Source organism: Vidua macroura, chromosome 6 (genome assembly GCF_024509145.1).
Source record: "Vidua macroura isolate BioBank_ID:100142 chromosome 6, ASM2450914v1, whole genome shotgun sequence".
NCBI lineage: Eukaryota > Metazoa > Chordata > Aves > Passeriformes > Viduidae > Vidua > Vidua macroura.
This window is the reverse complement of record NC_071576.1, coordinates 48349320-48421408: the sequence shown is the minus strand read 5'-3', so window position 1 is coordinate 48421408 and position 72089 is coordinate 48349320. Positions and strand designations below refer to the sequence as shown.

General features: G+C 38.3%; 1 protein-coding gene across 6 annotated transcripts; it reads right to left on the bottom strand.

Annotated features, from left to right (window-relative positions):
* Positions 1 to 12026: 12026 nt before the first annotated feature.
* Positions 12027 to 70163, bottom strand: PPP6R3 (protein phosphatase 6 regulatory subunit 3). 6 transcript variants are annotated; one of them, XM_053980217.1, is made up of 26 exons: positions 70103 to 70163; positions 69014 to 69100; positions 64200 to 64301; positions 40421 to 40653; positions 39268 to 39454; positions 38328 to 38465; positions 37721 to 37786; positions 36629 to 36741; positions 36056 to 36169; positions 35255 to 35384; positions 34027 to 34179; positions 31966 to 32115; positions 31408 to 31472; positions 29315 to 29430; positions 28838 to 28923; positions 27577 to 27663; positions 25897 to 25994; positions 23908 to 23962; positions 23106 to 23236; positions 22357 to 22475; positions 20875 to 21028; positions 19943 to 20049; positions 18817 to 18967; positions 15896 to 15913; positions 15447 to 15569; positions 12027 to 13488 (listed from the first exon to the last, which is right to left on the bottom strand). In XM_053980217.1, exons 2-26 carry the CDS (start codon positions 69044 to 69046, stop codon positions 13437 to 13439), a joined length of 2781 nt encoding a protein of 926 aa, XP_053836192.1. In that variant the 5' UTR covers positions 69047 to 69100; positions 70103 to 70163; the 3' UTR covers positions 12027 to 13436. The 6 variants fall into 6 exon arrangements, 5 of the variants coding, with proteins under 5 accessions (XP_053836192.1, XP_053836191.1, XP_053836193.1 ...); XM_053980216.1 differs by lacking the exons at positions 15896 to 15913; positions 69014 to 69100; positions 70103 to 70163; XM_053980218.1 differs by lacking the exons at positions 15896 to 15913; positions 69014 to 69100; positions 70103 to 70163 and having other exon boundaries at positions 25897 to 25943.
* Positions 70164 to 72089: the final 1926 nt, after the last annotated feature.

Sequence of the window (72089 nt, the reverse complement as noted above, 5' to 3'; positions counted from 1 at the left end):
TGAATAAGTAAGTATTTAGATTCAGATCCCCTTCAGGTGGTCTAAATCTTAGGAAATTAAAATGTTGTCGGTATACATTGAGAAATACCTTTTTAAACAATATCCTGAGATGTAAAAGTCAGCAGTCCTTGGCACTAGTACTGAACCCTCTTTAATTTCTACCTGATTTCCTGCATTTTGTAACCCAAAATGGGGTGACATTCATGCAAAAGGAGACAGTGGGTCCCAAGGAGTTCCTTCACACCACTGCAGAATGAGCCTATAACTCACAGAATCACAAAATGGTTTGGAAAGGACCTTTAATGAACACCTTGCTCCAACCCCCCTGTTGTGAACATGGACACCTTCCAATAGATCAGATGGAACTCAAAGCTCCATCCAGCCTGACACTTCCACATTTCAGTGCAACCTCTTCCACAGAGCACAAGCCACAGACTTGTTACTTTCTCTAGCAGTACTGCCTCTGCAAGACCTGTGAATGAACAGAAGAGTAACAGCAGCACAAAAGCCAACAACTGATAAGGACTCTCCTTAAAACCTCTCTAAATTAATTTTTGAACAGTAAATATGTTGTCTAAAACAAGATTTGAGACAGGAGGATTAAAAGCAAGATTGCAAATAGTTATTGTAAAACATGAGGAATATGACACCTGATCCAAGTTCAAAATATTTACAGACATAAAATATAGGAGAGGAATGTTCTCTCTCTTGAATCTATTACTTTTTGAACTAAGAAATATAAACTTCTGAGATATTTTAAAATCTTAGGAGAAACTACAAAGGAAAAAAAATCTTATTTTGAATTCTTGCTTCCATAACATCATGATTTTGATTTCTGCAATATTTTTGTGAGCCAGTGGGATGGTGCCAACACAATCAGCTCATAATGCAGCTCTGTTTCATTTGCTACAGCAATTTTGAGTGACATAATTGCACAATGACTCTTTTTGCATTTTCCTAACGAAATTATCCATCTTCCAATCTCTGAAGACTGTATTCTGATATACAAATTTTTATCTATGTCACAGATAACAAATGTAACTTCATATGATATAAAAAAGGAGAAAATAAGCTTTTTGTGCAGCTGTGCAGCTTGGAGTCTGGATTGGAGTTTTTCTGTCCTAGATATCTGTAGCCTTATTTTTCCTGTACACTTTTACAATATTTTTTTTTTTTTTTTGCATTGCTACCACCTAATGGTCATAATGTCTTGTCTTAACTCTAATGGTAGTAATTTTGTCTCACTCATGTCCAGCTTTCAGACAGAAATCACACAATAGCTTTTGTCTTTTTATAAAAAAGTAAAATAGTAGTAAAATACTAAAATTACTGCCAGACTTTCATCATCCATTTTTTCTGTTTGCATGGTAAAGTATTTTTCCTCAGTGTTCCTGAAATTCTAATGACAAAGAGGGTTATGATTAATTTGCAGATAGAATACCCCTTTTCTAAAAGCAGACTGCTCAATAAATGAACAAGCTGCTTACAGTAATTAAAGTAATGTCATGCTGTGCTCAAATTGCTTGTGCTAATAAAGCTAATTGGCAACAGCAAGCATTAACTGTGATTAGTCATATGCATCTAATGTCATCACCAGTGCCTATAATTTTCTACACAGAGGGAATTTTACATCTGTTTTAAATCACTTGTCTGTTGCCTGCATTGGTGTTCTTTCTGATATTAAGTACGAGATTCTTTTACTACAATAGATTATAAAAAAGTTGATTTTCTTTTTTTCAAAGAAAGAACTGCATAGTAGAGAATAAGATATGAAGCCTTCAGCCTAAAGTAGTTTATTCTGAAATAAGTGCTTGATTTCAGTTACATTAGCAAATCAGCATTTTTCCTTCTTTTGCATATAGTCTTCTATATTTGCATATAGTCTTCTATATGCAAATATTCTATATGCAGATATTCCCTTCAACACAACATAGATTATTTGCAACAGAACATTCATTTTCTCAATTTGGACTGCACACTGTATTTCCCCATAAAATGGATGAGTCAAAAGATCCATTTTGTATTTGTTTTGGAAATTAGCAAGCAATCATTTTCAGGAAGACAACCTTTTGCACCATACAGTAACTCTTAGCTGTAAATAGAACAATAATTATTTGCTGCGTCTATCCAGAAAGGTAAATATTAAATTATCAAGAATCAGGGGGCTGAAAATAGAGATTGAGAGACCAAGAATTCATACAAGTGGCTTTCATGAGTTACATTTACTAGACATCTCCAATTTGCATAGCTTTCTAAGTTCTCTCTCCAAACGGGTACATTTTTCTAGAAACACAGAAGTGTTCTCCAGTTCTACAGCTGAGGTTTTTTCATGTGCTGAATGAATATTTCATATGTTAATCTATTTGCTACAGTTCTTAATTTGCTTTTGTCCAGCTGCTCAGATGTATTGATCTATGTTTAGCTGACATTCGGCCTTACGGCTCACATGGAAAGATGCAGAGCTATCCTGTCACCTCAGGATCAGCAAAGGCAAACCAACCCACCCCAAGTTACACAGAGAGCTATCTCAAGGAAAGTAAAGAGAACATGTGCTCTATGAACAGCTCTAGTGATCCCTCTTTTTTTGTTTGTTTTTTACAACACTTTACCTTTTTCCACTTCTGATTTCGGTTCTGTCATTATTCAAAACATTACCTAGCTGATTGCAATTTCTTTTTTATCCTGTTTCAGGGTATGATCCAGTCATGACTTTTTTTCATAATTTTTCATTTTCTAAGACTAAGTTCCAGATGTACTCATAAAAATCCTCATAAACTTGGAATTTGACATGATTACACTCATGCATCACTGTGACCCAACTGTGTGGTTAATGTGATGAAATTATCAGCACTCTTTCACAGAAGAATCTTAAGTTTCACAATATAACTTAATTGTAAAGAGGTAAACCTTTACCCATAACAAAACATCCAGTTTTGAATCAGCTTCAATTTCTTGGATTGTTTTTGCTTATGTAAACCACAAATGGTTTCATGTTGTTGGGTTTTTAAAAAATCCTGTAAAAATCAAGGATACACATTTGAAATCACATCGAGAACTGCAGGTATTAACTTTCATTTTATCAGATGGCAACATCAACTTCATTATATCTTTTTTAAATTATTTAAGCAACTTGTTTGTGAGCTCAGAGGACAGTTATTATATGGCTCACTTTTACCTGTGTGAGTGAGCAGCTGCATGGTATTTAGTTGCTGGTTAAGCCATGACAAGTCCAATGACCGTGTTTTTTTTTATTTTTGACAACTTGGATAACTTTGCAAGCTCCCAGAGCCTTTATAATGACAGCAGTACTTGTATTTTAGGGAACAGTAATCCTGTTTGCTTGGGCACACAAAAACAGTAATCTAACTCTGTGAAAAATCTAAAAAGAACCCCAAGGTTTTACCCATGTATACTCAAGCTCACTCAGCATTAGTTTTTGGAGCTCATCAGCACCACTAAACACCAGTTCATTCTTTCTGTCCAATATGGTGAACTCAGTTACTTACACTGTCCAGGGAGCACAGCTAGGACTCCTGGTCTTGTGAGTGACTGGGCACAGGTTGTTAGCCAGAATGTTTTTTAATTGAAGACTTCAGGACACAAATTAGGATGCTCTCTGTTACAGAAGTTTACTATGATTGAAAAGACAAAGAGTGTGCACATGATCAAATATGATGCAACCACAAAAATAACTGATGTTGAGACTGATTATGAAGAGAACTACTTAGTCTGTAAGCAAAGGAGACACTGCAATGACAGGAAAAAATTTACATTGTTCATGTTTGCTTTCAGAGGGTTTGGGTGGATACTCTGCATTGGTTAATCCAGCACTGCATTTGCTGTCATCTGTCTTCAAGGTCAAAACTCCTCCTACATCAATGCTGTCTGTCAAGGGCAGAATAAAGAGTAACTGGTTTCGGTTAATAAATACTACTTTGTACTAGAGGGGTGGAAAACCACAAAATAGGGCCTATTTTTATGGGGCTTTAAGGAGACTAAGCTAATAACTAATAAGCATAGGTTGTAACAAGGAATAAAATTAGAAAATAAGCAGATAAATGCAATCTTTTTGGCAAACATGGAAAGTTAAAGGGAAAGTTAAAGGCACAGTTGTGCCTCACAACTGTGAGATTCAGTATTACAAATGGGGTTGTGACCTTTAAAGTTACTCCTAACAATAGAAACAGAACATACATTTAAATTCAATTTTTAAATTACTGATCAGAATTCATATGCATCTGAGGCACTTGATTTGTCTGAGCTACTTTAAGGTGTCATAGGATAGTTACTTAATTCCTTTAAACTTTTCTAGTCACTGATTCATCTTGATACCCTTCTCAGTTTGGAAGCGTTAAGCTTCTTGCCCTCACTTTGGATTTCACATTCTACAAAGTTAGCCACCAGCCTAACAGGTAAGTAGAGCAGTAGGGGGAAATTTAACCTACCTGAGAAGGAAATGCAGCACACTGCTTCTTATGCAGGTGCTGTTCAGTGCTAAAAAATATCCCTTACATTTTATTTGTACTTAATGGTGCTGCTTCTGGTGACTAGGAAGCAGGAAATTTGAGAGTGCAATTATGAAGGTCTTTCTCTTGCCTTCCCCAAGACAAAATCAATCTATTTTCAGAAGGATGGAGGAATGGAAGTAAAGAACATTCTAGGGAGAGAAAACTCAAAGTGCTTTTGTGAAAAGACTGTCTATATCGTTCAGTCTTAGTTAACGTAATTACATCATTACACATGACACATATTCCCCTAGGCTTTCCTGATAACCATTGGAGAAACAGGTTCCTGTAGAGGATCACTCAGGATCTACCTAGTGCAGCTCAGAAATACTGCCTTCTCAAATATAAAAACCAATTAAGTCACTTCTCTCAGACTAAATATGACAAGGTATTAATAGATTAATATAGGCAATCGAGGTCTTAGATGTTACTCTTACATCAACTAATAATGTTTGCTGATGTCAACAACACATCAATCATTCACAAAAAGTGTTATCCTGCTCATTGTTCAAATGTTTTCTGCAGAAAATTTTTCACCAATACAGAAGTGACCAGTTCTGACCAAATTTCAGTTTAATGACTTGTCAGACCATTTCAATTTTAACATATGGGGAGCATTATAAATTCCCTGGCAGTACTTCAGTACTACAGTCAAAACTGCTGAATTTGTTTTCTTTTAATTATGGAGTTAATAAGATTATTCTGGTGTATTTCATTAAGATTTTTTTTAAATTGTTGTAAGATAAAACTGTTCATCTTTTTCTTCCTTATACTTTCACAGCCACAACAGTCAGATTTATATTAGTGATTACAGTGTGATGTGCAATTGAGGAGTTTTACTATGCTGTTTACTGTGTGCACTCAAATTTTGAAAAGGGGCCATTTTTTCCCTTTCCTGGTTTTGGAAGGATAGCTGCATCTTTCAATATCACCTTAACAGCTCTTGGAGAACATACCACTACTACTGATTATCTCAAGTTGTAAATAGCTCTGAAACTTGATGAAAATAACAAAAGCTTTGATCTCAAAAACACTTAAGCATTCATATTTTTATTTAACAGCTCTAATCTATTACAAATAAGTTTGGATCTTTTAACTAAACAAATGCCTTCCTTTAAAGATACTGACAGTAGTAAAATACATTACAGAAGCTGATCTAGAATCTCTTAAATACTTATAATGTGTGAAGAAATGCATCATGGGGAAAAAAATGCCACGGGTAGGATGAGTGGTCATATTTTCCCTTTTCATTGTATGGCAACTTGGCTGTGCAGCTCAGAAGGTTCTGAAGTACTGGCTATTACCATCTAAGTAAATTGAACTGTACAAAACCTCACTGAACTTCATGTCATCCAGCTCCATTTTATTGATTTCACTTTGGTTCAGAATTTTTTCTTCTTTTTATAGTATTTGATTTCTTCAATTTCTTCTCCTAACTCTTTGTTTCATATTCTTCCCTGATTCCAGGATCTCAGTAACTATAATTTTGGTAAGTTTTACTTATTTTCAGCCTCCCATAGTGGAAAAATACATCCTATTTGGATTTCCAAAATTTTGTCATATCTCAGGAAGTTAGTGAGGGCAGGGAGGAGAAACAGAGCAAGAATTTAAGCATCAAATATCTTAATTATGTTGTATGAAGCTAAACTGAGCTTTCCACAGAGCATGTGACAGACCCAGAGTTCAAGTTGATCTAGAATGAAGTGAAATTCTAGTCTTTGTTACAAAGATTTGTATGAAAGAAGAACTTTTACTTCATAAACACCTATGTCTTGAGTATATGATTTTTGCAGTCCTGTTAACAGTTCATTCTATCTTCCCACAATCCCAAATAGTTCTGCGAAATCTTCCATGAGACATTAGGCAAAAGAGAACAACAAATTAATACTGCCAGGATTTTTAATGGAGAGTAAGGAAGAGCTTCCTGGAAATAATTCCAAACCTGCAAACATTTATCTGTCAACCTATTTGTTATTTTCATTCTTTGACTGTTAAAAAAAAAAAATTCTAGGACTGGTTCCTTTTTCTTTATTTCTGTAAGAAATTACCCTGATAAAGCATTTGGAGAAAAAGGATATAAACCTCTTCTACTGAAAAGAACTGGGAAATACTGACATGGATTCTGCTCTTCTGTTCCATCCTCAGCCACCACAGAAACTGCTACGGCAGCAGCAGAGAGTGACTCTTAGACACATTCAGTAAACTGAACACCTAAGCCTCTCAGCTTAGCAGTCAGCCTCTACCTTTATTTCTCTTTAACAGAAATGCTGTAGCTAACTGAAATCTTTATACTTATTTTTGAGTTTCTAAGACATTCTTGGAGGTTTGTAGCACATATCAAGGCCATAGATTGTTTATAAACAAGTCATTCTTGCTCCACTAGCCCTTCTGCTCAGAGGTCAGAAAAGCTTTTTTTGTCATAAAAACATACAATGAAGATTGTCAGAGACAGCAGTATTCAAGCAGTGAAATATTGCTTTGTGTTAAAGCTAGAGCAAATCAAAAGTCCAGAGGCCATACTAAGTCCTACAGTCACATAAGTGCCTTTGGAATACCTTGATGACACATATGGCTGGACATTATGATAGTCACAAAAATAATATTAAAAATTAACTAGTTACTCTTTCAAACATGCTATATTATCAGTCATATCTTTTATGAGTAAATGAAGACTAAATTTATAGTCCTTACAGCAAGTTTAGACAGAGGAAGGTTTCATAAAACAACTGATGTTAACACAAAACCAGTAACATTCTAATTTTGTCTAGCAGCAGCAATCATTCAAGTTTCTGAATCTTCACATTCCAGAGGGCCAGATGTCACTACATAATACACAGCCACACAATGAGTATAAATTCTGACTTCATTACACAACTTACTCAGAGGATTTCATTAGTGTGTATTTCTTCTCCTATTACAACTCACAACTTCAGTCCTTTCCCTTCATAAATAACATGCCACCAGCATCACTGCCATGAACTATGAAAAAGAATTCTCCCAGGAACCCAAGGCCATTTGAGGATTCTTCTTTAGAGCAATCCATTACTCCACAGGCAGACAGCCAGCCAGAAAGATTTCCTCTTCTTCTAGCTCACTGAAGTGCTGCAATGACCAAAAAAATTAAATGAGGCCTTGCCTGAGATTAAGAACTTCAAATGGCCTTCCCTGCAAAGCTTTGCTAGTTCCCTGCTTTTTCTTTCAAGCCAGTATCTTGATACCTGAAAGCAATTACCTTTCCATTTGAGTGTTGCCTACCTATAGCCTTTTTGCACACTTGTGAACACAAAGACTTCTAACTCCCAATAAATGTTTTAGTGTGACTAGATGATCTGGTTTCTGTACAAGCGTCACACTACACCCTCACCTTCTTGATTCCTTTTCAGACACTTGGCACAAAAATGTATCCAAATGTATCCAGAAGTAGCATCTACTCCTCTTACTGAAGGAACTGGTTAGTCATTTAACACATAGTCTATACCTTCTCATATGACAAAAAAAAAGGACATTGGAGGACAGCTCAGATGCAAGAGCACCAAGCATGTACATGAACAAACTCATGTTTAACATAACCCTTGCCCTGCACTTAGTTTTACAATCCAAGTCCTTTCCTGAGTTACTCCATTCTAGATCGTCATTGAGATTGTAAAACAGACTCCCCGTTGGATATGCCTTACCACAGGCTCAAATGTGTCAAGTAGCTGGACTAAGAGAGCATCAGACAATGTCTACGCATGCAGACACAAGCCTGAAATGCTTTAGAATGGGCTGTAACCCGTGCAGAAGTATCTCTTTGTTCTTCTTGGTATTCTACAGTTCAGCACACTCTGGAAATGCACCATGGGCACTGCACTAGCCACGTTATGAGAATGTATCCTACACACTGATGTGCATGCACACAGGTGTGAATCTATAGATATTTACTGAAATAGTTCAGTTAAAAATTGTCTTCAGTGCTTGTACATAGAAATAAGTATGAATTCCACATGAATCATAGTGTAACTAAAGCTTGAAACAATTTACTTACCAGGAAGTCACCCACCACTTTCCAAGTTCAGAGATTTGTCTTTGAAGTTCAAACTACACAAGCAAAGTACAAGTATTAAAAAGAGAAGTAACACATTTTGTCAGCCCTTTTATCTTTTCAAGCTACTTTATTCTGAAGGGACTAAAGAGAAACAATAGGGCCTCACAGTCCCACGAATACCTCACAGTTCCTTGTTACTACCTTGTCGGTCAATACGCACAGTCCTCTATGGCTCACTCCATGAGAAGCAGAGCCCTTCTCATCTGAAAGCACATCTCAGAATTGTAAGTTTAGCAGTGACTAAAGAAAAACAACCCATTTTAACAAATAGAGCATTAACAAATGTTTCATTAAAGATATAGGAGGAAAGGTACTTTGGAGAACTCCCAACAATAGCAACAAAGTCACATGGGTTTTAGCAGTCTTAGCTTATCTTCACAATCTCATCTAACAATTAGTAAAAGGCAGTCAACATTTTTTATCTTTCATTTGAAAAAATAACAGAGGGATTTCCCAAACACTTAATTCTGTATGGTGTAAAGAAAAGCAGGTTTTATTTGCATCATCTGCAGTCAGGCTCCAGTACTCTTGCAGAAGAGCCAGGCTAGTGCATTACCCAAGGTGAAATTGTGACTACCTTTGACAGATGATTGGTGTAGAGAAGGAGAATCGAAGAACCATTCCCAAGTAAGAAAGATAGAAGTGTGGCATATAGTGGAGGCTAAAAGCAGACCTGATTCCTTGATCAGGTCCAGGTTCCATCTGAAAAAATAATGTCTATTAGGTCCTTGAGAATCAAACACCTATCTACCTAAATATCATCTACAGATCGAAGTAGTGAGACAGCCAGATAAACTTCCCCTGTGTAAATGGGCAAGCATTATATCTCATAGGACACAAGCGACAAAATCTACACAACCACAGCTAAGCAAGGTGTAGCTTTCTTACTCTGGGTGGCTGCTTGGCAACAGAAAATCATCATCTAAATTACAGTCTTCAGAATCATGATTTAAGACACAGAAAACAAGAAAGGATCCCCACCATACACAACTCAAATCCAGAATGAGGCCCAAGAATCAGAATTACAGTATTTAAGCTATTGCCAGAAAGATAAAGGGAATAGCCCCTCATTTTGCAAAGTACTTAGTGACTTAAGAGAAGAAAAATACAGAAAAAGTTCCCCTCTCCAACAAAAAAAAGGCAAACACTAAGCCCAGCCTCACCTAAAAGAGAAATTCTAAAAGATGCTATCAGCAAAACACAAGGTAAAGCCTGGGTCTCAGTGCTTTAGCTTATGGCAGCAGAGTAAGAAGTACACAGATTTCCCTTGGATATCATTAGAAGTGTGGTTACATCCAAATCATTAACCAAGACTAAACACAGGGCAAATCACAAGTAACAGAATCTGGTCTGAGCCAGTCCAAAAAAATGCCATGAACTGTCCTACCTAAAAGAGACAGAAAAATGTATCTATCTTTACAGTAAGAATATTTTTAATTTTAATTTTATTACCTTCATCTCCTTCCATGCTGTAACCTTACATACTCAAACAATAATGGAACAGGAAGATGCCAAATCCTTACCTTGCTAGCAAGTAAGATACAGAATCTAAAATACAGATGTTAAAACCTTTACCAATAAAGGGCATTTTGCTGCCACAATAACAGCCATTTTCCATCCTGGTTTGGAAAACAATACAGATTCTTTCATAATGAAACTCAAAGCACTTACACTATACTAGAGGAAGCACTATTTATTCTGAGACAGTCAGAGGTGATTAAGTCTATATTAATAGAGTCAGTTATATACAGTAAGTACTTCCTGATATAATCATATGAGACTTATGTCAGAAAACAAAATCTTACAAGGAAATTAGTGCTTTAAAATTTACACAGAAAGGTAAGTTTATAATGAATGACAGTAGAATCTGATTCATCTTCCTTACAAGTCTTGTCAATGGATTTCACACAAAGAATGAATGTCACTAAGTTTCTACAGAAGTATGCAGATGACAACACAGAAGTCACTGTTTTCAAGAGGTAGATACAAGGTTTAATAGGTGCAAAAATGTAGACTTCACTCAAGAGCATGGTCACATGGGATTCCACGTATGATGACATAATGAGATTTGTTTCCACTATCCTGTTATCTTTTCAGTGAATTAATAGCAATGTTAGTCAAGATGATGACTTATGCTTTTACTTAAATGGAAGAATCTTGCTATAAAACTAATTCAGGGCTTACACTTAAAAATAATAGCTTCACTGGTCAAGAAGGCATGATTCATCCACTCTGCCAGATGGGAAGAGGCAATGAGCTACTACAGATATTACTGGTCTAGCCACTTTTGAAACATACTCTTGCTTGAGTAAAAATCCTTTACCAGTGAAACCCTAAGGGTTAAATCCACTGCCCATTGACATCAACCAACATCATTATTCCTCAGTTTCAAGTGACTGAGCCTTTAGCCATTTCAAAGAGCGCTGTGGAATGTGGCAGTGGACAAGCCTTTCAAAGCAAGCTCATTTCATCCTAATTGCTGCTAAAAACACTGTAGGAACTCAAACCTGTACCTTTTGAGGTAGGAACTCAAAAGGTATTAGACTTCAGTCTATGCTGCAAATGCATAAAAATACCTTTTCTTAAAGAAGATTCAAATTCCATTGCATGCAAGCCAAATCTGATTAAATGGGCTGGGTAACAGCCATTCAGAATTCTCGCAGTATGTTCAAACCTTTGTAAGGCTATGTGAGCAGCAGATCAGCAGCAGTGTTGATAAAAGATGGCAGAAGAGGTGTGTTTACACCCACCCACACACCTCCCCAAACACACCTCCAATGCTTTCAAGTTCCAGATTCCTTGTGCAAGTAATAGAATGAGTGGGTAAAACACACCCTACACTTCCTCAAAACAGTGGACTGATATTACAGTTTGTGAACAGAAGGACAAGTACAAGACTGCTGAACTGAAGACAACAGGGCCCAGATTCAATTTCATCTACTGTGTTCTCCAGTTTTCACGGCTACAGAGCAAGATAAATCAACCTTTTAGCAAGGGACAAATAGTTCCACTGGAAAGGACGCAAGTTTTTCTCCTTACAAGCATCAAACTTATGCAAACCAACTTGCTGCTTGCCTGTTTTTGGAATTTCTACTCGACTCCAATTCATGCGTCGAAATGAGCAGTTTTGTTTCCAAAGCTGCTTGTTCAGTGACAAAACAAAGTGACAAGAGGACAGCTGCCAACCTTAAAGCCAACACACAAAATGGTTTTGGTCAAGCTGATCTGAAAGTAATTCTGAACTGATAAAGAAAACTTTGAAACTGACTGGATTCCATCATTTATAAAGTACAAATAAAAGGGCAACTATAGTTACCAATTCCACTTATGATATTGTGGTTTTACCCCTTCATTTTCACACAACTGATCACTTTGCAAAAACTTCCCAGGACAAGTGCACCGAACATTGTCAAAAATGCAAAAGAGAAAGCAATAAGGGCAGTGACATACATGTGGGTTTTTTATTTCTGTACGCAATGTAATGTTTGGGCACCTTGTTTGGGACGCCTTCTAAAATAAATCATTGGGCATTGTTTAGAATATCCTTTTGGCTTTAAATACTGGTCAGGAAAACAAATTATGTAAAAAATGAATGAGTATGACTATTACAGAAACAAAAATGGTTTTGCATCTAAAAGTGCAGGAGTATTTTAACCCTTTCACCAGACAATGTGGCAATATACAGTATATTGCTTCTGTTTGAGAAGGCTGTTGGAATTTTACACTGACATAGAAAATTATAAATTACACAGAATTAGTTTCCATAATCATTATATATATATACACAAACCAGCTGTGAAAAAACTGGTTTAGAACATACAAATGAAAGCCTCACACAGATCAGTACAGTGAAAATTACCAATTAACATGCTCTGCTGCCAAATTTTGTATTAAAAACACTATTTACTTTTAAAATGCAGATACTGTAATTACATTAGCAGCATGAGCATTTATTTTACTTGACTTGTCTAAAAGGATTATAGCGTTTTAAATACGCAGATTGTTCTGAAATGTTTCATTGTATAATTCTTGGTATTAAACTAAATCTTGGTGAACTGTTTAAAGGCAGGTGAACCACTTAACAAGCCATGTGCACTCCAAATATTCTAGTGTTTCACCTGGAAGGTATTGTTTCAAGCAAACTAGACTTAACAGAACATATGGCTTTACAGTAACATCAATTTGTCAACTAAGCTGTTGCAATAAATACTTAAAATCTCTACCAATAGACTTACATTTTTAGATCTGTTTAGAACGATACAGAAAACAATTACCAATTAAAAAACCTGTTGTAAAATGCTGAACACCAAAAAATTCTTATTTAAATCACTTTTGTCAGCTAAACCAACTAAAATAACATTTACAGGGCATTTCATTTTCAGAAAAAACATGAATTTTCTTTTTCTTTTTTACAAGGTGAAAAATGTAAGAAAACTGCTAAATACTTTGGTCACACTAATCGTCAAATAGGTATGTCTCAAATACATTACATTTTTGTATTCACTTTTTTATAAAACTATTCTTACAGCCATTTTAACTATAGTAACACTACTGTCATCATTACACGGGTAGCAGGATCTTATTTCACAGGCCCCCCATTATTTAGAACAATACAATATAAACATACGCAAAAATTATTGGTATTTCGCAATGTGCAATATTTTTACACTTATGAATTTCTGTACAACGTCTTAAAATCTAGAATATAAATGTTGCTGGTCCCGATTCCTTGCGAAATTAGTGCAGCAGTGACTGGCTTCAACAGGATCTAGATGATATCCTCAAGAAACACTCAAACACCTGGACATCAGTTCTCTCTCTTCAGCCAAGGCAGTAAACATCATGTATCATACAGGGCCATTAACAGATGCCTCTCCTAAATGGGTGTGTTGATCAGTCCTAAGAGGCCAAAAAAAGAGATGTAAGTATACAAAAAAGACTCAAGGCAAATTCAAGTAGGTGCAATAAAAAGCAAATCAAAAACCAAGAACCCCAGATCCTATGTAGCATAACCTGTGAACTGAAGGAAGGAAATGTGCTAATAACATGCTCATCCCAATTATCTTCTGCAGTCCAGCATTTCTGGAGTCCTTATTTCCTAATTAGGCATAGCACTCAATTAACTCAGCACACCACTGAAGAACATGTGGTCTTCATTAACTGATATAATAAGTGATCTCTAGAGATGTGGTATCTCAGAGAATTACTAATAAATAGCACATTTCTTATACTTATCCAAATCTTATTCTGAGGCAAAATGTGATACCAGGAGAATTTAAGGTTGCACTGGAAAGCCAGCAGCTAAGACAACAGGAAAAAACAGCATCTTAAAAAAATTGCTTTAGTTATTAATCTAATCTACAAAAAGCCTTTCACAAGTACTTTGAATGTCAGTCCATTGGGATGAAACTTTCATGAAGTATGGAGGAAAATGGAGAGCAAACCTACAAGAGTGAAAACAGCAACAGTATATACATTTCTATATAAAAGTTTAGTATAAACCTGGGCTCAATTGCTCTGGACTGGCACAAAGAGATCAAACCAATGCATGAGGACATTAAAAATATGCAAGCAACAGAGGCAAAAAAAGTCTCAACTTCCATTCAGTGCAAATCTATGGAATACATTTGAAGATTCTCTAAAAGAATGCAAATACTGCTTGAAACTACAGATGAGGAAAGTTACCTGTTACTCCTGTTCTCTGATGGTGGACATCACAGAGAAGCCACTCTGGGGTCCGTGCTCTACATGCACATGACCAGCAGAAGCCCCCTAGCTAAGTCTTTGGCTGCTAAGCTCTAAAAACACTTTTTAAAAAACATATGTAAACATTAGAGAAAAGACAGACAGCACTAGACAAAAGCAAACACTTTTTAGAGAAATCTGGAAGGTAAGAAACAAATGTTGCATGGACAGGAAGTGTGACAGTCTGCACAACCATCACTCACTTATTAACTGGAAAAAAGTCCATGACAGAACAGGGCTCCTAGCAGAGATTACTCCTGCTAGCCACCAGCCAGAGACCTACCTAGGGGACTCCTTCCACTAGTCATACATACATAGAGCCCCAAAAGCACCATTAGGTTTATCTTGGTATTTATCCTGTGCTTATGAGGATCTACTGCAACAGCCACCTTTAGAGAAAGTTCTGAGCTTTGCTGAAGCCAGCAGGATTCAGTGAAAGGAGTTCCTTGAGATTTCCCACAACCTAAAGGCAATCTAGCAAACTGCTAGCTCTGAGAATCCTGTCGGTTCAGACAGGTATCTTTACCCAAAAGATAATTACCTAGTACCTACAATATAATGCTTATCAATGTTTAAAAAATATTGTCATCTTGATAAAGACAGCATCTCTAGGAGACACTGTGAAATCCACTGTGAAAGAGTTTTTGGGTCTCCCACTTTACATATACAGGGTAGTTTTTTCTGATTAGAATCCCCTTCTTGATCAAGTTTGAGATTTATGCAGAGCAGGAAGTTAGAAGAAAGGAGCTACTTAAATACTGGTTCATAAACAAGTCTTAAAAACCAGAATCTAAATTTGTCAAACACACATGTCTTTAATCTATCTAGAGTACAATCAGAACATGCAGTAGAGTTCTGTGCATCAATTCACTATTCTAACTTGGTAACATCGTCAGAAAACAGAATGGGGATATTTACAACTCCCTGCAAGAAAAATACACCTTTGATGACTCAGTCTTAGAAAGAACTGAAAATTCAACTTTTGAGAATTTAATAAAATAAAGGCAAACACATTTTTAGACTGAGCTAACTCAATCTCTTTAGATCAATCCTGTTAGAAAAGCACACAAACTGCTATTTAGAGAATTGAAGGCATCCTTGAATGCAGTTACCTCTGTTCTGGACTGCTATTAGTAGGCTGAAGACCTGAAGGGACCTCTTCTGCAACCTCTGTATTCTCTTCTACTACATATTTACAAGAAGGATCCTGCGTGGTAGTCAATTTTCCTTCCTCACTTAAAAAAACAAAACAAAAGCAAGTGATTATTTAATGTATTTAACTTTGAAGTTCACTTATAGGGAACTTCAGGCAACAGGAGAAAACTGAGACAGGTCCATTTTTCACATGCAAATGGATTTTAAGTTATGATTGCAATATGAAGATCAAGCACATGGCTTTAGACTTTACAAACACCTAATGATGCACTGGTGTTTACATCCATTAAAACTTGACCGGATAAAAGGGCAGGAAACACAGTGATTGCAAGTAGGATCAGAAAAGAAAAAAAGAATGTATGTGATGCCTGAAGTGATAACAATCATGATCCTTTACTATACATACCGATAGGATTTCAACACTCTGAAGCCAGAAGTATGCAAAAATGGAAGAAAGTATAAAAAATTCAAGATTCCCTCAGAAACCAGCATTAATAAAGTCTGTCCATGAAACATACCAACAAAATCATTAACTCATCACTATCTTACACAATAAACTCCTTAGTAACTCCTCAGTGAATACTATGTATGGTTTATGGGGTACAAAGACTGCAGCCCTATCTACTTCATAAACTTCCTCTTGTAGACAAGAACAAAGTTCAGTGAAAAAGCTGTACACTCACACTATGTAAGACAGTACCATGTAACCAGGCAGGCTCAGAAGTCATTACTGAACAAATCTGGTTTGCCTCGAAACCCAAACTTTTCTGCCTCTCTACTCCACCCTCTTCCATCTCATTCACACCATTATGAGTGAACTACAATACAAATTTGAGCATATATACCTGCAAGAGATAGTTATAAAGTAGCTCTGAAGTAGACAAACATCAATCTTCTACCTCTGTAGTAACAAATCTATTTATTCAAGAAGTGCCCATCTCCTCTGCTGGTTTTCTTCCTATTCTCACAGTTCTCCTTTCCATGGATCCTTTAAATTTCAATGAATCCTTCTCTTTTCTCCTTCTATCCTGCAGCGCCTGCAAAAATACTGTCTTTTGCATTGCAGTCTCTCATCACGTTTTCCCCATCTAAGCTCCCCATGTCATTTGCCTCGATACTCTGCATTCCTTCCAAATGAAATACTCATCACCATCACCATTGAAAGTGATGTTCTAGGTTTTTTTATTTTTTAAAGAGGCAGTCTCTGCTGGCATTCTTCGCACTTGTTCTCCACTCTGAAGTAAGTTCAGAAATCATATTTTTGTCCTTTGCAGCTTTCCACAAATTAACTACCGCGCTTATAAATCCCCTCAATATTGACTTCACACCATCAATTTTCTATTGACAGAAACCTAGATAAAGCTGAAGTCTGGAAGCAACCTTCCTTTCAAAAGGAAAGGCAAACAGGCCAGAGTAGGAACATCCCCTCACTACTCCAACTGTCCCTTAATTTAGACCTTTTCCCTGTAAGCTGGTTTAAAAAATGCCATTTGAGCACTGACTCACTATGAAGCTGCATATGTCTGTAAGAGTAGAACAGTCTCTACGTGTAAGACCTCATCTTTGAGCCCCCTTGTATGCTCCTTTGACATTTCCCTTCCAAATCAAGATCCGAGAAATTTTCAATATACAATAGGCCAGAATGCCTGGTAATCTCATCTGGGCTCCATTTCTCATAATAGATTAGACAGGATAAACTTTAAAGGTCCCTTCTGACTGGGGCAACTCTATGCACCTTTTTTGCATTTATGCTAAATTCTCTTTGCACCTCTATGTCCTTTTAACTACAGTTCCAGCAGGTAATTCCATGAAGGGAGGCAGGAACTGTCACCAGATACTGCCTCCTCATGCTAGTTTTTGCACCAGTATCACAAGTCACACAACTTGAAAGTGCATGTGAGCTAAACTAGTTTAAAGGAGAAGTTTAAAGACACCATGGATAACTAAACCAAATTTGTGAATATCTAAGAGTGAAGACCATGTAAAAGAATTGTGCAAAAGACAACAAACTGGAGAGCAGACACATCATTTACTAAATCAACAATGCACTATGGGGATAGCTTCATGTGATATCGATCTGCACAGAGTCCAAACACCTCTCTAAAGTACTGTGGTTCATTCCTATACCAATGCCATTTTATTTAAAAGCACTGTGCAGTCACAAGTTTTCCCTCTTCTGTGCTGAAAAACCATCACAAGTTCAGTCACTGAGATAACCAAAAGGATGGAATCAAGAGTGGCAGAAAATTGTTTGGTTTTCAAGATCTATTCATTTTGGATAGTTCAGGAATTATCTCCTACCACCTCTCCTAATGAAGTAAATTAATTTAAACAACAGGGAGTGTAAGGAGTAACACTGGAAAAGTTTCTTATACTGGAATCGACTCGGGTTTGATTTTTTAAAGCAATTTCCAAGACATACTGACAATTTTTTTTTAGTATTTAAAGCTAGAATAGGGACAGATACTAGGAAGTTATTCTCGAAGAATGAGAAGAAGGCTGCATGTCAAAATGCTCTAGCAGTGTGCTCTAATTTGTTAACATCAGGGTGGAGCCAGGACACATCAGCTTCAATAAAGGCAAAATTTTTGCATGTCATACTGTTTGTAGCCTCTGTTTCCCTACATAAATATTTGATACTAAACAAAAAGCACTTGATCATTAAATATGAAATCAGAATATCTTAGTAGATGGGATGGAGTAGACAACACTGAAATGTGATTTATTCTCATAAAAGGATTGCAGTGTTGATATACGTATAATATACAATTTGACCATGTTGTAAGACGCTTATTCCTAAATCTTTGTATCAGAAGACAGCAAAACTACGAAGTTGTTCTTCCAGTTATTCTAGAATTCCATATGCCACCTATATTCTAGAATAGATTTAACACCACTGTGCATACCACCAACAGTGATCAACCCAAGTGTCTGATGAGCAACACTTAAAAGCAGTGCCTGGCTGGCCTTCAATTTCTGCCTTCCATCCTCCTGGATAAGAAGTATGAAATTCCAATCCAAGCCTAAGAATTCTGTGCAAAATTTTAAAAGCTCAGTTTTGATGTGCAATGTTAAAAGAACTGTACATTGAAAATGCACAGTAATGTGCATCAGGGACAAAAGCTGAGTTAGTCCTCTGCTAATAACCTTGCACTGAAACTAAGGCTTGATAAGTAAAGTAGCATGTTAGAGTAACTAACTAGAAGTCAAATTTCAAAACAATTACTTTGAAAGGTTTCTAGTAAAGCCTCAGGAATTATCACTTCAACTGTCTTTGATGATACAGTGTTCTATTTACATGGTGGGAAGACAAACTGGCATTCTTACCTTTTGAAAACAGCAGTTTCGGTTTTAGCATCTACAGTTAGGCTCAGTGTCTCCTTCATGCTGCCATTCATGACTGTCTCCGTTACATTGTCTGCATTTTCCACATCATCCTCTCCATCTGAGCTGGCCTCCATAGCAACACTTCCTGGGGCTGCAAGCAGAAATAGAAGCAATTTAGCATATGGCTGGTTATGTTTCTATTCCATGTGCAAGCACATAAGCAAATATATCAAGAACAGTATTTTTGCAGTTTTGCACACTTCTTGAATTCTTCGTTACAGAGAATGTATATGGCACTTTCTCCAATTGCCACATAGAGAGAACATGTGGCTTAAGATGGCTTAAAAAAGAGCCACAGTCTGTAGCTTTTTTCATTTTGACTGACAATGGTTACTGCAACAGTTTTACCTAAACAAGGCCTTAGTAGGTGACAAATTGTTTTTCTGTACAGTCAAATTCATGACAGGTCTACAGAGTACAAATTTGACTTTAAGCTTCCTAGTACTGACAAATCTTTGGGATGTCCAGTGTGCCTGGACTTCTCACCTGCACTTCTTGCTCTCTCTGGTAGATACAGAAGATACAAATAGATACAAATAAATACAAATAGATACAAAAAAGCCTCATTAAAATATTTTTGTCTTTTTACCAGTTCATACACGTAAAACACAATTAGGGCATGCATACTGAAGGCAGCTTTAGAAAGGCATGAGCAGGAAGAGAAATTTGAACACATTGAGGCTACTGGCCTATTGCCACACAGGTCAACAATGGAGGCTACTATTCTTTTTGGGCATCAGCTGAACTAAAGGCTGACACAAGTAAGAAGATTCTCTAACAGAACAAACTTACAAACTTTGTTTCTTTATAATGCTTTTCTGTTCATAATGTGCAAACTTCTTAGAGGGATCAGTAACAATCAGTAACACCGGCTCTTGTTTTAAATTGGAAACTATTTTAAATAGTTCATAAATTCTTTGAAAAGTCACTTTCAATGCTTGTCAGAACAGCAGCAGAGCCAGAGAGGAGTCCAAACCTAAAATTTTGAAGTTCATGGGGATTTTTCTTATGTACAACTCCTATGATCAAGCCATTTGCATTTAGAAATGCAGTGCAGTTTACTTACTCTCTAGTTGTGTTGTAAGTGTAGTTGCATTTGCACTCAAGGGATCACCTGGATCTGTGTTTGTTTCCATTTCCACAGGAGAATTACTTCTTAAGGAGTCTTTTGAGCTTCAAGTAGAATTAAAAAAAACTTTAGAAACATTTCTGAATAGCAAAATGAAGTGTTCTTAAAACAGTATTAGTTCTCTATGAGAGCTGTAAGGCCTAGAACTACACTGAAACTGAATTAAGCAAGTTTGTTCTAAGAGTGCCGGAAAGATGTACTAAATAGAAGTCTAGTAATGCAAAATGCACCAGAACTGAGCTGAGGGGATTTGATGAGAATCTTATTTTCACTTGATTTTGTTACATTACAAGTACTAGTGGACATGTCCCTGGTAACTAAGGCATATAGGTATCACCAGCTCCTTGCAGATTTTCGAAATATTTTTAACTGTTTTGCTAAATGCATTTTTCCAATTTGATAGCTCTCTATTGAAACTTTTATACTTTTTCATACTTTTATATCTGTGTTGTTTTAATGCCCAGACAGAAAGTCAAAAGCCAAATGCATAAAAGCAAAGTCTTCCAATATGAGAAGGATTTAGTTCTTGACTGCCAATATTTGCCAACTCAAAATTTACATCTATTTAATAAGGTACATACACAAGAATTCAGCAGAGTGTAGTGTCAATCCAAAAAAAGAACAGCATTATCTTGTGTGTTCTCAACATCATGCAAAACTACTTAACCTAGTTATCACAGCTGCATAACAATATGAAATCTAAAAAAACCCAGAACACTAGTGCCCACTCATCCTGGAAAGGGAGATCATACATGCTGTTGGGACACACAGCGCTATTCAGACACTTTACATACACCAGCAACACAGGCTTGTGTAGAGATGGACACTCCAAGAAAACCAAGCTCACCCTGAATAACTGACATTCTTACCTCAAAGAGGATGTGAAGTCAGAAAAGGAAGCCCAGCCAGTTTCTTTAGCTGGCACAGGTGCTTCAGTACTCCACACAGCAGAACCAACAGAATCCAGACTGGCACCATGTGCAGTCTCCATGGGTACATCGAAGTTCGCTGACCAGTTAGGTGCTGAAAAACCATCACCAGGCTCATTAGGAACAAATTTCTATAAGGAACACAAGTACACATATGCCTAATACTGATTTCCTCTATGTACATTTCATAAAGAGAAGCAAGATTCATAACTAGATTTGAAAGCACATGCAGAGAAATCCTGTACATCCTGTTAAAAAAATTAATGTATTCCCTAAAAGAAAAATTCTGCTAGTAAGGCAGAATTTTAAGATGAGTAATTCAGAATACTCCGCTAAAAAAAAAGTTTATTTGAAGAACAAAACTAATAAAACATTAAATCACAAGTACAATCCTGCTTTATCCTTGAAATTAACCTCAATATTTGTTACCATTTTTCAAACTAATTTCTATAATAATGAAGATCACAGAAGTTTTTATCCCTTTTTCAATTTCTTCAAATACTTTCTCATGCACTAACACCACGGCTAAATTTCAGAAAAGTTTAAGGCTTTTTACAACTTTAAATATTTATTGATATTTTAAATTTGGGAGCAACTGTGAATAGCATCTAATTTAGGATAGGTCAATTCAAAAAACTTCACCTACCCAAGGGAAACATGTTTTTCATTAACACTTACATACAAAAAAACAGGCTGAAAAGGAAGCTCTGACTAGCAATTAGAAATTCCAGCCCAGGCAGATATGGGAGGAGACCCACATGGATCAAAACTTGTTTGACACACAGATGCCAACGACACCAATCTGACAAAAGAAAAGAAAACCCTTAACTTTTCCTTCTAATTTAATTCCTTACAGTCTAGATAAACACAGGGCTTTTACCTACAGACATTGACAGTTTAACAAAAGCCAGTTTAGTCTGACTTGATTGTGAAAACTTTTCAACCTATTACATCAGTTAAGATTCCACAGAAGAGTCTCCTGATGTGTATGTTTCACTCACATTTGAAACCAGAACAATGCAAGTTCACTGAGCTTCTGTAGGAAGTCTTCTAAAAGAGTACTGTTAGACAAAAAGCTGGTCTGAAAGGCTTCCAGTAAAAATACCATCTTTTGGGTTTGGATAGTAACACATCAGGTTTTTGTAGGCACTCAATATTTGTAAACCAGCATTTAATCCTCCCCTTTCTGACTACTCCTCCTTTTTTAACTCTTGAAGAGTAGAAACATGAATTTTAGAGAGAGTAAGTAATTTAAGACAGGTAAGGAATTCAAACTTCCCAATATGTGCATGCTCTGTGGCAAGCGAGAAAGACTAAGACAGTTGGAATAAAAGCAGTCAACAAGGAAACTCCTACAAAATCAGGCTGCTAGATCTAACAATTTCCTATAACCCAAAGCACCAGGGGAAAAAAGCTACATACGTTCACTTAAGTCTACTTCCATTTTGTCCTCTGTATTGGTGTGGGATTCGAACAAGTCTTGTTTAATTCCATCCTCTTCTTCAGAATCTGTACTTTCTTCACTGTCTGTACTGCCCGAACTTCAAATACAAAGAGAGAGTTTACATTCTGGTTTTAGTATAACACCCTGGGCACAATGAAATACTGCAGAGTTTCAGGCTAGAGAGAATTACAATTATTTCTGACAGAACACTTGAGGTGTAATTTTTAGCTCTTAGTATTCCCCTCATTTCTCTCTCAAAGAAACAAGGTTTAAGATTTTTCACTTGATCACATGAAGAGGCTTTCAGCAGCTACTGAGGGAGGGTGCACAGCCCTGAGTTGTGGGGACTAGATGCTCCTTCCACTTAATGCATTTTCCTTTGTTCACAGCCATACTGGTACTGTGAGGACAGCAAGGTTTAATAGAGGTGTGGAGCTGGGCTGCCTTGTCCAAAGCAAGGCTAGTCAGGCCAGTTTGAAAGCCGAAGGAAAGAATACACACCAGGGAAAAAAACCAAAATCAACAAGCTACAAAACCCAAAGTGCATCTTCTGCAAATTATGGCTGGAAAACAAAGCACTAGAGCCACATCTCCACTCATTTCTCCACAGAATGGAAATACCTAGTTAAGCTAGACAGTCTGTACTAAGAGACAGGCTGAACCAGAGGACAGGTGTATTACTGCAGGCTCGCTACACTGCTATTTGGATGAGAAACACCCTTCTCACCTGGAACGCCTCTGGGATTCTGGTGCAAATGCAATATGCTTTTCTTCCCAAATGTCTTCTTCATCAGAGCCACCATCATCAAACTGCTGTATCCGCTCCTTACAGCATGCCTCAAACAAGGCTATATTACCCTAAATACAGCAGAAGTATAAAATCTATATTACATTAGTAAACATCTTGATAATACATGACTAATCTGAAAAGAATCTTAAGCCTTTCTCTAAAAGCAGCAGAAATCCAGAATGTCTTAATTTAAAGCTTGTCAAGAAAATAAGAGTGCTGCTTGTTTTACTTGACTACTATAACAAGCTGAGTGGACCAAAGAACACTTAGGAGCTTCCATCATGTTGAAAAATGGGATGTGGGAGTGACCCCTAAGAGCTTTCCAGAAAACCAGGACACAAAGTACTCCAGCTTTATTTTCTGTACTGGGGAGTCATTTTAGCTCAACCAACAAATAATATTGAGGTTCAGAGAATCTGTCCTGACTTTCCTATCACTACAATCTCACTGAGGATTTAAATAGCTTCTAATCATAAAACACAAGTGTGCAACATGCACAAATCAGATCTAGGCCCAATCTTAAACCCAGTTATACAAATTAGAAGCAATTCTAATACTGATCAGAAAGAACAATAGTGTCTTCCAATTAGCAAATCTCATGATATGGGAATAAGGCAGGGAATTATTTTCCAGTGATTTCCACTTAAAAGGAATAAATGTAACCACTACCAAAGCTCTGAGGTCATGCCAAAGCTTAAAAGACAGTCATTTTTCTGATAGTACTGGAACACATACTTACACTTTCATTTGTATTGAGGGTAAAGTTGATGTCTGAAACCCGATCAAAAGAAACACTACAAAAAAAAATGTACTCAATGAAACAGGACTTTCTATTGTGACATGAAGACATTTAATTTCTGTTTGGTTTCTTATATTCCAATAATCTAAAAACAGAAGAAAAAAGACAGTCTCCAACAGAAAACGTTCAAAATTACACACCAAGGAGACCTGGCATTCCTGTGATTTTTTTTTTTTCTTAACCGTTAAATATTTTTAACAAAAACACAGAACATTGCCATCTACAGTTAGGTGTATGCAACAAGTCTAAACAAGCATAACTGAAATTATATACCCAAATCTCAAAAACTGTATTGCTATGCACTGGAGAAAACCTAGGCCTAACGAATGCCTAACCTGACTACACTCTACCATGATATACCTTAAAATCCTGCAAATATCTGAATCTGCAGTTCTTACATATTTTAACTGATTTCACTCTTCTATCAAAGGACCTTTTCAACAGGAAGGAACAAAATGAAAAATAGTATCAAGTTCTGTTTCTTAACAAAAGAACCCCAAAATATTTTTTAACCAATCACTGAAATATTTTCCCAAACATAACACTATATATTAGACTTGACACATCTTTACGTATCAGAGGAGTTCATATATTCTTTGTGTAGCTATGAGTGCATTCAGCAGAGCACACATTACTCCTCCTCTAATATTCATTGCATTATGAAGCAGGGGAAAAGTAAGTGGTCTAAAGGAACCTAAGTTGCTAGTGTGACTGTATTACTGCACAATGCTATGCAGGTAACTTAGAGTGTAATTGATTCTTGCACAGAAGGCATAACTTCAAAATAACTTCACCTACATCTTAATTCAACTCATGAGTACATCATCAGTGTACCTGTCGTAAGTCTTGAGACCTCTTTAGATAAGCAGTCATCTTCTTTCTACCAAGAGAAGAGACTTCCAAAGGCATGAAATTAAAGGAATTTTAATTCCTATCCTTCCCAAAATCCATTTGCTTCTAACAAAGTTAAGGAGTATTCTGGGTTACTTCCTCTACCATCATATCTTAATCTCTAATCTCAGCAGGTTCTGTGGTATAAAAAAAGCAGCAATGCTTCTTGGATGGAAGACAAAAGCTTCAGTCAGACATCACTTACTAAACATGTCTTATAGAAGAGCACTGAGATTATTATAAAAACACCCTTCTAAAAGCTATCTTGAAGTAATGCTTTTTATTCCTAACTGCATGTTATGGCATCCCAAGCCATGAAATCTTATAAAAACAATTATGAACTTCATCATCTGCAAGAACCCCCATTCTCCCCTTTTCCCTTTACTGCATCCATCTACTTACAAAGAAAGATACCAGCTTTTCTGAGGGGTGTTTTTTATTGTGTGCTGGTTTTTGTCTAGTTTGGAGTTTTTTAATCTGACCAAGACTGTTCTCATTTCCTCATCTTTCACCTAAGACTATTTGTAGAAATCAGTCTTAACTGCCTCAACCTCATAAACAAAGGTAGATTTACAATGCCCTTCCTTACTCTCCCCTACAGAAAAATACACCCAGCTACATGTTGTTCCTGTCATCCTTTCCAGGAAAACTCAGAAGTAGAGCTATTCATCTGGTCATCAGCAGGGGAAAAAACCCACTTTGAGACAAAGTGAAAGTGACCCAAATAATATCAGATCAACAGAGCGCCATAGCTGTCTGGTAAAAAGCAGGAGTTATAATTCATTTTTTTGTTCATAACACAGTGTTCTCAACATTGGCACAACCAGAAGATTAGAAAAAGAAGAGAAGCTGCTGCTTCCCTCTGTTCAGGGAGGCTTCTATCAATGCACACAAATGGCACAAAAAGACAGGACTGATTGGCAACTGCTTCACATCAGTAAATGCTTGTACTTATCACCAGCAAAATCACAGCCAAAAAGACAGTCAGAAAGAAAATTCACAAGACTATAGCCAAATTCAGTGTAATATTATACTCACTTGCCAATGTCATCTTGATCAGCAAACTTCTCATCGTTGAAGCCAAACTGGTCAATAAAATTGGACGTCATTTGTTGCATCTGATAATCAGAAAAGGCCTGGCAACCCCAGGACCAACGACAGTGATATAATGATTCTACTAATACTCTAAAATCTATTGTCCATTTTGCTTCAAAGAAATAAAAGTCTATCTAAACTAAACATAAAAGGGTAAGTCTTAACCTCTGAATTTTGAAAGGTAGTATCAGCTACAATCCTACGTATATTTACTGACTTGACAGCCAATCTAAGAGCTTTCAATAAAGAAGCTGAATCTGTTAACATTCACCAGCACCTTTCCAAATGCACCCCAAAGAAGTAGAGAAACAACACTATATAAAAGAAAAAGCTGTCTTTGCTCAAAATAACATGAAATTGTAAGTAGTAAGAACCAGAAAAGAAAACTATATATAGATACTAAAGCACAGTTGCACATTTATTATGCAGATATCACTAGCAAAATCAGTCTCAGGTACACACACCAGCAGCATCTATTAAATATTAGAAGAATGAAACCATTGAACATTTTACATCTCAGTGCAGTGTCACTGACACAACTGTGCTGGTTTTTTAAATAAAGATGAGTGTCAACTGCTAGCAGATCGGTATATACACTAAGGTACATGTGGGCATCACCTATCCCTAACAATAGCCTTTGTCTCTTATTTCTCAGGACTACCATTAAATTATAAATTACTATACATCCCCTAGGGACTTTTAGTAACATTATTTCCATGTGTAAAGTCAGACAACACTAAGATATTCTAGGAAGTAAAGCTGTCATGTCAACTCTTTGTTTCTTGCCCAGGTAGCTGAGGGGACACAGTATGGTGGTAAAGTTGAACAAAGTGAATATGGAAAGAAAACAAAAGAACGATCAAAAAACCCCAAGTTTAGATCAAGGCATTATGAAAATTGAAGGAAAAAGAAAAAAATATGTAAAAGGAGGAGGTATACAGCAAGACAAACTTGAAAGAAGCAGCACTGGACCATCTGCATTTCTCCAGATTAACTACCTGGAACTGCTGGGATTGCCTAGGCACAGCAGGTCACTAAGGGGATGCATGAAAAGCACAGAGATATTAGAAGATCTTACTTTCTCACTAAAGCTGCTAAAGATAGCACCCAACTTATCAAGTTTTTGTACAGGTGCACCTTATAGGTACAAAAGCACTTAATCAGATAAAAATGCATCAGATTCTTTAAGATTGAGCCACCACCCACAATTCAAACTTAGACAAGCAATTACTTATTATAAAAACTATAGAAAATGCATAAAATACCAAAGCCAGTATTAGATTAGGTAGTTACTACACACTTGTTAGTGTGATCTGAAAGATTCTGGTTAGTAACCCCGGCAAATAATGCATCTAAAGCATCTGATTCCATCTAAGTGATCTAGTGGCAATCTTGTGCCACACAGCTCCCACTCCTTCACTACCAGCAGAAGAATTCAAAGAGATGCTTATGAGTCTGGTAAGACACAGTTGTGTGCATGCACACATGCCTAGGTTTTAATTTAAACTTTCTAGATTTATATTTGCTTGTGAGAGAAAATAAAAGTTCCACGGCTTCTTAAAAAATTACTTAATTTACTTTTACAGAAAGAGCAACTTAAGCTGTTAAGAGAATTCAACTCACCTGCTGCAAAGAAGAATCCTGTGAGAAGCCAGTTTCTTTAAAGTCTACTTCATCATCACTGGAAGAATGAATGTGGCAGGTAGTAACCTAGACAAATAAATGGCATCATTGGCATAGTATATAATGTATTTGTTTGTTTCAGATAAAATAAATTGTTTTAATGCTTTGTCTTTTTATCCTACTCAAAACTGCGGAATTTGGAGATAAGTTTTCAATTAAGTTTTACTGTTACTACAAGTACCTCCAAGCACATGATTATGTATCTAAAGAGCCAATTAGTGCCATATTTTATAAGCTTAAAATTCTTCCTCTTTACATGATCCTTCTTTTGGTCTTGACCAAGACATAGTTTCTACCAAGAGGAAAAATAACATTCATCTGCAACTACACAATTCTTTGCATTCACAGGCTCAAGAAAAACTGCCTTATGTAGATCTTTTGGACCTGTTCACAACTTGCACCATTTCAGATGAATTTCTTATTGCTTCTATTGACACCTGTTAACATCACACTCCAGTTATTTATGTTGAAATAGCAAATTCAACAATTAATTATAGTCCAAATAACAGAAGACTAGCAAAAGTTAATGAAGCCACATGCAAAGTACACATTCCTAGAGAAGTCAGGTAAAATAAAATTCACAGATTGGACATCAGAAACCGCCTCTGCTTATTAAAGTCTCCAAGTGATTACTCTTAGACTGTATTTTTAACATGATTACACAAACCTCTTCTACTTAAGTGTTTTTCCAAAAGTGTAACCGCTACAACTGCATGCAGAAGAAATGTGGCAGGTGCACAACAATAAGCAAAGTTAATTAAGCAAGGTCAGAAACACAGGCAGTGGAATACAGGTAGCAGTCTTCTGTTAAGCTTGTACTGGGTCATTTACAACCTGTAGAGAAAGCAATCAACACCAGCACCTGCACTTTTAGTTTGTACTCTCAAGCACACTGGAGTTTTCAAGGACACAACCTCGAAGAGGTAAAGAAATCCTCCTCCTTACAGATTGCCTGGGATTAGCTACACTAGGTAATGAGCCAGTTAGCTATTACGTTGATCATCTGCATTATGCCTGCACAAATATTAACAATATGGCTTTCGTTGAAAAGTAAACTAAAGAATTATCAGTTCTGTAACTCAGCAACTAGAGGACTCCTTAAAAGTACACTGGGTTTTGGAAGACTGACAGTGCTGCTGACAGAAATAAACTGTCCAAGTAAAGCAGCAGTAATTTTCATACCTTACCCATCACTACTTACCAGATCCACTGTATTCCTCTTGTTGGTTTCTCCTAAAGAGCTTGTGCAGAATGTTTCCCATCGCTCTCTCACCTCCTCTGGAAGCTCTACAACAGGAAACAAAACACCAAACCAATTAGAAACTATCAACAATGAAACATCACTTAATTTTCAAATATTTTTTTCTGCTCTACCAAAAATACTGGTAAGAAAATATACATCCTCCTAAATCCATAAATGTAACTTCATCCAGCATACAAGTCCAAATTAAGCAGGTCAGCATCTCTTTGCATCTATTTCAGGGAGCTTTAACACTGTTTGAAATGAAAATACTTAAGCATTTATTTAAGGATGACTGCTTTAAATTGGATATTTCAGAAGTAATCCAGTTATTTTCTTCTTTAATCCAACAGCTGCCTTCTAATTTAAGTTTGCTTAATATCCTCAGCATTTGATAATGAAAGCCCTGAAGATAAAGTTAGGACCATGAATTAATACCTTTGATGAGCTGCTGGACTAGTGCACTGTTTGGCCCCTTATCTGTACTGTGCACAATGCAGTTTGCTATCCTTGTCAGGTGACCCATGTACCCATGCCTTCTTCCTCCTTCAGCCCTGCAAGAGACCAAGAGTTCATGTGCTGCACTCAGAGCAACTCTGATACCATATGTTGTTGTAGAACACTGCCAAAGTCAAGATGGTACACAAGACAATGAACTGGGGTTCTTAAGTTGGAGTTGCATCCTAAAACCACAGGTTCACAAAAATATGTAAAAATGTAAGGTATCAACTGTTTTGACTTCACTGAGCCAGTTTAAGTGATTTAACAAGCACATAAAGTACCAAGAAGGATGTACAAGTGTTTGTACTGCTTTTGTGTGTTTGCAGAAAGCAAAATGCACAGCATTAGCAAAATAATGACAGAATTAGCAAGACCCCCTCACCCAGCTAGACAAACCTCCCATGACTGAAATTGTTGTAAAGTGGCAGCAGCTCATGAAGTACCTTATGTTATGCAAATACAGATCACATTATTTTATTTTCCACCATTATTGTCTAACATATGAGGTAACTGAAATTATGATATGTCTATTCAAGATATCATGAATAAACTATCGCAGTGTTTACAGCTTGCTTAAGTAACAAGCACATTCAAAATAAGCAGCACATAACAGCAAAGGTTATAGTTTCTAATACAGGATATGACACAGAGTGCTTCTATTTAACAAACTAGACTTACTTGACATTGCCTTGCCAGAAAGACTGGAATACAACTGTATCTTTTGTTAGCAAATGCTTATTAATCCCAATGAACCAAACAACTTTTACTATGTCAGATTTTCACTAGCAGAACGCAGTCACCCTTAAGCTTCTGGAGCTGCTTGAAATAATGTTAAGTGACAGAATACAAAGGGACTAAAAAAATACCCATTTCCTGAAACAGCTAAGCTAAAAGTACCCTTAAAGATTTACCTTTTACAGCTGGAGACACACCTCTACAAAACTGGATAAAGAAGTGAATTCATTACAAGTCTGTTTCCAGATAAAAGCACTACCTAAGGTTTGAAACACTATTTTCTTCATTAGTATTCCCAAATGTGAGACTAAATATTTAATTAAATCATTCATATGGTAAGTGCTGGATCAAGAACAGTCTTATCCAAGTAAAACTTTTAAGTTTTAGGCTGGAATTACAGAGAAAACTTCATATTTCTCTCCTACGAGAACCTAATGGCCAGTAAAGCTGGCGATTCTCTATAACCTCAGGAGAATTGATATAAAATGGAAGACTTTCAGGAGAGCATGTTTTCTACAGTTAAATTTAGTGCATTCCTTTTTCTATTTCCCCCCCACTCCCCTTCACCATCCTTATTTCCAGGTCAGTTACATTAACTATATATTTACTATCTGATTCACTTCAGATACAAATGTTTTGGGGAGTGGAACGGCCTCAACATTCCACTGAACCAGCAGCACTACCCCAGCTAGTCAATTCAATATTTTGACAGGTCAGAACTAACATTTACTGTTCAGTACCTCCAGAGGTAAAATTATTTGGCCTTCGTGAGAACATTTTACCACCTCAGGTGACAAGTGCAGATTTTTTTCTCCTGCTACAAAAACAGTTTCAGGCCATATTAGCTACTTGAAGCTTACATTCTTTCAAACACAAAATTTTAGAAGGTATTCTATTGCTGAGGAATTAGCTTTTACTATTTAGGAGTCTGATGCTCCCCAGTATGTGATATGCTTTGATGTGTTCACAAGTAATTCCCAGCTGCTTACTGGGGAAAAACATCTCCTGTCTCCTTAAGACTTACAGTATGCTTATTTTTTACTTGACTGTGGGTAAATTGTAAAGATCATAGTAATATCTTATATATGGCAAGAATGACAACTCTTGTGCTCCCAAAAGGCCAGAGGAAGAAGAATTAGAATGCTACCAAAAAGTACAAAAGAAAGCTTTAACCCAAATATTAACATACAAGGATTTTGGAAGTGGCTAGATCACTTCAGAATTGGTTACACATTCATTTCACAACTCAAGTCTGATTTAGACAATCCCAGGGAATGAAGAAACGAATTACTCACTGTTTCTTTTCATTCATCTCCCATGCTTCAAGTATTCTTTCTATTAATTGGCACTTAAGGAAGAGCTGTCAAAAAAGCAATAGATGGTTAGTAGTAGTAAAATGGAACACTATTTATGCATTTTACAGTGGATACTAAAGTCTGCAAGACTATTAATTTCAAGTTCAGGATCTATACTTTCATTAAAGGGTTGAAAGTTCACTAGTCAGATCACAACCAGAAACTAAAGCTAAACCTGTATTAATTCTACTCTGCTTTCTAAGTGCTGAGTTGTTGGAGTAGCATAAAGGTACTGAAATAGCGATTTTAAGCCTTAAAAATAGGAAGAACTTCAGGGGAAATAAATACTTACAGCTCTTCACCATGCTCACTATGGAGCAACAAAAAAAAATCTACTCTATGGCAGTTTCAGGTTTAACACCCTGAACTAACATTTTAAGTAAAACCAGAAAGACACTCTTTTTCATTCTATACATTAAGTAGAAAGGGGTGTAACTTTATGTAAAATTAACTGCATGGAAACGGGAAAATTCAGGAGACTCACAAAACACAACTTACATGTTTCAGTAAGAGATTGTCCCCACTGGAATCCTGATCTGTAATTGTACCATTTTCCGTGTTTTCAAGAGGACTTGCAAGAATCAATGCAATACAGATTTCTACTTGAGTATGCAAAAAGTTATTCCATGTATACTTAAAAAACATGTCCTGAAAAACAAATTCACCAAGGTTTACACAAACCAAGATCTTTTCATTAAACATAACCAACAGTCTCACCCACCTAATCATCTGAACGACTACACTGGAAGAAATCTTAAGTTTTACACTAAGTATTTTTGTACAAGAGAAAATTTGTGACCCACAAAAGCAGTAATTTTTGCTGGTTTTGTGAGTCACAAATACTTGCCATTTTCTGAATGCAAGGAATACTATACTGGATCAGAACAAGAATGCAACTAACTGGACTTATTGCAGGGGTGGCAAGTAATGCAGTTTCAGACTATGAAGACAGGGAGAAGTAATGTCCCCTACTTACATTCCTTCTGCCAGCTGCAGCCCAGAAAGTCCCACAGTCAGAAGTGTTATTTATTACTTTAGAAGTCCTTGACTTTGAGTTCACTTAACTTCCTAGTATCTACAATACCCTTCTATAAATGTGCTCCTTGCTTCAGTGAGATTCCTTATGAAATTGTATCTGTTTCAAACTCATCATCCCGTACCTCAGATAATCTAGAGGCAGTTTAACATTATTAACAAAGTACAAGACAAATACTGAGGTTGAAATACAATAAACAGCTTCCATTTAGTCAAGTTCCTGCTTCTCCACATTTTTTCTCTTAAACACAACTAAGACTTTTGTCAAGCCTAGTTATTTTAGGCTACTCACTGCAAAATTCAAATGACTGCTGATCACTGGTAAATCACTGGTAAAATGTAGTGAGTTCTGGAAATATGTGCAGTGATTAGAACAGTATTGAATAATTTTAGTCTCATTCCAAGTACAGCGAAAGGTCTTCAATCTATCTTCAGTCCTCCTAAACTAATGACAATCGCCCATAACTTTTCTGAAGTCAAGTCTGCTCAGTAAAACGTGCTCTTTCAGCAAACAGCATGAAGCACTGAGGTTGCTATGGCTACAATTACTTTTTTCTTATGTAAAACCTGCAACAGGAAAGTGTGTTCAAACCTCACTGAACATAGTTCACAAAATAATCTATTTACAAGAATATGCAAGCATTCATAGTATGTATGCTCCCTTAGACAATGGATCTAAGAAAAACTGCAGCTACAGTGAAGTCAGCTATTTGTATAAAAGTTAGTACCTGTCTGCAAACCCAATTGTGAAGAAAATTTGAGATGAAAACATTTCAAACACGCTGTATTTATTAATCGCGTACAGGAAAAAGGGGATTTGGACTAAAATCAGGAAGAGAAGGTATTTACACTTTAAGCTTGCACCTGCCAACTTAGAAGCTTACATATTGTTATTCAGTAACTAGCTTAAGTTCTATATTCTTTCAAGTTACTTTTTAATCAACCAGCATTTGGATTTCTTGGGTGAACCAAAACACAAAATACATCTGCTATAGTGGAAGTATGAAGTGGGAAGTACTCAAAGTACATGTTCACAGCAGCAAAGAGCAATGAGTTAGGTAACTGAGTTTGTTGTACACCACCTAGCTTTGAAGTTTGAAGGAGTACAAGCTACCAAAAATAACTGTTCCTTTACAGGACACTGCTGAGATACCGTTCCGTAGGCCACATATTAAGCGAGAAAAAGGGGCTTTGAGGGAACAACTTAGGGAAAAATTAAATAGCAATGAAGCCTTGAGCATGGCTGAAAACTCAAGAACATCCAGTTGAAAATAAGCTCATTAAGAAAACCACTTCACGTATTTATGAAGGTGTAGCAATAAGAACCATTCAACTGGTCAGAAGAAAACACTTCCCTCAGACAGATTAACAGTAAAATCCAATATTAAAAGTTCTTAAACCAAGCAACAGACATCACAATACAAAGGTGATGAAAAGTTAGGCTGGAAAATTATCTGCAGAGTCAGAAAAACCAGACAAGATCTCAACAGCAATCAAAAAATGAAGACAGCATAAAGTTCTTACCAGTATGACTCCTATGCTGTTAAGTTCTATAAGCTCCTGATTCACACTGCTTGTATTTGTCTGTAAAAGGCTAGATATTAATCTAATCACATTTAAACGTGTGTTTCCTACAGGTGGATCCAGTACACCCCAGGTTGTCTTCATGACACTTTTCTGAAAAAGAAAAAAGTTTAATACATAAACCCATAAAAATATCTTTTAAAAATTCAACTTATTATTTCTACATACAATAACTGAGTAGTGCTTAAAAATAGATACATTTAGTCCTTGAGCAACTGTCTTACCTTCATCCTACAAAACCCCCCTATTTTTAATTCCAAATACTGTAGCTTATTTTAATTCCACAGACAGGAAGCACTAAAATCAGTCACATGAAAGCTACAACTTAGTAAAAAAATTATTGCTAACTACAGACAGGATCTCAAAGTAGATGAACTCTACTCAATCTTGACAGGAATTACGAGATAGTTCCTCAGCAATAATTCTCATTCAATCCAGCTATTCTACATTACTACAATGTACAAGAACAGTTAGGTGGACAGTCTAGATATATTATAATGCCTCAGCAACCCTAACTTCATATATTTAAAAACAATTTCACGTTCATTTTTCTGTTAAAATCTGCAGCACCCAGTTCAGGGTGCACTGCTCCAGCTGAAATTCTGCCAGTGAAAATGTGAAAATGAATCACAGGTAAACCCCCCTATTTATACCTTTTTTTCATCTTTGGCAAGCACATGACAGAGGTAAGTTTATTAATCAGTTAAAAAGCCCAAGGAATTTAACATGCCTAGGGTGCAGAGATGTGTCATGGAGCTAATCTACTTGGGTCCTGGGAAAGTCAAGAGAAATGCACAAGCCTAATGTGGGCCATTCCAAAATTCCAAACAATTGCAGCATCTATAGTCCGTGTTTCCTATCCAGACTGGATTTCCAAACACAAAATCCTCCCTTGAGAATACATAGCAAATCTCCTTTTGTTGCGTTTAGAAAGGAGTAATTGCTCCAAGGTTACTTTGCTAATTAAACCAAGTTTGTGCTGGAAAAGCACAAAGCATTGCTGTTCATTATTACTGTTTGCCTGAGCCAAAGCACACAACAGGCTAGGAAGTAGCCTGGGTGCCTGCCTGAAAGTTGTCAGATTGGGTCTTGTTTATTATAATCTGCCTAAAACAGACACATGGTGAGTTCTGCTTCAATTAATTTGTTAACACAAGATTTCACTTACTTTAGGAGGCTCAAGTAGGAGCTCATGGAAGGATGAAAGTCGTGCTTTTATGGCTTCTAAAACACTTTTGTTGACAGAACATGTGGAATTGCTCATGCCTGGAGGACAGATCTCTATATGACCTTCAAATCTAAAATGCACATAAGCAGAATTTGGTAATTAGTACCAAAACTAGTTGTAAAACATCTCTGAGGTATGTAACAGTTCTGAAAGGATGTGAAAATAACGAAGAGGCAAAAAATGCAAAAACCTAGGGTTACACACAGATAAAAATTAAGTTTGGCATAATGGTTGAACAAGAGATTTTCCCAAACACTAGCCCTGGTATTTCTAGGTTTATTGTGCTTGAAATCCCCAAAGTAGTTTTGAGATTAAAAACTACATTTTAATTTGTTTTATTGAAGCAGCTAAAGAGCTTCATTTGTCTATCTGAAACGACATAAGTTGAATGTACCAGAGAGATCTGTTCAGCAGTTTCTCCAAATTAAGTTGCAATAATATTACACATAACTTTTAAAAAGTCAATATTCAGTCACTGCACTATACTTATTTAATTCTATTCCCTGTATCCAGAAACAAACTGATGAAATGTATTTAGTCTGATCTGTCTATTGGTACTCACACTAGATAAAGCTGCAAAAAGACCAGTCATTTCGTGAAAGTGCAGCAATGCCAACCACACTCATCTGATTTGCATTTTTACTCCTTCAGCTACAACAGGTCACAGAAATGGTTTGGTCTCAAGCACAAGGAAGGCATTTGCTACTGCAGGCATAAACTGAGTGAAATAATAACACTTACGTCTGTCGTCTTGTCTCAAGTAAGGTCAAGAGGATTTGGATTGCACTGACAATTGCAGATTCATTTTTTTCTTTATGAAAAACATTAGACAGAAGCTGCTCTATTATTTCTTGTCTGAAAAAGAAAAGTATTGGTAACAGATGAAACCACTTCAGGATAGCTGTTAGCAGAAGTAACTACTATTTGCCCACATAAAAAAAGGGAAAATGGAATACAGAATCTTTTCTGGCAGAAACATTCACTTAGATTAACTTAAGTAACAGAACAAAGCTGAAGTTTCCCATATTTAGTCTGCATGGTATCAAGCTGACCTCCACACATAAGGTATCATTCAATTGGGCAGCACAGGAAATAATTTAGTGAGACAACTTCTCTCCCACATTCCTCACTAGAAAATCTTCCAGGTGTCCTCTGCTTACTTGCCAAGTTATTTTTCACTGCACAAACAGAAGACAGGCAGTCAAGAAAATTAACCTAAAAAGAGCTTGCCATTTCTGAAGGTTTTCAAGGTCAAAAGTTAAAAACTAGTTTCTTATGAAGTGAGAATAAAATTAAAAATTCAAACCAACTTACTTCTCTAAACTTGCAAGCAGTGGATCTGCTTCTGAACAGTTATGTACTTGTAGCATCTGGTCTCTGCTTAGACGAATAATTTCACAGAGTGACTGCGATGCATTTGAATGCCTCTGAAACAGAAAAACAGCACTTTGCACTACAAGAATAATAACATGCTAGATGCTAATTCTTCAGTTAAAAAAGGTGAAAGTTTCAACATGAACAAGAACTCTCCTACTCAAAAAACATTCAGGCAGTAGCTTTATGCCTTAACTAACCTTTAACAAAAAAAAAAACAAAACAAAACAAAAAAAAAAACAAACAAAAAAAAAAAAAAAACAAAAAAAAACAAAAAACAAGAACAAAAAAAAAACAAAAAAAAAAACAAAAAACAAACCTTGAAGCACGAGGCAAGAATTTATTTCCAACATTAAGGTGGCAAAACATGAGAGCTGAATCTTCCAACAACTCCAAGTATGCCTAAGGCTTTGATATGGATCTCAAAAAGGGGGCAGGGAGGTGAACAAAACCACATAACCTTTCTCAAATAACCACACTTAATACAGAAATCAACTTACTGAAAAAAGCAAGCAGAAAACAGTAAAACTAAGAGTTCTAACACCATGTTGTACAGCTGAACAGATAGACCCAGGAGAGTACCACTGATGCCTTAAGTTTTAGCTTTTCTATTTTTCAGATCCTGTACTGCACTAGTGTGTAAGTGAACTTCATATAGTGTTAGCAAGCTCTCTTCACAGTTTAGTCAGACAAAATCCTTCCAGGCCTGAGAACCAAGGTCACCATCACAGCCTGAGGCCTGAAAAGTATCAACAAAAGTAAATCGAGGGGAGAAGCAAACCAGGGCAGCATAACTTCATTATCTCAAGCTATAATTGGACGATTAACCTCTGATATGCAAATAGACCAAACTTACATCTGTCTGAGAAAACTCATGACCGCCATCCACCTTGGGTGTAGCCTCTGCAGGGCTCCTGCACTGCCCAAGGTGTATCTGTTAAAGGCCTTTAATAAACACCCACTTTATTCTCTAACTCTGTCTAGCCTCTGCGCTAGGTAGCCAGTCCAAGACATCATCAGACCAATACTTACATCTTCGTCTTGAGATGGGTGTACGATTTCTACAAGCCGCTGGATAATTCTCTCCTCATTCAGCCACTGTAAAAATGTTTGTGGATGTTAATATGAATTTTTCCCAAGTGAATTAATTAAATGTACTCATGAAATTGAAAGTAGCCTTTGGACAACTGCCACAAGTCATAATGTCAATACTTCTAATAAGGATTAACAATACTTCAGAACAAAAAGAAGAAGTAAAATCAGCATTTCTGAGCCACAGTAAAAAAGAAAATCTTAGGTTAACGTCAAAAAACTTTGATGCCAAGGTGTGTTTGGTAAGGTTCAAAACAATTTTAAAATTGCATCTGCAGGTGTAAGTTAGATACCAAAGACTGGGGAAGAGACCAGCCACTCGGGTTCTAAGTTGTCCCCATCAGCAGTGGGGTTTCACTGGAAAAATACTGGCAGCTCAGAAAAAAAAACCCAAAACCAAGAACAAACAAACAAACAAAAACCACAAACAAACCCCCACACATCTAATTTCAGCATATTCAAGAAATAAACTTAGTAAAGCCAGCAGAAGTTAAGTCAGCTTAGAGTTCACACATGTCAAACCAAAGGTCTGCAATATTTTACTTACATTTAGCACTTCTTGCCGGGGCTGTGGAGGTTCTATGCAAGTCAGTAGCCTGAGCAACAAGTCCATGATAGCAGAGGTCCCTATGTGCTTAACAATGAGGTCTACAAAATCATGCTTCCTCTTTAAAAAATCTACAATCTGGAAATGAAAAAGTAAGCTTATATTTGCTTCATGTATTTTACATGATAAATTACACCAGTCACTTTCCATTTCATTTTCCTATCAAAAATAGACAAGAATTTCTTAAATTTCTGCCACTTAAAGCCTGCAGTGCAAAACAAGATAAAATAAAACCCAGGCACAGGGCAGATCCATACTACAGGCAGTGTGTCCTGGGTCTCCTTTCAATCCCAACTGGCTGACCATAACCTACTTATAATCCAAAGCAGAGTCAGGTTTTCTTTTTGATATGAATCAGTCTCATCTCTGCTTAGTGGGCAAAGCTCAACACAGCAAAACTCTTAATACAAACAGTATCTCAGGTTTGAGAGTCAAGTCATTGCATCTGTTTGCAGTATTGGACCACATACACTGAGCACAAGAGCATTTCTGAGCAAGGACTCCAAATGTTTCTCTCCTTGTTCTAAATAATTCTTCACACCAAGTCAGGACCACTATCACTGATTCAAGTAATTTACATTTGCTTTTAACAGCAATAAATGCAAATATGATCATATAAAACAGAGCTAAGGCAAAAGGTAGGCACTCAAACATTCACTGCATAAATAGCTCAGGCAAATCTGAATCAAATACATCTATTCATCCAAGTGTATTTTTTTAATCGTGTGCATAATGAAAAGGTGTCTTCAGCTAGTGTGGAACCTGAATGCTCTCTTTTGACTCTGCTGCTATCCCTCAATTGTGTATCTTAAAGCAGAATTGCTGAGTTCCACAGCTTTATTAGAGCACTTGTAAAATAGGTGAGTTTACAAACAGTTACCTGTTCTGGTTTTCTGCTGATAAGAATACTTAACACCTTGCTGAAGAAACTGGCCAGTAGGGGGTTTAGAGGAGATTCATTTAAGAGGAAGCTGTACAGTTTCAGGAGTAAGGATTCTTCTTCTCCCAACCTATCATTGATCTGTGAGACATCTGATGTAAGCAGCTCACATGATATGTTTGGGTATCTGGGAAAAAGAAAAAATTTTCCATCACTCATACATCAGAACTCTCATACTTCCACCTCTGAATTCAGAACCTGGTAATGCATCTGATTAAATTTTCAAGCAGGGGTGGTCTACACTAAAGTAGCAAACTAACACAAAGTAATAAAACTGCACATTCAGCCTATAAGCTCTGTTTTCATTTAAGAAGGGCACTACTTCAATCTTCAGTAGCAACAGAACACTTTCTGAAAAAGGAGATAGTAAGCCTTCATTTCAAGATCTATTGTTAAATCTATCTCTTCAAGTACTGACTTCTAATTTGCTTCAATTTCCAACTCTACTAGAAACAGGAGGCTTGGTTTTTCAGAAATGGTGAAGTTCTGCAGCTAAGAGTGTAACTTATTTCACATTATTTTAACACACCTTTTAAGAAAAAAAGCCCCTTTCTGTACAGACAACACTAAAATAGGCCAAAAGCAGTAGAAGTGCTTTTCTACAAATCTCTAGATGGATTTTGAGCTTGAACCTTCTCAGTAAGCCAGAAGTCATGGCCATACTCTGGAAAGAAAAGCATCAGCATTGAGACCTTAAGGACATTGTTCCAAGGAGTATCACAAATCTTCTAAAAGGTATCTTCAAAACATCTTACAAATCAACAAAACAAAGCTAACCATTCAGTTATACTACCCAAAAAGGGTTTTTCATTCAACTATTTTCTTAAACACAACTATAGGAAACTTAATATGAATCCTGGTTGAACCTTTTTTAGCAACTCCTTTGGACATGAACTGGTTTTGAAAGCATTTGTGGATAAGAAGCTTCCATTACTTTTAAGTTCTATGAAGCCTCTTGAAAACATACTTAATCTCAAACACACCAGTACTGTACTATACACCAGCACACAGGGATTCACACTATCAAATTAACTAGACTTATTTAGTCCTCTTTCCATCTTCCAAATCTCCCCCACCCCAAAAGTTTTCCTACTTATATCGAATTTTTTCATCCATGTCTTGAGGTGGCTCTTCAATAATAAATGAAACTAAGTCTTCCAAACATTCTGACTTCAACAGAAACTCTATAAGTTTGCGATTCTGAGCCTTGCACTCCTGTAGAACATCCTCTTCATCCATCAATTCCTTCAGTGTTACATCTTCTCTCTCTAGAAGGGTATCTATGTGTGATGATGAATGGAGATCAAATTTCCAAAACATGCTGGTCTGTGCAAGAAGAATAGCAATATATTAGCAGTAGGCATTACTCTAACATCCAAAAGGTAAGAGTTAGGCAGGGTTTTACTTATATGAGAGGAATGTACTGATTTCGCATTAAAGAAAAAGGTATGAAATTTGCTTTTCCCATTCCTTGTTTTTAATCTATGCATTGAGTCACAGATTCAGAGCTATTTCCTCAGCAATTAATCAAGCTGGGCGAAGAGGAAATGGACAGAGAATAACTGCACTGAAATACCACCCCCACCATTGAACAAAACATCTATAAAGGTAGAGGAATTAAAAGAATTTTAGCTTGCAGGCAGCACACTTCAGAAAGTGGGAACTAATTTCAACACTATGCTAATTGTCCCTGCCTCCACAAACTTGACAGAGGAGGAATAGCAAAGGCCAAGATGTGTGACACGAACACGCCAAGGGCAGTGGCCCCAAGCCCTGAAACACTCCAAGAGGCTGTAACAGATCTGTAAGAATGAACAACTTCACCTATAAAATGCTTTGGCACCTCTATATTAATTCTGTTCCTCGAAGACACCTTTTGAACAGTTGCTACTGAGACAACTGCGCCATCAGAAAAGAGTATTTCAGTCTACAATATATCCAATAAATTCTTGCTTTCACCTCTCATTAAGCTCCATACAAACACTTAATTTCCCTCCAGCCCTGAAAACAAGGCTTTCACATGACATTTGACCTCTGACACAGTATTAACTGGGCTTATATGAATGCAGATTTTAAGTGGACTGAAAAGAGATACTAGAATACAGTAAGAAAAACTTTCCTTTCCTTACAATTGAAAGCAGCAGTTTTGAGAAGCACACTTAAAGAAACACTCCTTTTGCTCCTTTAGTAAATAATTTCCAAATGTGAAAGATTAAATTAATATATTAGTTACTGCTGTGCATTAGCAATATCAGCTGTGAGGACACGTAGTTAAGGCAAGGAATTTCAGTGAACAGTATTATTTTAGCAAGGACATTTCTGTCAACTGTAGGCTGTATACAGGAGTAAGCTTAAAAGGCAATAATCCAACTATGCTGTTATCATACACTCAAAACACCCCATAAATACAGAATAGAAATACCCAATGCTTTTTGAACTAAGAGGCAGCATGTAAGCTCTTCCAACTTGAAATTGATTCAGCATGCACACTACAGCTACTTAGAACAGCATTGTGTCAAATTTAGTAATTGAGCAGTTTGGAAACAGAAACAGCCTGAAGGATCTAGCAAAACCTTTGTGTGTACAATCTTTCCACTAGCAAGACTTTCAGTATTCAGCATAAATATTATAAAGCTTGGTATATTCACTTTCAAGACATTTTAATTGCTTTGAGGGTTTTAATTGTTGCTTTAACCACTACATACTGATCACCTTACTCTGCTTGACCTTTTTTCAGAAGCTGTAACATTCATAACTGGCCCTAGATTACACAGCTTTCTGTTTATAAAGTCATGGATTCAAATAAAATCAATCAGGCAATGTATAGATTTATTTGACTGCAGTACTGGTACTAATCTAACATCCCGTGCAAGTATTAAATTATTAGGAAGCAGAAAAAAACCTATTTTATACTAGAAGTATTAGTAAACTTTCAAGCAGGGTTTAACATACCTGATCTTACAAATTAGCTTAAATCAACTTATACATTTATGAAAAACACTAGCTTGTGGGTAATGCAAGCTACACACAAACTTACTGTCAGGAAGTGAAAATAGTGCATTATTAAAGCCAGAGGATATTTTTGATTGGGATTTTTAAACCTCTAGAAAGTAGATCAAATCCCTCCCCTTGCCCCAATTAGTGAAAGTACCATGCTCATAAGTAACCACTCTCAATGCTAATTCAAGATGTAAATACCTCCATAGTGATTAATGCTCATTTCAGTAGCTTCAATGTATTTCTCAGTCAGTATTTTCAAGAGAAATTCAACAATGGAAAAGAGCAATAACAAAAAAAGAGGCGTACTACTGCAAACATGTTACTGCATTATTTCACAAACTGTCTCCCAGGCAAGCTCCTTTAGGGGCTGTTCCCTCAATATGTCAGGTGCCGGCCACAGATTATTCCATCACTTCTTAACAGGAGCCCAGGTCCTTTGAAATAAGGAAAAATAAACAACATAAACTGTGCCAAAGGGAAAGTCAAGGAACCCTGAAGAGAAGAGAATTTTCTTAGGCATTATTACTGACAGTAATCTAGAATCAGCCTAGCATAGTTTAGATTGGAAGTTTTAAAATCAAAACATGTTACTACTATTTTTCTCAAAGCCTACTGTTCTACCCTCCCTCCCAAAATCTACTAATTCTGAAATTCTGTATCATCATCATGCTTTTTCAATTTTCAGTCCTATTAACAGCATCAGCATTAGGCCTTCTGTCCAAAACCCTCAAGTGTGCTCATTCCAAAACTTCACTTCCTGCAAATTTAGAAAAAACTCAGTAGGTCAAATGGGTTGTATTACTCCCAATGTTACCTCACTTTCAGTCAGAGCAGAAAAAGACATCTGGACTTAATGCAAGATATAAAAGACTTCCAAACACGAGACATGCTCAAGATTAGAAACTACAAAATAATCCAGGATGATGTAAAAACTCACATGTGGAAAGACAAAATATGTTAAAGTTGGTAAAGATGCTGCATGTATTTAACTGTCTTTGATAACATGTTCATTTTCTAGAATCTCTGGAAGTTCCCAGTAAGCAAGACTGACATCCAATTCATTAAACAGTACTTAGAAAAGTTTACATGAACTTGCTGATGCACAACTTACGACAATTCAAGATCCTGAATGACATCTAATATCCGTAAAAATATTGGTTTGTTTTCTTAATATTGTTAACAGATTCTTCTCTGAATTAATGCTAAATAGCATTCCATGTAATAAATACTTAAATCTGAAAAGAAAAAAGCAGTTCAACAAAGCAAAGAAAACCTGCTTTCAATTGCTGCCATTCAGGTAACTGAAATTCTCACTTGTATTATGTGCAAAATGGAAGAAAAAGCTTAGAAATAATCCTTTCAGACCAAGAAGGAAAATGAAATCTTCCATCTGTTACAGGGAAAGAAAACCACACAGGTATTTTTAACAGTAACTCATCAGTGGATCTTTCCGGAGGTCAAGTGCTTAAGTGGCATTTCCATTAAAAAAAGTTGGTAATAGTTGTATCACAAAATCTCTTAGGTACCTTCAAGTGATGGTAGCTGTCACACGCCTTTCCTGAATAGCCATATTCCTGTTTTCAAGCTACCAGACTAAGATGTGAATTCCAGTCAGAGAAGCATATGGTTTTGGACAACGTCTCCTATACTGAACCTTCTACAAAACAGATTAACAAGTCTTTAAGGCATTCAGAAGTCTTTCCAGTAAATAATAAAACTACAGTAAGCTGTTCCTTTGAGTTGAACTTTTAAGCATCATACTTAGGTTAAACAAACATGAGAAAGGTGTTTTACACTGAGTTCCTTCCAACTCAGTACCTCAGATTTCCATATAAAAGTGAGTAGTGGCAGCTCCAAGCAAACATGGGCATCTAGACCAGTGTAAAAGGAAAACCAGAAGGATTTCAGTTGAAGGCTATTTACCTGATAACTACATAGATGTTAAAGGCATATACACAGAGCTTTACTCAGGAACTTAACAGATTTTACTGCAATGCCCAGTTTCATTTTTCAAGCAAGTGTATCAGTATCAACCTGAAGATTCCTTAGTAAGTGAAATTCTGAAAAATGCTATATATAAAGTTGTAACAATTACTACATTATAAAGAACTCAGAATCTGACACTTTTCTTTGTGCACTACTGTGTTTTCTTACTATAGAATTCAAGTACACAGATGGAAAAGAAAATCAGTTACTTTTGCACCAACAAACACTTCCACAATTGAAACACATCTTAAGTGATGCAGCCTACTTCAGCAAAACAGGACTTATAATTTCTGTGCAGCAACTAGCAAAAGCCAGCCTAGTTGTTGGATGCAAGGAGAGCAACCACCAAAGGAGTCCTTGATTTTAGTATGATCTTGCACTTCTTAATGAAACAAGCATTTCCAATGCAAAGAATCCCTTGCATCCTAAAAACCAAGTAGGTAGGGAAGTTTAAGGAATAATAAAGTAACAGTGAAGATAATTTATTAAGCTTCTATCATGAAAAATTTTGGTAGGTTATCTTCTAATACCTTCAAACACATTAAGAGATTTATTTCAAATGCCAAGCATGCCCTTCTGCCAGCTTCATATAACCTCACCTAGTTACTATCTAGGTATGTTTAGTGAGATTCCAGTTTAGGCCAGGAGGTCCCCTTCCTCCAATCAGTGGACAGCAATAAGACACTGTCCTAGCATTTATAAAGTGCTTATTTTGACACTGAAAGTGGACCATTTGTTCAAAACAAAACTAAGTATGAATGCATCTCTGAAAAAAATTTAGAGCCGAAGAGAATTACCAGTGAAAGAAAATAACAGAAGACACTCTAGCTGCTACTTTTTAAACTGCCTGTTGTACTCAGCAGAGCATCACCCACTATAAACTTGCTGTCTACAACTGCCTGTCCTAACCTATTTGGAATAAATTTCTTTTCAATCAGAGCAGTGAGGTTCACTGAGTACTATTAGCTACAAAGATGTAAGTTGGTGTTCAAAATCCCTCGATTTAATTACACTGCTTTACAATTACACCCAGCAATCACAAAAAAAAACTAGATGCAGTAATAAGCTTTCATGGTACAGTTGCCACATTTCTTAAACAAAATGTAAGATCAATTTCATATAGAATACAAGTCTGAAGTGAATACAAAATAACATGCAGCTGTTTCTTCAGTGTCAGAACAGCTTACTCACATCACAAACCTGAGACCTAGTGGAAAAGAAATACTTCATTACTTATAATAAGCTAGTGAAGTTTCAAAGAAACTCTTGTGGAGAAAGGAACAAATAAATGATTTGAAATTAATAGGAATTAAATAGAAAAGAAAATAGAAAAACCTCTACCTCAACAGTTTAACACATACTTCTGATACCATGCACACTCCTTCCTAGTCCACAGGCATAACAAACTAGAAGAGATATTAAAAGGGAAACAAAACCAACCAACAATTCCTTCATGGAAGGCTGGGAGACCTTGTGAAGGTTGGCTGCACTTCTTTCCACAGAGCAGGATTTCTGGATGTTTCACCCTCTTCTCAGCCACTGCTGGACACAGGGGGCTGCAGAGTGGGAGGTTACCAAGGATCTCTGACCTTCCTGCAAAATTGCTGCCTCTGTCTCATGCAGGGGAGCCCAGAGACAAGATGAAGAGCAGGCTGAAGCTTAGGCACACGAGGGGAGGCCGAGGGCAGTCCCTGTGTCCAAGGAGCAGCAGGAACAGGGAAGCGATCCCTGAAAAGGGGACCTTGGTCTACCTAAGCCTCCCTCTCCCACATGAGCACATCTCTCAGGCCACAGTCTCCCAAGCTCCCAGGACAGCCATAGTTGGCCATATACTGCAGCCAGAGTGGCCTCCTGATGCCATGACAGGATTCCTTCCAGACACTATAGTCTTTCCTTTGCTAACTACTATACTTTCAGAGGGTAACTACATCCTCTTGAGAGGAATGCAGGAGATGCCATGTGGCAGTCTTTCCCTCACTGTGAGAAAAACATGCCAGAAAACTGGATGAAGACAGTGATCTCCTAACACGCTCTTTAACAAGGTGCCACCTCCTACTGAGGCAAGTTATTAAAGCAGGGACTTTAATTTCTCTATCAGTCATGAGAAGAAGGAGCCTGCTATTGTGACAGAACAGTTAAGAAATGAAGTGAAATCACTTCTACCCTTATTTATCAATCTCAGCTGCACTCCTATCTAGGTGAGAACTAGAAAAACACATCTGTGGATGAGCCAGCAGATTACCCTTGTGGCCACGAAGGACAATGGTATCCTAGGGTGCATCAGGAAGAGTGTGGCCAGCAGGTGGAGGGGAGGTGATCCTGTCCCTCTATTCAGCCACATCTGGAGTGAAGTGCTATGGTCAATCTAATCGCCATGGTTCAAGCAAGAAAAGGCGTTACTGGAGAGGGATCCAGCAGAGGCCACAATGATGGGCTTGAGGTCTAGAGCATCACTTATGAGGAGAGACTGTGAGAGCTGGGCCTCTTTAGCCCAGACAAGAAAAGATTGAGAGGGCATCTCATTCTTGTATACAAATATCTAAGCTGGGTCCCAAGATGATGGTGCTGGACTCTTTTCCATGGTGCCCAGCAACAGGATAAGGAGCAATGGCCATAAACTAAATGACAAGAAATTCCACCTCAACATGAGGAAGAACTTCTTTACACTGAGGGTGGCAGAGCACTGGAACAGGCTGCCCAGGAAGGTCTGGAGACAATCAAACCCTACCTGAGTATGCTCCTGTGTCACCTGCTCTAGGTGACCCTGCCTTGGCAGGAGGGTAGACTAGATGATCTCCAGAGGTTCTTTCCAACCCTAACTATTCTGTCATCCTATGATTTTTTATATAATACATTATATATATACACACACATATCATGTGCATATACTCTCCCCCTTATGACTGAATGCCCCAATAATCTATAGCTTTGACATGAAGTATGTAAATAAATCCAAACTAGTTCAAGTTTAGTCCAAGACACCAATCCCTCAAAATTCAAGAGGTCATACCTGTTCAACAGAAGTACAAAAAGCAGGTGAAATCTACAGTCTGCAATGAATTGACAAGAGCAACGCCATACCAAATAACAACTATATCCCCATCAATTCCTACACTATCTCAAACCACAGGTTACTAAGTGTTAATAAATAAAGATCTTAATTACATGCAATAATTACAAATTAAGACACTAATCCCTCCTGCCCAAGTAGAGAAGATGCATCGTGTTCTAGTCATTTCACATCAACTGCCAATTACAAATTTAAAATATCCACTGGTCACAGAATTCAGTTAGATTTTTTCCTATTCTGAATTCTTCCAATTAGCTTCAAAATGAAAATGAAGATACTATTGCACTAAGAAATGCACATGACTCCATAATAATATAAAGTGCAAGCTAGCTCAACAATGCAGAGGTACCCAGAAGATACCTTTGCACTGGAACATGAAGTTTAGTACCAAAAAAATCAGTTGCAAAAGACAGTATTGCTTCGGTATAATAATCTATAAACCTCACTCATATCTACTATATGTCAGTTCATGAACATATTTGCTTTGAAACTTTCAAAAAGGTTGGGCAGCAGATACACTTCCTGGCACAAAAGCAAAACACTGTAAAACAAACAGAATATCCACAACTGTGTGTCTGGAACACCCCTGATTGTCACAGTAAACCAAAGTAGGGTGGAGAAAGATAGTGAAAGAGCAGGGTAGGTTAAAAGACAAAAGTTAGAATCAGCCAGCTAGAAAGTAGTCGGAAAAAAGCTGCAAGAAAAGGAAGGCATGGCCACAAAGCCTGAACTGAAGAAGGAACTCCAACTTAGAAAGTGGTAAATGTGAACTTACAAAATCAGGTGACTTTAGTGGACATCAGGGACATGAAAAGCTTAAAATTTAAGTGGTTTCTGAATGCCTTAGGATAAGGCTTTATAGATGCAGAAGCTAAATCTACTGCTGTAGGTGAAGTTTAATAGTTTCTTACCTGTTAAAACACAAAAGTTTTTAAAGGTTAAAAAATCAGAACGTTTTGATTCTCTCAGGCTTCTTGCCCATTACAGGGTATCCTGGCAACAGCAAAAATATCTTTCAATCTACAGTACTAGCAGATTAGCAGGACTGAATTAGCATTGAATTAGATGAAGCAGATTTCTTCCTACAACGACAAAAAAGAATTGTATAATTTAATATTGTTAATAGGTTCTATTCAATAGCTTGACAACTGCATAAACACTAAGGACTGTTTTGCAACAAATATAACACGTGAACAGAGGAAAGAAACAACTTGCTAGGAAGAAAAGTGTCCCTTCATCAGAGCATACACTGAAAATAAAATGAAAAGCAGCATGTCATCTGAAATACCTATTTACTTTTAAATCAATTTTAACATTTCCTTCCATTTTTGAGAGTCAAAGAAGAAACTTCATCTTCACTGAAATGAAACTGCCTTTATAATCTGTAATTCACTGAAATCTAACACAAATCCAGACTTTAAAAAAAAAAACCTATTAGCAAATTCCCATAAAATAACATCTTCAGATCTGGAAGACCTGAAATGCCCATTACTAGACCTTTCTGCAGTAGTTTTTTCCTATCTTCATAACTATTCCCTTATATTAATGTCATTTATCCACAAACCTACACAGAAATAAACTAAGAAGCATTAAGAATGCCTGTTAGGTTGGCACAAGTCTATAAAGAACTCAGCCAGTTTCCATCTGGAAACAGGTCAGCTTCAAAAAACCCAACAGATACCACATCCAGGCTTCCAAAGTAACAAGGTAAATTAAGAGAGCAGTCAGTCACCATTATGAAAATCTCTACTTCTGATAGTTTAATGTTACTTTGCTTTACACTGAAGTATTACGAGCTCTATTTAGTATCCTTAACTTACTTCAAACTGACACTTACCTGTCTGTACTCTAGTCAACACCAAACAAGCAAGAAAAATCACCCTACAAAACTGCTTTTTCTTTCCAATTAGCTGTTTGTAGTAGTTGCAGGAAGAATTTCTGAAACAAAAATTCACCTTCACTTTCCAGCACTTTGAGGGGCTTTTTGATTTTGCTTTTAACACAGGTTTCAAGCCACACAATTCTTCAGTTTCTTTTGGGAACATGGGTAATACTGTTTATGGAAAATAAAGTACTAGCAACTAAGAAGGGTAGCAAAATTAGTGGCATGTTTATTAACTCAGGTCAGTGACTACCCAGTATTTGGCATATTCAACTAAAAAACCCAAACTATTCACCTCAGTAGCTTTTCAAGTATTCTGCCAAATTATTAATTGTATTAATTTTACACCTTCCATGTTAAAGATAAGGAGCTGTGTCTTCAAAGCTGTTTTTTGATCTTTGCAGGTGATTTAACAGATGGTCTGTGTCAACCTAAAGATCATAGAGTCAAAGAATACCTTCGGTTGGAAAGGACCTTAAACATAATTTCTCCGGTTATTTTAGCAACCACCATACACATGAACTGAAGCTCAGTGTAATGCACTGACCATAATTCTCTTAAAGGTCTTTTAAATGCATTTTTCCACCTGCAGACCTTGAGGTCTCCATGCCTGACAGACCTGCCAATACCCTGTGAGTCAAGTGATGAACTAGAGCAGAAAAATTAAACAAATTTTCTGGACTCAGTTCACTTCACTGAAGTTTTGTAGGTTATTGTTCCTGCATTTTAGAAGCGCACCTATGTTCCAAAGCAGAGCTCCAAAAAGGAAGAGAACATCACTTCTTCAATTATGTCATGTGGAAAAAAAGTAAGAAACCTGCTTAGGTTAATGCACTTTCAGAAGAGTTTACACATTCTTAAGATCCACAGATTTAAATTGCTAGTGGAACTATCCAAATGAAAACCACTATTATTACTCCCCTTACAAGAATGTCTTTGTTATTTCTCTACTCTGCTTTCTGTTTAAAAGACTTCAGTGTCTAAATACCATTGTCTAACACCAGAACAGTTGGCTTCTGAATTCAATACAGCAGGATTACACAGTAAGTTAGAGACACCAGTGTAACCAAAATTAGCAAGATACTTGGAGTGCATGTATTACAGCATACTCTGTGAAGGGTGTACCACCAGAACCCTGCTCTGGTCAATCAGGACTTTTTCAGTCCACCTCAAAATCTGCAAGAGTATAGAGGTTGGTCTAAAGACTGACTTACACTTAGTGGTACATGTGGTTCATTAACTCAGACTGCTCCTCTCTGCAGGACAGATTAGGTACTGCATTATGAAAAAAGGGACAAACCCCCACCCCCAGAAACTCACAAAAGGTCTTCCCATAAAGCAATGTAAAAAAAGAATCACCTGACTGGATGAGGTTCAAGTCTATTTAAATCTGGCTTTCCTACATCCAGGGATGGCTTGCATTCAGCAATAGTTCAGCCAAGTTAATACAGTCCTGTCACGAAGAAGTATCCAGTGATGGAAGGTTAAAACCTTAGACCTGAAGGTAACATGCAGGATGAAAGTATTGTCATGTGTACAGATGGATTACATTCAAACACAGAACTATGAAGAGTCATCACAACCAGGACCAGATCCATGTTCATGTTTATGTAATACACCCAGAAAATAAAGCAAGGCACAACTACCCAGGGTAGGATCCACCTTCACATGAAACACAATAGCACGGCAAAGTCTGTTTTAAGTAGTACGTAAAAAAGTTTATTCACGCATTTTTAGATAAGAGAAGCTAACCACTATGTGACCAGTTGGCATAAAGAGGACTAAACTAATTTTATTAATGCTGCATGAACTAGGCTATGTCTGTTTCTAAAACCAATCCCATCCATCTCTATTGGCTCAAACACTGAAACCAAACAAATGTCTCTATGAATAGAAACCAATGCAACATTTGTGCATCCTGGTAGAAGAGTGCAGGAACTGCAAAGCTCCTGAATAGTGCTGCTCTTACAGTAATTCTCTGCATGCATTAACTTATATAACTTCATATATCTGAAATAAAGTTGTTACATAAGCTTGACAAAACCATTAGCAGAACACCAGCATCTCTTCTCGAACATAAGGGCCTGGACTACAGTTAATAAAGGGAAGCATAGGACATGGGATGGTTTAGTTCTGTCACCTCTCTAGGCCAGAAAAAGTCCAAGAATTTTTATGCAACACACATGGAAAACAGCTGAAGTACAAAATAGTAGAATCTTTTCCCTTCTTCCACTGGCTAACTGGCCCAGAAAGATTCCCCCAGTGAAATTACAGGATAGCAACACAAAACTGTTTAATGTAACATTCAGGCAGAGCACTATGAAATCATAATTTAAGACTCAGCAGTGTTCCCTACCACAACTCTCCAAATGCCAGGTGAGAAAAATCAAAGTAATGGAGGGGAAGGAAAAAAAAAAGAGAGGGGGAAAAAAAAAGAAATCTAAGGAGCACTCCTGGTGAGAATACTCACGTGTTACCACATGATCAGGAACATTCTCTTCCCAAAACCTTTAAGTAACCCCTTGGACAGATGGTTCTCAAAGAAACTTGACCTGAAAGTGCTGTCCACAACCGTCAACTTGGTAGTAGTGAGAGCTGAAGGGCCAAGACATTGGTGCATCTGAACTAGTCTAGAATTTTCATTTGTAAACTAATTAAGTTTATAGAAAAATCATCATGATAACCAAGGCAATTTTTAAACACAAAGAAGCATCTCACTTAGGTCAGGACTTAAACTTTGAATGCTTTGGCTATCAGTTCCCAACACCTTGCTTAGAGGATACATTTGTACGCTGAAATGTCACCACCCTCAGAATGAGGAAAAGGACTGAAATTCCTCATAGTCTCTAACAGGAGTGCTTTAGGATGCTAAATTAGCTTATGTAAAGCAGCTTTGTTCTACTCCGTGCTGTGCAGTCACCCTCTGTTGGCTCCCCATCCCCTTGGCAGATGAAACCTCTGCCAAGGCATTTCCAAAAGAAAAAAACTACTCCAAAAGTGGCAAATGCAGAAGGAAGAAGCGAAAAGAGTTTTTCTGCCATGTCCATGGGATGGAACAACTGAAAGGATCATTCAATCACCAGGGCCAGTGCCACCAAGGAAGAGGGAACACACCATTAGGGACAGTGCAATCGGGATCTGACTCTTGTATCTTTGCCCTAAATTATATCACCACAAGCCTGCTCAGATGACAAGAGTAAATGCTCTCCTGAATCCAATACATAAGATGGGTGATGTTGAATTTGGACAACTCTGCATCAGTTCTACTGTTGTCTCAACCAGCTGATAATTTGCAAGTGTAAATGAGTCCTGAATTCCTGCATTGCTACTCTGGAAATGCAAAAAAACCCAGTAACACTGACTTACTGCTTTAGCAATAAACTTAACTTTTTTGTTTGCACATTTTAGAAACAACTACTGTAACTTAAAGACACAGCCTTAAGTTGAAAGGCATGAATTTTACCAGAGGTTTATTTTATAAGCATGTGTTTTATTCTGTTCACTGTATTAGTTCAAAGATAGCATGAATTTGGATTTTTTTTCCTCAAATTAATCCTCCTACTCCTGTTGTGGATTAGGCCTTGAAAGTTGGACATAAGTCAGATTTTGAGGCACACGAAAAATACATGGAGCTAAAAGAAAGCCACTTCAGCAACTTCTAACCAGGACACCAGTGTTCCTTCTGTATGGACAGTGCATTCACGTCTATTATTTGCTTTATTTTTATCATGCAAAATCCCAGTCTTGTTAAAAAGAATACTTAAAGACCATTTCCAGTTCAGAAATGGAAGTCAGCAGCTTCTAGGAGCACATCAATGTTTTGGCTCCTGAAGCTCCAGTCAGCTACAGCTGCTGCCACAACAGAAGTGGACTCGCATGAAGATAGCAACTTCAAAATTAAATCCAAAGCAATTTTTAACTTCTTGCTTAACTCTTCACTTTCATTCAAGGTTTCTGGGACCCGCTGTTCAGGTAGCCTGAATTTTCATTGTAAGTTACATGAACTGCACTAGTTAAAGGCTATGGGCAAGGGCATCTTCCTGTTTTTCCTCATGCTAAAGCTCTACAAAGCCATTAAAATAAATTTTGACAGCTGCAAGTTCCTAAGTTTTTTTAATCAGGATATCAAGAAATGCTACTATATCCTGAAAAAACTGACAGAACTATTCAACCCACCCTAAATGCACACACAAGCTAAATATTCCCTTAATGTCAGTATCATAAGCATGTTTTGCTTTTGAGAATGAAAGTTAGAATCCCTAACACTCTTCAAAGAGCGTTCAAATCCAACATCATGAACAGAAAAGCTGAAGATATTTCTTCCTTCAATCTTTAATTTAACCAAATTAAAACATCTTTTATTTTGATTTGTTCATGGGCAAAGACCACTAAATTGACTTGCTTTACCAAAGAGCTTAAGCCCCATCTATACTTTTTCCTACAATATCAGCATTTTCAAGTTTAACAATACAATCCCTAGGACAAAAGTAGAAAAGTTCTTTCAATGCCAAACAAGAGAAATAAAACACAGAAGCAGCGCCTAGATACAAGGGGAATGATACTACTTTAGCATATTCACTTCTCTAGATTTTAGTATCTGTATTTAGCAAAATTTAGTGCCATCTGGAATCTTAGAGCTTTATTTGACCCTTTAACCAAACAAGAACACTACTTTCCTTCACAGAACATACCCTGTATATTCAGGGAAAACAGTCTACACAACAGTTTCTCCACCTCTGCAGATATCCTGAGGATGAAGGTAAATAAAAAATAAAAAAGAAAAATATTCTTATACATATGAAATGTCAAGTACTGGATGCTGAACAGTCAGATTAATTTATCACTCAAAGACTAAGACAGTTGAAGGGTGACTCAATATTCTCCTTCTGTAATACAGAGTGCTACAAAGACAACTGTCCAGTAACTGTTGTTACTTAAACACCAAGCTTTAAAAAAGCAAGACCAGCTTGACTTTTCTGAGACTCATCTTAGAAAACTAAGAAAATAATGCTTTTAAATGGGAAGATTTCACCAATTCTCACCTACATAACTTTAATGAATTACTGTCATTTTTATTAAGGTACCTCCAAAAATGTTTCAGAAAAGAAATTAGAAACCCACCAAAATCATGAAACTTCAGTGCAAAATCTTTCCCACTGAAGCCTGAAGTGGCTATTAAGCTAATGCGATCTTTCTTTCCCATTCCCCACTCCCACAGGCAATTTATATTTTGGAGACTCCAGTCACTGAGTTTTGCTGTGCTGTCCTTTTACAAACCACACACACAGAGCAATCACACATTTTTTTAGGCATAGGTGCTGCTGGTGTCTCAACTGAACAGAAGGAATGCCTTCCCCATGGAACTCTTCTATTAACTCTTCTATTTGGGCAATAGTACAAAAATCAGGACTGCCTAACAGAATAAGACACCACCTTCCAAGTGCAACACTCACTCTAGTTTAAAGAAAAAAAAGCTGAAGTTCCATAAAAAAAAAAAGCCAAACCTACCATCTTCTCCATGACCTTCAAAATAATATTTTCAAAATTCTACTTCAATGCTTCTTGAATTAAGACTCCAACAAATCAGAGGAGCAGATTTGTTTGAGTGCCTTTCAGAATTCTATCACAGTTTCAAGTGGCAACTGTGGGGCAAGCGTGTCTCAAAGATTTAGCAGCAGTTCTTAGTAATACTGTTTCCAAAGGGTGATTAGTCTAAAGTTTTACACTGAAGTGATCATCAGCTGTGCAATACCATGAGGACAGTAGCATACACTTTCAAACAGAGTTTAAAAAACCCATTCAAGCAATATGCCACAGTTAAAGGACACAGTGTCCTTCTGAAATTACCCTTCCTTCAACTGGCTGTTTTCTCTTTCATTTTCTTTGTGCCCTTTCAAGAGAGGGCACACAGTAACTCACCATAGTACTTTAAGCAGCCATTCCTTCCTACCAGTTCTTTCTCTTAGCTACCAATCTATCTGCCAACAGTTTTCTCCTGCTGCAAGAGAGTCAACTCTCACCACGAGTTACTTTACTAAGAGTTACTGAACATACACTGTTATAACCAATCCCAATGCAAGACTGAAAACAGCACTGATAGGCTAGTTATACAAAACTACAGCAATACATCTGCCCTACTGCGCCTACTCAAGGGATTTAAAGCATAAAGTTTCAAAGAAACCAAGCGACTTAAAATCCAAGCTCAGAATTTAAAATGGTATTTACTACAGCATTACATGATAAAATCCTAAAGAGAAATACCCTGCTGAGCCAAAGACATAGAAATCAATTTACTTAAGACCTGAATTTAAGTCTTCTATTCTTTTCAGTAACATTTAGGGTTCTACATAGACTTTTGTCAAGACAGTCTTATTACCATTCCAAAAAGTCAAGTCACTGCTATGCCAAGTGGCACAGAAATTAACTTAGTTTGAAATGTCTTGAAGTCTGTAACAAGACTTCTTAGGTGGTTTCACTCAATGTTCACTACCCACAATAATTTTTTTTAAATTACATTTGTATAACCTATAAACCCTTCTTCTTATGAGGATGAAATCAGCACCACATTACAAATTTTTATTGTCTCTATAAATAATTTCATTCCTGGCTGCATGGGGCTACAACTTCAACATGGGAGGGAAAAAAAAAAACACATCATCACTGCATTCTAATCTCCAGCCTTACAGCTAGGATTACAAATTAAACTTCAGAATTCCCAAATCCAGAAGAGGGGAAGACTGGACCAGTGCATTTCAAAGGAAAAAAATCTTGTACAAGTATTAATATCATTGCTTTCGCTTTCTGTTATGCCCTAAAAGGCATCCAGTTTCCCACAGTGAAAAACATCTGCAGGTGTTTCCTATAAAAAAATATAAATAAGTAAATACATAAACCCCATGGGTTTTTCAGACTTTGAATCTTTTTTCCATAGACATTCTCATACATAAAAGATTCAGAATTATTCTTGTCTGCCTTCAATATCCTATCTCTCCAATTCCAATCTGGGCAACTAAATTCCCTAGTCGGTAACCAAGGCATTAGGGATTAATTTATAACTTGCATTTTTGCAAATTATAAATTTGCATTTTTGAAGCAGAGCATCAAAGCTAAGTGTAGCTGGTAATCAGTTCAGCTATGTTAAAGTTCTTTGGTTTTTGTTCTCAAAATAAGTAATATTTAAGTACAGCAGGAGGGCATACTAGATGAGGCAGACACAGGAAAAAAAAGTATGTGTCTATCTATGACTGAAGTCATATTAAGACAACTGCACCTGGCACAACTACTGAGTAAGTAAAGCAATCAAGCATTAATGGGTTGAGAAGTTTTAAGTTCAGTCTTCAATCTCATATTACTCGTATCAGAAAAAATTATTAATATCATGACTCTAGAAGAGAGCATTAGCCCTTAGAGCATAAGCAAGCAGCCTGAAAAGATACATTTAGTTTTTTATGTTGATCATTATGAAATGCAGATCTCTCACTAATGTTACCTTACCAAATCCTTTATCAAACAGATTTCACCAAATACAGTGTTTGGTAAACAATTTTTTGCTATTTAGATGTGGATTAAAGCTGCAACAAAGAGCCCATCATCAGCATCAAATACACACAGAGAAGGAGCCTTTGATGAATGTTTGCTGGACACAGCCAAAAGGAAGAACTGATACTTCACAGCCAGCTCACTGTATCTTCTACAGCTGTCCCTCACAGATAGGAAAAGACTCCTACATGTCATCACCCCTCAGAACTGCCACGAGCAAACTCCTCCTTTGTAAGAGCCAGAAAGAACAGAGAAAGACAAACATGACCAATGGGAACAAAACCCCTGAGCTGCTGCAACTTCTAGGTGCACTTCCATCTAGACTGACCAGCATTGACATGACATGGACCTTGAGCTCCTAAAAAGGGAGGTGCTTACATCAGTAGGAACCCCCCCTTATTTAAAAACAGGGTCTCTTCCTGCCACCACCACAGCTTTGCTTTAGCTGTCTCTAAACTTTCGATCCTTTTCCAAGAAGTTTGGTGACAACAGCTAAAGTTGTCAAAAGTAACCTACTTAACCTACTACTTCTTATTTTCTAGATAGAAAATAAGCTTTTGGTTACATGGATATCCAGCAAGTCCATCAAGACAGTAGAAGAAATAACATGAATTCAAATTCTGCAGTTCAAACCAGACCTAAAGTTCACAGGTGAACTTTTAAGATGGTCCAAGTAGTAGGTACATGGTAAGCAAGAACAGAATATGAAGAACCCTATTTCTCCAAATCACAAAAGGAATGAGTTCTGTCACCAATACCTAACCTATGATTTTTGCCCTAATGAAACTTAAGAGTAATTGAAAAAAAAAAAAAAAAACCTCACACGCAAAAAAAAAACCCCTACACAAAAACTCCTTTATTTTTCCCTGCACTAAGTAGATCGGAAACACAAAACTTGGTTTCCACTATACTTACAAAAAAGAAAATAGCATTGTATTGTCACATTTCTATGAGGATCACTAATTGTGTAAGCACTCTGCTACAAAGGTGCAGAAACCCACCCTGTGAGGGCAGTGGCTTACACCCCTTTCACAATGCAAACAGAAGTGGAATAATATCAACTTGTAGCAAGGCAAGCCTTGAGAGTATCTGCTACTCCCTTGTTTTCTGCTCTAACAAAGGCTCAAACCAGTTACAATACAATGGAAAATGCAATCACACCTGCACTAGCATTGCCTACAGCCACTGCATAAAGCACTACTTGAAAGTTTTAATCTATCAATTAGGTTACTCCCACAAGAGAGAAACGTGCAACACAACTGAGGATTAGTCTTGGGCTTTACTCTTCTAAAGGAGCATCCTGTACATTTACAGAATAGTTTAGGAAATAATGGCATTCACTTCAAAAACCCACAGCAGAAGTTAAATTTGTACAACAAAATCATGTTTTATATACCACTATCCAATTAGAAAACCTGCCAATGGTCACTCAAGAAAGGAACTCGCCCACTGTGTAAGAGGGGTGGGAAGCCTGCGATTCACTTCTGTAATTAACAATCAGAATGCTTTTAGTACCGAAATAGCTATTCTAGAACATATTTAATTAATTCAGAAACTACTTTTTACTAAAAAATTTGAAGTTTTCATCCTCCATCCCAACTGTGCTTTATTACCAAACTGGAAATCACATGGCCATCTCTCAAGCCTCACCTAGGACAGACGTGGGCATCCTAAAAGGGCTTTAGAGATTTCTTCATGTTTAAAAGCATCTTTTGGCACAGGCAACAAGAGATGGCCTATGGTGTTCCTGTGCCCATTTTCAAGAAGGGCCAGTGGACATAGGGGAGAGACCACCAGGCCATGTACTCCACCTCCTCACAGATGCACAACTTAAACTGCATAAATGCTTGGAACCATCTCATTCAAAATGAAATTGGATAAAGTTTTAAGAACCTTTCAAGGAAACTAATCCATCCTCAAATCTCACCACTGGGCAGTTTCTGCTTGTGCATATACACAATTTTTATTCTCCTTTTTTAATCTCCTCCCCTTAATTAATCAAATCCCCACTCTGCATTTCCCAGGCACTCTTCTATGCCATTGTGCCTACAGGCCTAACAACATAAATCTCCCCTCCAGTGGAGTGTTACGGCTTCACTTGTCCATAAGGTTGTATGCTAAGGTGCTTCTGCTATTCTTTTCCACAGCTGGTATGCAACATATCCCACAGATTTGACACTGAACATTTCAAGTTTAAGAAGAAAAGATACATCCATTTAACAGAATTAAGGGATGACTGCATGAACTAACAAGAAGAAGAAAAACAAGTCAAAGGGTTAGGCAGGAACTTTTTCACCTATTCCAAACACATATACCATTTCAAACATGTTTCTTGGCATGTTATATATGTTATTGAATAATCAAGGGTCACGAAAAGTCTTGTATGTCATACTAACAATTTTTTTGCCAATATTATGGGAAGAGCTATTCCATAAACAGGCAAGCTTAAACCACATGTCCTCCCAATCTTTTCAAGTCAGTCTATTCCACTTCCTGAGAAGTGTCCCAAACTAGCTATAAAGCTACATATAATATCCAAGAGTAGAAAAATATTTTACTTCAGTTGCTTAGTAGCACATGGTTTCTAAAACAGATGCTGGCACCCTGACACGCTACAGAAACAATTAAACATGCTATGCAGAGCTTTCGACATGATGTTCATGTATTCTCTGCGTCTTCTCCCTGATCTTTCAGGCTTGCTTCCCACCCCAAAAATATCCGGGATCACTAGTTTCTCAAGTTCTTTGCTCTATTCCTCCAACTTACCAAAATACGAAGACACAAGCAAGATGTTATTTCCCATTTACCCCTACTTGTTTTATTGTTGTGAAAAGTTTTGCCAAAAACAATGGCTCTACAGCTTGCTCTTTAGAATCTGGGTGTGAGATATTAACCTGAGATAACACAGTATTCCTAAACCTGGAATATGAGATACTGGAGTACACAGCAAGTTTAAGTTTCACAGGTGAAGGTGCGACTACAAGACTAATCTAGAGGGCACACAGTGTGCTGAAGCCATCCTACCTTACCACAGAAAGAGACCACTATGGTCATACCAGCACCTCTTCTGCCCAAACACAAAAGCCATGGTTTCCACCATAGTTCCAAAGGCCATAAATTAACTCAGTTACCCAAGAAAAGTGAATACAAAAGTGAAGACAAAGATGTACTATGCTGAAACACTGCTCTTTGCAACCATATTGCAATAAGCCATTCTTTAGCTTCCATCTTTAACTGTGAATTTAAATACATACTTCAAGGCTTTTTAAGCACTTGAACAAAACAGGACATTAATGGATAGAAAGGAGAGGGGACCAGACACTTCTTCAACACATTTCTCCCTTCTGACTGGTTGGTTTTGAGCCTGCTCTTTAGCATTTCACAGTACATTCACGTCAAGATTAAGCTGAGTAAATAAGCAAAGATGTTGAGCCATAACAACAGAGTTCACTCTCTAAACATCTGTCAATACTAAAGCTACATACACAAATTTCTGCTCTAATACTGCTAAATTCAGGCTCCATCTACTAATTCACTTCAATTTCACTCTTGGAACACGATCTGATTCTCTGAGTGGTACACAGGCTATAGCATCACCTCCTTTAAGTGCAAGACAGAAACATTCCAAAGGAAAAAGTCACTTTTGTTCACTCCAGCAACTCAGCAGAAGTCAGCAGTTTGCAGGCAGTATTGTGAAGAGACACATAAACTACTCAGTATCTTTAATTTCATAAGGGAATAACAGCTACTTGAATTGTATTTTTAAAAAATCCAAAGCTGTGCTGCTTACAGCAGTTTATGTACAAATCTAACTGGCTTGTAAAGAAGCTGTAATGCACTACCCTACTTAAAGGCATTCCTGTTAAACAGGTTGCTTTTCTGGAATTTCTAAACTACACCTTTCAATTCACTCAAGGTTTTCCTTGGTCATTGTAAAAAGACCTCACCAACAGTTCTTCAGGCCAAAACAGTATTTCCAAGTAGTTTTAGAAAATAAATTCCTTTAGTAACTCCAGACAGTGCAGGATTCAATATCTATACATTCTGCTTTTCAAACAGAAAGCAAATAAGAAGAATTCCTTATGTTCAAATAGTATCATAGATGGACAAAACAAGTAATTTAAGTGAACTTAAACAAGTACTTAAAAATATAAACTATCAAGAAAAACATGTAAACTGGATATCACTTTTGCATGGTGTCTCATTCACAATTTACATATTGAAAGGTAATTCTGCAGTGTTATTTTCTACTTGTATAATAAAGAAACTCTTGCAAGCTTCAGTTAGTCCATGTCTTGCTACTGAAAACATAAATAACACAGAGATAAATAATCAGAGTCTTATCTGAATGTCTGTTGCACTGGAAATAGACCATTCAGTTCAAATAACTTCAGCAATCTTTCTGGAACACTGAAACAGAGACTTCCCATTTTTCAGCATCCCAGAAAAAAAAAAACCCACACAGGTGTTTGTGCAATCCAAAAACACACTGCACTGTTAAGAGTACACTTACTCATTCCACTGAAGGACATTCAAAACCTAAGTAATACCACCACCAATAAGTAACATATTCTTTCATTTTTAAGTTGTCAACATCGCAAAGGACTCCTTTCAAAATCTATCCACCTACTCCTAAGTTTTCTCCACTCAGAACACTTTTTTTAAAATAGCAACACACCCATTCAAAGTATCTCACTGACTTAAACAACGTTTATGCTGACAGAAATGATCTTTAGCCTCAATTGCACTTATATCATACAAGATAGTCTCGTATGACACTAAATAGACAATAACACTAATTCCCTCTTACACTTTGGAAAGTTCTTAGCAACCAACGAAAACCAAAACCAGAAAAACTGGCAGGTTCTAAGTGAGATTTTGCCAAACGCATTTAACAGCAGTTAAAGCTTACCCAAACACTGCTACGCTCTTAAAACATTACAGTTCCAAGAAGCCGCCTTGTTAAAGCCCCAGACCAGCCCAACCGTCCCAGCAGAGAAGCCCCGCGCGGCAGCCCGGGGCAGGAGCGGCGGCAGGCACGGAAGGCTCTGCCGTGCGGCCTGGCCTCCCCGCCGCGCTCCGGCCCCCGCACCCCGCAGCCGCGCCCCGGGCTCCGCGCTGCGGGTGTGGGAGGCCGCCTCGGCCCGGTGCCGCCCGAGCAGCGCCCGGAGCCCCCGCACGGCCGTGCGCGGGCGCCAGGCCCACGCCGCCGCGGAGGAGCCGCCGCCGGAGCGCTGCTCCCCTGGAAGCGGCGGGACGGAGATCACGGCGCCGTCCAGGCCGTACCTCGGCAGCGCGTCCCCCGCCACAGGCCCCGGGTGCCTCCGCTCAGGCGGGAAAGCCTCCGCTCGCCACCATCACCGACGCTCCAAGATGGCGGACATTGCAGCTCTGGCGAGCCTTCCTCTACCTCCGCCCACCTGCCAATCACCTCGCCCCGGAACCGCCCTTCTCCCCGGTTTGCCCCTTCCTATTGGGTGCTGTGCGGAGCTCGGTCTCTCATTGGCCGCCAGGCCAATGTCAGTCATCCATCTACGCGACTGCGACAGGGTGGGATGCGGATGGCGGCGGGCTCCCGGCTTCCCGTTGGCCAATCAGCGCACGGGGCGGGTGCACATCGATTCCCACCTTCCTAGCCTAGCAACAAGGGAACGTCACGCTGACAGGCGTCTCTCTCGGCCAATAGAGAAAGCAGATTCCTTTTAAAAATAAACCCGTTCCCTCCAATCCGGAGCCGAGGCGCTCGGAGGCCGCGGCGGGGGGGCGGGAGCCAGCCGTGGCGTCCGTCCCGCATCTTCACCCGCCGCGCCTCGCCATTGGCCAGCGCGCCGGGCCACGCCCCCAGGGCGCGCGCGGGAGCCAAACCGCCTGACAACAGGGAGGCGGCGCGCGAGGGCCGCGGGGGGCCCCGGTCTCGGAGCGGCCGCCTGGGGTGCGCGAGTGGCGGCGGCGCTGCCCGCCTCCTGCACCGGCGGGACTTGCCTTTTCCCGAGCCTGCTTGTTGGCTGGGAGAGGAGGCCAACCCCCACCTGGCTACAGCCTCCTTTCAGGCAGTTGTACAGTGATAAGGTCTCATTTGACCCTCCTTTTCCCCAGGCTGAACACCCCCAGCTTTCTCAGCTGCCCCTCACAGGACTTGTGCTCCAGACCCTTCTCCATTGCCCTTCTCTGGATTCACTCCAGCACCTCAGTGTCCTTCCTGAAGTGAGGGGTCCAGAACTGGACACAGCACTCAAGGTGTGGCCTCAGCAGTGCAGGGGGACAATCACTGCCCTGGTCCTGTGGCCACGCTATTCCCGATACAGCCCAAAGTGCTCTGGAATGAACCTGTGTGAGATCCAGGGTGGGTGCTGTGCCTCAGCCTTGGCAAACCTCCCTGTCTGCCACCTGCAGAGCCGCTGGTGTGGCTGCTGCACTGCAGCCCTGCTTGGCTGAGCAGGCGGGCAAGGGGCTCTGCTGGAAAGCTCAGGTGGCACACACCTGAACAGGCGTTCAACCCATGGTGCGTGTTGAGCGACGTGTGCCTTAAAGGCATGAACAAATTCTGGTCAGCCAGGATGCTTTTGGCCTTCCCTCGCAAAGCCTCCCGAATAACCTCTGCCCAAAAAGGTGGTGACCCCTCTGGCTCGAGCCCCTTGGCCCCTCAGGGCAGCCTCCCTGGTTTCAGAATGTCACAGTCAGGATGACATCTGTCCACCTGTTGGACACTGCCCAGCCAAGTTACCAGGTACTTGCCTTGCCTGGTGTCCTCAGGTTTTGTCTGGTTTTGGTGGGCTTTTGCCTGGCTTCAATGGGATTTTGTCAGGTTTCAATGTGGTTTTGACTGGTTTCTTGTTAAAAGGGCATGGTCTAGTTAAGGCAAGGACTCATTAATTTATTTAGTTACGCCGGGGAAAGAAACAACAGAGCTGAAATGATAGTTTAGCATTAGGGTAGTCCTTGCAGGCCTCTCATGCAGAGGACATGGAAACTGAAGGGAAGCACTGTGTTTATTTCATGTACCGAAGAGAGGGGAAAACAATATACTTCTTTACCTTCATTATGAATCAGCAGTCTAGGATAAAGCAACTCCACTGTGAATAATGTATCTTCACATCTTTCACATGCTCATCTGACAAAATTAAGCTCAGTACAGCTGTACTTACTTCCTACTGAAAAACAATCAGCAGGTCTGCTCCCATTAAGACAAAGCTAGTGATAGAGACAAGAAACAAATATTGAGGATGCTGCTGCAGAAAGCAGCACCTTTTTCAGTGATCCAAGCTAGAAATGGGCTCAAACCTTGGTCTACAAGAATAAGGTGCTAATGGGAGCGTGTCTCTACATAAAAAATCTTGGGGTTTGGACAAAGGGACAGTGTAATAGCATTGTAAACTATTTTCAGCCTTTGCTTACCTTTCTGTGTGTGTCCTTTTCATATGAGAGGGACTCCACATCTGCTCCTTCACAATTCTGTTCAAGAATTTCAAAATAGGATATAGGCTGCTTGGGGTTTCTCTAAATACAGAAAGATAGGTTAAGACACTTGCTTCTAAGGAAAAGGTAGCTACTGGATTTACAATAGCTGAAAACAGGCTAATGTGGCCTGGCCTTTGTGCTTTGTCCAAAGGAAACTCTTGCCAGCTGCTCAGGTACTTGGTTTCATAATGCTTATTGCATAGAAAGCTGGCCACAATGTCAACCTTTTTTGTGTTCCTGTGTCTTTCCCACCAGTTGACCAAGCTTTGCCTCCTGTCCTCTCTGCAGGCGTTACTGGCTCTCCCAAAGACTGAGTTGCAGTGTGCATTATCCTACTAAGAGCTGTGCTTGTGCTTGCCCCCCTTCAGTGTATCAGTATATGACTGCTCAGTAAAATGTCCCTGTCTTACAAAACCCCTGTGAACAGAAGCCCTCCCCAAGCTGTGAGCCTGGTGGGTTGTTTCTGTTAATAGGATATTGTTGGCTGCCAGCACAGACACATGATCATCTCATTCTGCCTGAATAAGTCAGTGGAGCTGCAGCAACTATGGGTACATGTGATCTTAATGTGTCACAAAACCATGGTATAAACTCAGCAGCATGAAATGTATTTGCTGATATTTAATGCACAGAGTTACACAATTACGTCTCTTGAGTGTACAGCCTGATTTTTGCTTTCCTTTTAATGTAAGCACATTTATTTAGTAAAATGTACCAAAAAAAAAAGATTATTCTCAAAACAATCGACATGAAATGGGACATTGTTTCTTTATTCAACATTTCAGCTGATGTTTCAGTCCAGAAAGATCTCTAAACTGTATTTTTTCCACATTTATTTTAGCTGTCTTCTTTTTGTTTTCTTTCACTGTGTCTGCTTTTTTTGTGGGGTGGTTTTGTTTTTCTCATGCCACTTGTATGTTCCAGCAGAGAGTACTGGCACTACCTACAACAAATGGAGATTTCACAATATAAAGTGTGTAGAGGCAGTTCTAGTTGTGTTGTCAATGACAGTGTGTAGGAAAGACACTGGAAATTTTGACTAGAGACTTAACAGGAAAAATGGGTCTAAACAATGGATGGATGAGTGTACCATGTTAAATGGCATCCCCAGGACAAGCAGGGCGGTTGTTAAAAGGATAATGAGATTATAAAAAAAAATATATAATGTAATACATAACATATAACATATAATATAGCAAGCACCAGAAGTGGTATCTGGAGAGGGTATTAATAGCTTGAGTGTAGAACAGCTACAACAGTAAAATAGTTAGGTACCTAGTATAGTTCCTGTAAATATTAAGCATGTCCTCACAGATAACTAAGTGTTAAACTGTGCTGCTGTGGACACAGCCTATATCATGAGCAAATGTGCCCTGGCAGCAAGGGATGCATCTCAACTCAGAAGAGGCAGGATAATATTTGCGCTGGCACATATCTGATTTTCAAGGGTCCTATCACCACCATCACAATTCCAAAAAAGTTTGGATCTTCATAGGCCCTGTTGTTATCTTAGAGATTTCCTATCAATATATTTCTAAATCTGGATTTTGTGCAATTATTTTTTGAAACTACAGCTGTCCAAGTGGAACTGCCATTACCCATATAAGTTGCTAATGCCAGGGCACTACTACCTCAAGGTAGAAACACTTCATGTCTCAAAGAGGATCTCAAAACACTACTGAACAGCTGGGGGAAATGGGGAGGTTTTGTGGCTTGTCCAACACCACACAGTAAGCTGAACCAGAGGCAAAAGAGTGAAATCCCAGTCCTTTGTCCCTGGGAGTTATGTGCAAATCTGAAGATCTCCACACTATTCCTGTGCCTGTGATTACAGGCAAATCAGAAACAAAAACCTAGCCTGCTTCAGGTGACTGTAGTATTTTATTGCTGGCGAGGGAACTCTAACTTTAACTTTTAGGCAATGGACCTGAAGCTTGATGGTGTTTTACTAAATCACTAGGCTAGGGTTTCAAGTGTCAGTATCTTAACTTAGTGATGGCTGCTGCCTGTGACACTTTGAGAGACAGCACTTCTGATGAATTCCTCTACTCCCTCGAGGAAGCCACTTCCTCAGCATAAAGTGATAGGCAAATAAAAAATTTACAAATAATCAGCCTGCTCAGTCACTGTCACCCCATCAAAGGATGATGAGCATGTTTCCTCAGTGTGAACCTATAATCCTTCAGCCATAGCTGTGCTCCCTCCAGGAGCTGGTGGGCTCAGGTGGGCTCCCTGCAGGTGCCAGGAGAAGCATTTCTTAGGGCTTGCTGTGACTCAGCAGCTCTGCCACACCTTGGAGAACAAGCTTGTCTTCCCAAGAGTGGCAGAGCCTGCCAAGCCAGCTTGTCCTGTGGCTCTGCAATTGCTGGATGTGACAGCAGAGGAGGGCAGGCAGGACTGTAGCCTTTCAGCAGCATTTCACTATTAGCTGCTGCTGCTCTTATAGAACCATAATGTCAGACCATGAGCATGTGAGGTGTCCTTCTGCTTCAGCTCTGCCAAGACAACCATAGTCCTGTCCCTATCAACGTGTTGTCTTCCCTTTGTCCCCCCAGGGCAGCTGAGGGATCCTATGAGAGGTTGTTTGTTTCCAGTTTACCCAGCTTGCAGACTTGGGTTTCCCACAGGCACAGGGAAGCACCACTGCCTGCAAGGGAACAGGAACACCTGAACACAGATCTGGAGCTGAACCTCCGCAGTTTTGATATCTGGCTGTTCAATCAACTCAGGCATAAAATGAAGTCATAGCTTAACCTCTTTTAATCTGGTTGAGGTTCACTCTTCTGAGCACTACAAGTTACATGTAGGAAACAGACCCAGAAAAAGAGGGACAATTGGGTGCCTTGCACTAGAGTCCCCATCTCTGTTTACACTGAAAGAATATTTGTAGAGTAAGGTCAGCCAAGACAGAAACACCTCTGGTTTAAACATAGCCCTTACAAAATCCATTGTTCATCTTACAGTTCAGGAGAGAATAAAGTCTATTAAAGAATTTTAATGATTTAATGTTTAGCTCAACATCTTATTAAAATTGTGAAAACTAAGTAGCTTTAAGAAGAGAGAAGGAACATTTCTGAACAATAACTTCATGGTTATGATGCTGAGGGTGAACATGGATGTTTGACTACACCAGACCCACAAGTTAATCCATTTAGTTGAAACAAAATGTTCAAGTTCAGTTTTCTAATCTCATTTCAAGCATTGATCCTATCAGCATTTCTAAGGCAAAGCTGCTGGGGAGTAGAGTTGGACCTCCATACCATACTTGTGGCCCTTCTGGAAAGAACATAGGCATGGAGGGAGGTTTTGGCACCAATCCATTTTGTTTTCACTTGAGAGCTTTGGCCATCCCCCTTCTTTCTCCATGGGAGACCATATATCAGTATTGGTCATGCTTTTCTCCCACCTGCCCAGCACTAGCAATCAATGGCATATCACCTGGGAGCAAAAAGCAGTTAATGTTACTTAACATTAACAGTAAGCTGCTGATGTTGCTGACCTGCCAGCAAAGTGCACAGTGTGGGCCCAGCATGCAGGTATGGGAGCCTGCTGGGTAGCTGCACCAGAAAGCTGTCCTGACTGATCAACCCCATCCCTCTTGGGATGGATCCTCTCTTTTTCTGAGAGGATGCTGAAGGTTGGCAAGGTGTGCCAGCAGTATGGGCAAAGCACTGATTTCTTCCCATCCATTTTATAAAAGAGCAGAGGAAACAGTGATTGGTGATGGCATGGTCAAAAAACAGTTTGACATAATTTGTTGGAAACTCCATAAACCTTATTACATGGGAAAATGGGTGAAGAAATGGAAGCCTAATAATCCTAAACATTATGTCCTGGTGCTACCACTGTCCCTATATATATATATATATGCAGGATGGTTTCCCTTGAGCCTTTTGGTTATTTTGTCCAGATAAAAGGGTTGGAGGTTACCTCCCATTCAAACATAACACTTAGGAATCATGGGGAACAGGGGAAGACCTGGGTACATCAGTTATTAACATCAGAAGCAAATCATGCTCTAGTAACAAAACAGAGTGTGTACTGTAAGCAGAAGAAATAATGTATAGTTTCCAACAAGCATCTGAGACTGAAACACAAGTCCAGCCATAAAAGTGAGCAGAACTTAATATCTGTTAAACAACATACACGTGCAGCACCCAGTGCAGGTACAGAGAAATTGTCTTGGATGACTGGTGTACAGCACTGTTTCTCCTTCTCTGGTACTAACTGACCTGACAGGAGCCTGGCAGCACCTTCCCACCCCAGGAGAGCTTGTAATCTGGTGATTATAGGTACATTTGGGAGGTGCAGATTGAAATTTCCATGGCAAAGGGAGCAATATCACAGTCTCATTAAGACTTTTGTATAAAAGGAGCTCCATCTCCATTTCTTTTCCCTCTGGCTGTGCTTCAAAAGAAAACATACCTAAGGACTCTTGAGCTGTAAAGAGTCCAGTATCCTGGAAGTAGGCCTAGGATCTGGGATGCTGACCAAACTGAACTCCTGGGAACTCAGGCCAAATGATACAGAGCTTCTGCACCATGATTCAGATGTCACCTGTCTGACCCTCTCAGGGCCCTCACAGGGATTTTTTGATACCTTAAAGCTTACAGAGCAGCTGAGCAGGTGGATTGCAGGATTGCAATTTTAGACTGCAGTGTTTTAATCCCATTTCAAGCACTTAAAAGCTTTTGATAGAGATACTAATATGACAGAGGAGAAAAGAGAGCAGAAAGTTGCTAGACAAGTACTTGAATACAGATCCCAGGAGAGAGAGTGTTCATTGTTCTTCTGCTTCATTAGATGTGCACTAGGTACTGGTTTTATTATGTAGTTACCTATTAAAAAATGTCACACTGTTCAGCAACAGTGCTAACTGCTAATTACCAGCATAACCACATGACCACTCTGGTCTAATGATAGTCCTAAACCCGTGTTATCTTTTAATAGCTAAGCTGATTAAACTAGCACAGAGGAAAAACAAGTTAGAGAAATTACCTTCATGGTACTTCTCCTAAGAAAATTAAGGTGCTTTTCAAGCGTGCAAAGTGCATATATTGTGTCATTTCCCAACCAACCATGATACAGATGCCTAGTAACTATCGAGTTTCTGTGAAATGTTGGCGGGGGACCGAAAGAGATGATATAAACAGGCTGCATTACCCAGGCAAACTTGTGAACACAGTCATCTAATCAGGTGCATGTCATAAGCAGCAGTTGCAGGTTATTTTTGCTTTAAGCTTTTCCTTTCTCTTTTCTTTCTTCCCCTTCAACTCCACCACAAAAAAAAAGGGTATGTCATTCCCCCAAACTGGTCAAGATCAAAACTTGCACATAGTTTAAGTACTGCAACCTTGAAATGCAGAGCCAAACTCTGTTTTTAACCCATTGTTCCACTGGGTAGGAAGCAACAAAGGAAGATGTTTCCCTGTCTCAATGCCAGGAAGGACCACTATGATCAGCTGACCCATCTTTTGAGAACTATGATGACTAAATAAGCAAAGAAAAAACAAGGTTGAAAAATAGCCTTCACAGTACTTCAAGGAAAATTAAGATGCTTTCTTTATCTCAGCCCCATTCTCTTCCTGTCTATCCTGACCTGCTGGTCTCCTGGTATTGGAACATGTATGCAAAGATGAGGAGTGCCTCTCAAAGGGATTAGGCTCCTAAAAAGTCTGAGTGCAATTACCTGTGCAGGTAGTTCCCATCTCTAAGATAGGAAATGCCTTGCAGAGACCTCATGACCCACTTGACAATGCTATTTAAGTCTTTTTAAATTAGGAACGTGGCACAGGCACATTAAGGATGCCATATCCAGGCTGAACAGAGCTTGAACTAACCTTAGGATGGTTCAAGAAAGATGGCAGAATGCAAGGGCAGTTCTTCAGCCCCTGCTTGAGAACAAATATCTTCAAACTCAATTGATCTTACCAAGGACTTGACTGTAGCAAATGTGTAACACTCCCTAAGTCTTCCTCCAAGTCTGGATTTTAGACAGCTGATGTAATTCCTTATGTTTGAGGATTTCATCTGACAGCTTCTTTCCAAAAAGTTATTTCACTGTTGGTGTGAAAGAAATAGGACCTCAATGAATAAGAGTTTTTAAGCTATGCTTATGCTATGCAGGAACATCCTGCACCAGAGAGCTCTGAAGAGTGCCTGGTAACTGTGATAACCCAAACAGATAAACCCCACACCCATATGTTTTCTGCAGCATTTAAAGTATTTCAGAAGTTTCTCATTAAGGCACTTAAAAATCTATAAAAGTTCAGAAATATTCTGTTTTCTGAACAAATTATACAGAACAGTAAGAGTCCATTGTTTTTTCCTACCTGAAAGATCTTTTGTGTTACTGTGAGTCCAATAGCTTTTATCCTGTGGAGATAATGTGGTGTCAGGAGTGATTATTATTACGTGCTAGGGCTGCTTTTATGTCTATCAGAATTTGTCCTTTTTTTTTTTTTTTTTTTTTTAAATAAATTAGAGAATATAAATACTGAGTGACTCTACCCTGACCTGACTGGAGAAACCCACCTAATTTCCTGTATCTCATCTCCTTCTCATCCCATCTGTCCTGACCTTCTTGCCCTCATAGCATGGGATTAGGTTCCTGAGAAGTGTAGGTGATTGCAATTAACTGTTCGTGTAATTTCAACATCTGAGGAAGGGAGTGCCTTGCAGAGACCACCTGACCTGCTTCAGTCATGCTATGGAAACTTTTCATGTTAAGAGAGACACAGGCACACTGAGGGTCACAAGCTCAGAAGTATTTGCAAGTGTCTGTCTTACAAGGACTCACAAAGGCATCAACTGGGGTTAGTACTCAGCCTTGAGAATCTAGGCCTAAATAATGTGCATAAGGCTGCAAAGAAAAACCTGAAACATCTGTCCAAGCCTTGCACATGGATAATAAGATAAATTCTGCTTTTATTGGGTGTTTTTCATTCAATTTTTCTCCTTTTCATTAGTCTCTCCTCTTATGTGATTGTATATACGTTTATGTGGGTAAAAATATTTTTTTAATTAGTCTAAATTAATAGCTCTGTATGGTTAGAAAATAGCTTAGAATAGAATAGAATAGCTCTGTGTTAGAAAAGCTATGTGTGTACTTCGAGGATTTCTGTCAGTCTTCTAAAGCTCATTCCTTGCTCTATTACTCGGCTTTGTTTGTGCATTGATGTAGTGTCGATTTTCAATCACCCCCCGAGGCAGAAATAGGTGACCTACTTTTCAGCCCTGGACATCTGCTAATGTAGCCGTCCCTCCCTCTGTCCTTTAACCCCTTCTTCCCTCCTTCCCTCTCTGCAGAGCATATGGTGTCTCCCAGCCCTTCCAGGGACCTGTGGCTGTCCTGCAGACTCCTTTAGGACCGAGGGGATCGCTCTGCAGCAACAAGCAGACAATCTAGGAGGCAGTGCTGGGGCAGGACTGCATGCACAACATCAAAGAGGGCTGCAGTTCTGCCTCTGTGCTCCAGAATGTCTCAATAGCATCCCAAAAGCCATCCAAGCCCAGGTACCAGCTGAAAAGTCCCAGGACACCTCACCTTCTCACAGCCACCCAACCACTTCAGGGCTGACCAAAAGTTAAAGCATGTTATATGGGGTCTCCATTGGGAATTTTCCCTTTCACAGAGGCAGTGGTTCCTCCCAGGGGCCTCCTCTGTTATCACTGCTCTTATGAAACAGATATTGGGTGTTGCCTTGTAATCTGCTTCAACAGCAGTTTTGCTGTCCTGGCTAGACCCTTCCTTGCCCTGTGTTAGGAACTTTCAGCTGGAGGCAGCAGGGGTGTTTGTTTGCACTGTGGCTTTCTTAGGCAGTGCCA

Excerpts from the sequence above, each read along its gene's own strand:
- PPP6R3 (XM_053980217.1), bottom strand. The coding sequence starts at position 69,046 with ATGAACACTCTCTCTCCTGGGATCTGTATTCAA. Across the intron at positions 25,995-27,576 it reads AGGATTCTTCTTTGCAGCAG|GCCTTTTCTGATTATCAGAT; the intron begins GTGAGTTGAATT and ends TGGGGTTGCCAG. Across the intron at positions 18,968-19,942 it reads ACTTACAACACAACTAGAGA|CCCCAGGAAGTGTTGCTATG; the intron begins GTAAGTAAACTG and ends TTCTGCTTGCAG.